We start from the raw sequence: 71,676 nt of genomic DNA on the forward strand, positions 1-71,676 counted from the left end.
AGACTGTGATTTTTGGGCCCCCCTCCATCGATGTTATTTATGAAATCTTAAACTTACCAAAGTTACTAATAAAACTTAATTCACATTTTACATAGCATAGTCATAGTCAAGTTGGTTCTTTGTATTCCAAAATAAGTCATGTGTTGTATATTAAACAGCAGGGGCGATTTTAGCATCAGAGCTTTGGGGGGGCTCAGCCTACCAAAGTTCATGGACCACAGAACCCCTAGGGGGGTCTGGGGGCATGCCCCCCCGGAAGAAAAATTTGTAGATTTTAAGTAAAAATGGATCAATCTGGTGCACTTTGAGGTCAAAATGAAGAGACTAGATCTATGAAGACCTATACACATCAATATCTTCTTTACTGTTCTGTGGTTTTACAGCGATGAAAAAATAATTGTTTCCCTATATATATTCTGCATACAGGTTATGGTAGAATTTTGCTTGCATAAATAATACCAAAATCACTTCAGGGGAGACTCAAGTAAAGTAACATTTTGCTTTGTAGGCAAAAGTAAAATTAAATCAAATCAAATGGAACTTCCTAACTTATTGGCTGGAATAATATTCCGACAAGATAATAATATACTGTAAGCTAAAGCAGGAGTTTGCAGTCAACTAGTTGAAAAGCAGCCACTTGCGATTCTGAAGGGCTTAATTTCATTCAGAAGACAAGAGACCCGTTTGAAAATATGTTCTTCACTTATGCCCATATTGTTTCTCAAAAGACATTGCATCCATTTAGACCCGCTTTACTGCGAGCTAGCATGATGGCTGGCTGGGTGTGTCATGGTAGCCTTGCCAATCGTCACCTGTCTGGCAGGCACATGACAAGTTATTTTGTTTAGCTACTACAACGGTATGCGCTAATTTGCACATCAATATGCGCTAATTGAGTAACTAACGACTCTGACTGCTCAATGCTCACCTCACAGTCTCATCATGAGTGGGGACCGGGCAGAACGATTGTTGACTGTGAAAGGCTACTTCGTTGCTGCAGTGTGTGTGTGTGTGTGTGTGTGTGTGTGTGACCTGTGTGAAGTGAAGGGATTAGGCACATAGATGGAGGAGGGAGCGCCTGGCAGTAGCGGTTCTAGAAACTTTTCGGGTGGGCTGAGTCAGGGCCCCCTTGGTGGGCTGAACCCCCCTAAATGTTTGTCAGCACACCCTAAGAACATAGAGGGGGGAACTCACACACAGCGCATTGAGTGTAATCAGAAACTGCTAGTAATGACCACTAGAGGGGAAAAAAAAAAAAAAAAAAAAAAGTCTCTATTTTTTGGGGGGGGCTGAGACTTCTTTTGGGGGGGCTCAAGCCCCCCCAAAAAGGGCCTAGTGGCGCCCCTGTTAAACAGTCTATCAGACTATTTTTAGATTTGTATTATTTATACGTTATTACAATGCTCTATTAAATGCTATTAAATTATCCTTATCTTATCGATTGTGAGCATTTTGCAGAAAATCTTAATTAAATGTGTTAATTAAATGTGTTGATTAAATTGAATAGTTAAATAAGAAGTAAAATCTACAAAGACCAATACAATTTGCAGTAAGACAAAGTGTGCTGTAGTATGTATGTCTGTATGTGTATATGTATGTATGTGTATGCGTATGCAGAGCCGTTTGAGAGATTTGCGAGGCCCTGTGTGAAATAGCCAGGGGGGCCCTCGCGCGTGAGCGTAGCGAGCGCGCGCAAAATTTTTGGGTTTTTCGGGTCGGATCGGGTGTCTATATGCGCAATTTTAACTCTCCAATTAGCAAAATACTGGATACCTTCCCCCGCCTCATCATCATCTGGGCTTACCTCGACGCGGGGCCCCACGGCTGCTTGAGACCCGGGCGGATCATGATTTTTGTAACAAATTTATCAAACGTGCCTTTCAGAGAGGCATTAAACTCTTCCATTTTCTTTTGTTTTTTTCTTTTTTCATCCCCTGATGGAAATTTCCTGAATCTGTCTCGTTCTCTCGACATTGTGTGACAGTTTGTTCCAACTCCACCGTCTGGATCAGACTAGCTTGTGTCCGCGCTTGGTCTGATCAGTTGTATTGAACAACAGACACGCGTCATCATTGCACATATATTTATTGATATGCACAGACTAGTACACATTTAGGTCTGTAATGGAACGTGACTGTTGATATTTATAAGGAAAAAAAAAAAAAATTGTGGAAAAAAAAAACGGCCCATAGCGCGAGGCCCCTTGGGGCGCCAGGCCCCGTGCGGTCGCACGGTTCGCACATCCCTTGCGGCGGCCCTGTGCGTATGTATGCGTATATATATATGTATGTATACTAAATATAGTAATAATGCACATATATATATGCCTTAGGTTTTTACCGGCATGTTATCAACCATTAATATGTGTGCAGACAAAAAAAAAAAAAAAAAAAAAAAAATTTTTTTTTTTTTTTTTTTTGTCCCTCTGTCTGGGCCCCCCCCCTGTCGGGCCCTAGGCACGTGCCTAGTCTGCCTTTGCGTTAATCCGGCTCTGAGTGCAGGTGGTGTATGATGTCATGCACTTTCTTATGACGGATTGGACAGAATTGTGTCATATTTGTCTCAGTGGACACAGAGACGGCACATATGCTGCATGTAGCATAGGAACGCTGATTCTCTGAATTTTGGCAGTAAAGATTCCAGGCACGCTTGATAGAAGTTCAAGCAGGGGCGTCAATTGGGTATGAAGGTACGGCAGCCGCCACACCTTGGCTTCAAGGGAAAATGTAAATGTTTGTTTTTTAAATACGTTTATGAAATTACTCTGTGTCTATTTGTATAGATTATTCTATTACTTAATACATATAGAATAACTACAAATGCAAATCAGAACAACATGATCGATTTCACTAGATATTTTACACTGCAAAAACTCAAAATCTTAACAAGAATATTTGTCTTATTTCTAGTTAAAATGTCTAATTTTTAGTAAAAAAAAATCTCATTACATTTAAGTCAAGACTCAAAAACAACCATTTTCACCTGTTTCAAGTAGATTTTCACTTAAAATAAGTGGAAAAATCTGCCAGTGGAACAAGATTTTTTTGCTTGTAATGAGAAGATAAATCTTGTCCCACTGGCAGATTTTTCTTATTTCAAGTGAAAATTTACTTGAAACAGGTGAAAATGGTCAAATAACAAGTAATTTTTCTGGTGATGACTCTTGTTTTAAGTGTAATGAGATTTTTTGACTAAAAATGAGACATTTTAACTAGAAATAAGACAAATATTTCTGGTAAGATTTTGAGTTTTTGCAGTGAGCGAGACTGCATTTGAAAAAGTTCCAATTTTTTTGACCACACATAAGCTACATAGCAGACTTCTGTGATGAGTATTTGCTGGACGTGTTGATTGATACTCTAGTTAAGTTCTGTGACTCGTAACCTTGCCATATCTTAGCTTTGACTGAATTGACGCCACTGAGTTCAAGGTCCACTGACGGATGGGGTGGGGGTGGGGGTTGTTAGCCCGTTAACAGTAGTGAACAAAGTGCATTATTGTTGTTTTTCACTATGGTTTTGGGTGCAGGAATGGGGCATGGGGTCATTTTGGTGGCAGCAGTGACCAGATCCTTCATGTGGTCAGTTAAGTCCAGCAGAGGGAGAGATGGGGAGGATGAGTTTGATGAGGGCGGGTCTTTATTCCTGTCAGTTGGTGCAGGAGGTGTCAGCGATAACTCCAGGCTGATGTCCTCTCCAGCCGCAGGCGGGAGCTGGGGCCTTGCCCCAAGGTTTTCCACTCGGCTGTATCTTATATCTTATCCTTAGCTGAAAGGAACAGGAACTAAAAACATAGAAAAGATTAGCCACAAACAGCCTCACTCCAGCAAACCTTACCATTTAGATTTTAGTTAAATTACTTAAATTAACAAGAAAGAAAATAACAATATATGCAATTTAGAAAGAAAAAATAAAAACTGGAATATATACAGTGATGCAATGAATATGTGCATCACTGTTCAAGTGTCTGGTGGTTTGGTCTTGATGGACCTGAACCTGCGACCTGAAGGAAGCGTTGTGAACAGGTGGTAGGGCTGGGCGATATGAACCAAAAGTCATATCTCGGTATTTTCTAGCTGAATGGCGATACTTTATATATATCAATGTTTTTTCTGTGCCATAATTTGGGTTTCCCCCAAAGCATTATAGCATAGCATCTCTGTTAGCTTAATTTTTTTTTTTGAGGCAAACCCTTAAAAAAACAGTCAAAAACGAGCCGATAATCGCACAGTGTATGCCCGGCTTAAAGGAGCTTGAGGCCGGATTGTGGCAGGATTTATGAAAAAAATACGTATACATTTTAAGTTTTCTAGTAATAATGTCAGATGAAGCGTTCCAAACCCAAAAGAATGAGCCCTCTAGTGTATCTCTCCTTTGCCTTGAACAGGCTGTGTGCTGCAAAATGTGCTGCAATTCGGTCCCGAATTTCCCGCGCTGGGCTGCGGATGTGACGTCACATGACGCTGCATGCACGTTCTCCCCGTTCTCCCGTACCGGCTTCACTGTTGGCTGCAGTACCCCTGACGGCCATCGTGGTGAAGGGTGGCGATAGAGAGTCTCATTTCTTAAAAGGAGCCTCAAGCTCCTTTAAAGGAGCCGTCTGTAAGAAATGTCCAAAACTGGTACTGCAGTCACTTTCAAAATATTGTTGAGCGGCGTGTACCCTCCCCCTCCTCCCCCGACCAGAGGTTGCCAGGTAGGCTGCAGAATGCAGCAGGAACGTAGGCTGCCATGGCTGCGATAATTAGAGCCAAGCTGGCAACCCGGATGCCGAAACAATACTGACTTTGTGATTGGGAGATAGGTGGAGGGTGGAGCTTCAGAAACAATACTGACTTGGTGATTGGGAGATAGGTGGAGGGTGGAGCTTCAGAAACAATACTGACTTGGTGATTGGGAGATAGGTGGAGGGTGGAGCTTCAGAAACAATACTGACTTGGTGATTGGGAGATAGGTGGAGGGTGGAGCTTCAGAAACAATACTGACTTGGTGATTGGGAGATAGGTGGAGGGTGGAGCTTCAGAAACAATACTGACTTGGTGATTGGGAGATAGGTGGAGGGTGGAGCTTCAGAAACAATACTGACTTGGTGATTGGGAGATAGGTGGAGGGTGGAGCTTCAGAAACAATACTGACTTGGTGATTGGGAGATAGGTGGAGGGTGGAGCTTCAGGCCAAAACAAAAAATGACAACATAAACATCAGTTGAGGGCTGCAACTCCTCTTTTTAAACTGGAATATCCTGGCTTGAGTGCTGTTGTCAGTGACATAAGTATTTGAAATGAACATGATTTTTAAATGTCTGTTGACATATCGGGGTCATTTTATGATTCGTTTTATTATTGCTCTTACATACAGCTCCTTTAACTGGAATGCGTAAGAGAGAACACATTACGCCCATAGTGGCCTCCCTCCACTGGCTGCCTGTGCGTTTTAGAATACATTTTAAGATTATTTTATTTGTTTTTAAATCTTTACATGGTCTTGCTCCACCCTACCTCTCGGAGCTTCTTCACCCCCACGCCCCCGCCCGGGGCCTCAGGTTAGCTGACCAGCTGCTCCTCCAGGTACCGAGGTCCAAACCACCGCTCAGAGGGGACCACGCCTTCTCTGTTGCTGCCCCCTAGTGGTGGAACGTTTTACCTCTGCACATCAGACAGGCCTCCTCACTGTCTGTTTTTAAAACCCACCTCAAAACCCATTTTTACTCATTGGCTTTTAACCCAGTATGAGACTTCGCTCGGTTTTTGTGGTTTTATGTAATTTTATTTGTTTATTTAATTGTTTTTATTGTCTTTTATCGTTGATTGTTTGTCCTCTTATGTACAGCACTTTGTTTCAGCTGTGGTTGTTTTAAAGCGCTTTATAAATAAAGTTGAGTTGAGTTGAGTTGAGTACGCACAGCGCGTGTTTTGCGTTTAGGGAGCGGCGGCTCTGATCCAGTGCACCTTCTGTGCTGGTGCAGCTGCAATGACCCTGTGGACCAGTACTTAGAGGTCGTCTGGGTGGTGCAGCAGTACAATTCCTGATGCCTGAAACTTCATTTACTGTTTGCAACATTCAATACTTTCCAAACAGTAGGTTTCTATTCCCAGCTTTCAATGAAAGGATGAATAATTGAAATGAAGAACAGTTGATTGGGGAAGATGGAGGACATGATTTGATTTGATTTGATTTGATTTGATTTTTATTTGTCTCAAACATGCACAAGCATAAAACCAACGGTATATATAATAATATAAAATAATAGCACATTACGATGAAGTGCAAGTTCGAGAAGGAGCTGAAGGAAGCAAAGCTTATCAAGTTCAGCCCCCCCTTATATTGTCATATAGTATATAATACAATTATATATAAAATACAATTACATATACATATATATATTCATATATATATATATATATATATATATATATATATATATATATATATACACATATATACATACATAAACACATACATACACACCTATACACACACACACACACACACACACACACACACACACACACACACACACACACACACACACACACACACACACACACACACACACACACACACACACACACACACACACATTCATACAAATTTCAATTCCATGAGAATATTCATAATCCATAAATAAATGCAATTTAAAAAACAGAACATTTAACTTTAATATGAAAGAATATAAATAAAACCCACATTAAAAACATGCTAACTAAAATCCTGTCATGATTATGTTCATATGGAATTGAACACCTTGTGGAAACATCCTGTATTAGTGGCTATTTTTATCGGCCCCGTCTTTTCCTCCATGTTAAGGTCCTCCGTATTAACAGGGCTGTGTTTAAAGTTATCTTATGGCATTTTGCCGATACATCACTGAACTCACTATCAGCAAGGCTAACGGTGATGGTTCTTTGCAAGTCGTGAGCGACTCGAGGCACATCTTGCAATGATGGATCTCTTGCTGCAACAATCCTGGTTGGAGAAGCTGCAACAGGACTGATATAAACTTGTAAACTGCACTGGGAGCTGCAGGTGGTGCCAAAGGAGTGCATTTGTTTCTAAAATTAACTAAATTATGTAATATTAGCAAAAAATAGTGGTAACTTTCAGCCACTGTGACCTGCAAGTTGTAACAGAAGAATAATTATAAATCAGGTTTTTATTGTTAGAATTTCTACATTGTTGTTTAGTTATGTAGCCAATTCAATTTTATTTATACAGCATTTAATACATCACAAGTTGTCTCTAGGTGCTTTCCAGAGACCCAGAACATGAGCCCCGAGCAATTATTACATAAACAATGGCAGGTAAAAAATCCCATAGTGGGACTAAATTTTACTCTGGGTTTTTTATTTGACCACAAAAGGAATGAGATCATTTTATCAATGTTATTGAATCTTTTTAAACTATTTTAAAAGCAATATCAACAGGCTGGTAGAGGCTGTTGGCAAGTTCTCGGGGATAATAAATAGGAAAGCACACCATCCGCAGGCAACTGGCTGTCACTGCTTTCCTTGAGAGAGAGCGCTCGTTCCTGCACGACACCGGCCGTATGTGACGGCCTAGTCCGGATGATACCCCGGTAGATAACATTTCAAATGCAATTAGTAGCAAATAGCTGATTTCCTAAAGCGACCAGAGATTCACTTTGCTCACAATGCTATAAGGGGAAATATCAGAAAATGAATTTGCTTAAATAAATCAGAAGCATTTTCATTGTGTTCATGTGGAAGTCATCCGTAATGCACAAATGTGACTCTTTATTTTTTTGAAGCCATTTTTTTGTGGCTTACTTTTAAACTTTTAAACTTTGGGTAGAGAGAGCGGGCAACAGGCCAGGATTTGAACCTGGGCTGCCTGAATTGGTGTGCCCTCTCGACCAACTGAGCTATCTGGTGCTCACTGGTCTGACTCAGCTCATGCTTCATTCATCCTGTAGAATTTTTTTTTCTATATTTTTTATCCCGATTTTTTCCCATTATATCACCCAGTGCTCCTACCTAAGCTACAGTCCTGGGCATTGCCATCCTCTACCAACCCCGGGAGGGCCCTGCACTGAGCTCAAGCCTCCTCCTTAACCTGAGGAGTGAGCAAGCCGCATCTTTTCACCAGACAGGGTGGGGTTTCTCCGGCCGGACGTAGCGCGTGGAAGGATCATGTTATTCCGGCCGGATCCTCCCCACCCCATCTGGCGCCCCGGTTGGCCAGAGGGGGCATGTATAGCCCAGGACTGTGTGCATGTTTTTGTGAGGGTAGCTCACATTAGCTACCCAAGGGAACACGGGGAGAACATGCAAATTCCACACAGAAAGATCCTTTCACCAACCCCACCCAGGGTGTGGGCACTGAAGTCATGGGGGAACTAACACGCACTTCAGCGCCCACAGCGTCCCCGGCGGGAATCGAACCCAGGACCTTCTTGCTGTGAGACCGCTGCACTACCAGCTGCGTTGCTGTGTTCATAACAGCATAATGTATAATTTTAATAGTCATTACCACCCACCCAACAGCTTGCAAAGCTTACCTTGTTTGGATCAACATGAACATGCTGGTAGCGGCTGCTGCTGTTCAGTTCTTAAAAGTTCAAAAGTTTGGACACACCACTGTTTGTTTTAATAAAGAGTGGGTTGGTCGGAGCAAGGTAGTCTGCATGGTTTATAATTCGTATTGCTTTCTTTTGCAGCATGTATAGTAGTTTGATGTTTGTTTTGTAGGTGTTCCCCCATAATTCTACACAATAAGTTAAGTATGGAAGTACGAGGGAGCAGTACAGTATGTACTTGATTAAACTTGATTAAACTGGTTTCATTTCTGGATCACTTCTTACAGACCTCTTTGTACGACTCTACAATGAATACTGTACAATAAAAGGAACTAGACAATTTCCTCGCAGAAATTTCGAGAGTGCCACGGCAGGCTGCTGCCCATTTGTGTACATTATTGCATTTTGCAAGCAATAAAGGTGAAGGACTCAAAACTAAGTCCAATGACACCACACAGGATTCTTTATGTCAAACCATTCAAAAGTTATAGCAGAAAATAGACACAACCAATCAGAAGAAGGGGCGGGGCTAATTTGCACCAATGAAGGTTAAGGACTCAATATAGAGCCCAATGACACCACCCATGAGTCTGTATGTCAAACCATTCAAAAGATATTGGACTATAACTTATCGGCCAATCAGAAGAAGGGGCGGGGCTAATTTGCACCAATGAAGGTCAAGGACTCGATTCTGAGTCCTATGACACCACCCATGACTCTGTATGTCAAACTATTCAAAAGGTATTGGACTATAACATATCAACCAATCAGAAGAAGGGGCGGGGCTAATTTGCATATATATAATATACAAATATTTATAATAATAAATATATATATATATATATATATATATATATATATATATATATATATATATATATATATATATATATATATATATATCCCATGAACCGGTTCCCAGCAGGACTGGTGATCATCTAAGGTCCAAAGGTCAGGGTTCAGATTTCTCCATTTTCCACCTTAAAGTATATGAAGTCTGTACTGACTGAGTCATGTGACCAGTTCTGGCCCAGGCAATGACTCAGCAGCTGAGCTCTGGTTGCCTCGACATAAGGAAGGTTCCGGGTTGGCTGTGAGAAAACCCCAGATTTTGCCTTGTGACAAGTTCTCAAATAACTCTGATTTGTGAGAAAACCATAGCTCCTAGCAGAAAAACAAAGACATCGTGAGAGACACAGAACCCGGCAGATTCTGACAATCTTAATTTTATTCAGATATTCCTTAAAATGTGTTAGTAACGGCAGTGAGACAAAGTGAGATTTTTTTGAAGAAAACTTTTGATTACATTACAGTGAATGGAGGCCGAGGCAGGAATTGGCGCCGCTTTAGCCTTCCCCGTTTAAATTTTGTGCATAACCCGCCTGTCAAAGTCACATTTTATGAATCCCAACATCTATGTCTACATTCTGACCAAAAATTATCTTTCTAACTTTCACGGTTCGGCCGTGAGCTTGAGTTACAAATGAAAATTAAGGTCATTTTTTTACCGTCCCTCCCACTCTAAAAAATGAGAGCTCCACTCTAAATTTGACAAAAAAGTGATTTCCAGTCCTCGCTTGAGGGCTCATATCTTGAAAAGTGTACATTTTTAGGAAAAAACTGTTTCTACGTGCAAGTATGAGAAAGTTACGTGACTCAGAAAAAAGGTGAATTTTGGGTTTTTTCGAACCTCCTTCCACCCACAGTGTGACATTCTGCCCCATTCACTTACATGGGAAAATCTCCCCATTAGTTTGGACATTTCCAACTTCGTGCAAAAACTATTTGTGCCATCGCTCTGAAAATCCACAGGACTGTAGGTAAATTCAGGGCCTAGCCTACAACTTTCTAAATCGGTTCAGAATTTTTCGAGTAACGGTGTGCGAGTGGTGAGGCCCCAAAGTTCTCCCAATGCGTTCCGAATGGTGCTAAGAGCGCATGTTTTTGCACGTTGCGCAAAAACGTGCACACCAATCGCTAATAAAAGTCATAGCACACGATTCCCGCTTAAGGCGCGCGTTTCTACGTTTTTACTTTTCGTGTTTTCTCAAAGCTGCGGGACTAGTTACGCGCCAAAGTTTGTCCGGAAAATGAATAATAAGATGAAACGCACACAATAACAATAGTGCCTCTGGCTGCGCCAAGAGGCACTGCTCCTCCATTGCTATTGCATAGCTATGGAGGAGGCGTGCCCCTTGGCGCAGCCGGGGCACTAATTAGTGAAAAGTAAGATTTGTGTCCTTAACGTTACTCCATGGGGGTCTATATTTGACAGATGATGTAAGCGTTCAGGGAGCAGTCGCGCGTCACTCGCCAGTAGCCATTGTGTAGCAGCGTGGTGCAGCCAGTATCCTGGATGGATTCATCTGGTTGTCCTCCTTCCCAGTTGGTGAAGGTGAGACGCTGGTTTTTCATGTCAGATTGAAAGTTGGCCACTGCCCTATTGTTGACGTTGATCCAGGCTACGTTATCCACGTCACCAAACAGCTGAGTCAGGATGCGGTTCTCCTGGTCCTTGTGGGGTAAAGCCAGCTCTAAACCTTGTTGAGAGCAGAACTCGACGGCCTCCTGGAAGGAGCCTCTGAGTTTGTTGGACACAAAGTATTTCTGCCCAACCCTCCGTGTAAAGTCAAAATTTGCAGCTGAAATAGAGAAAATGCTGAAAAATCCGGAATAAAATCACACAGAAAAAAATTTTTTGTCATGAATAAAGTTGAATTTTCGTTTATATCTATATAATGTGGACAAAATAATAATATATGTATATCTAAGAAATACCGACATAAAGCAATAATGTTCATGTTACAGAAATGTTCCTTATCTGCATGATTTTACTTTATAAAATCTTAAAACATATAGTCTTTTGGTGGGATACTTACCCAGTTCAAACTTAGCTGTGGTCTTCATCAGTGTGTCAACATCCTGTGCAATAGCTCCAAAGACATCTGGAGGAAACAAAGAACAGGTACTAAACTAATACAAAATGGGCAATTTTAAAAGTATAAGGTTTTTAAAGACTGTAAGGCATTAGATTATATGTAGCTGATGCTTTCATCCAAGAACCACTGCTGTCAATGGTTTTGGAGAAAAATAAATCAAAAGTTAAATCAAAGTTCTTTACATCAACATTAAAAGCGGCAAGACACAATTAAAACATAAATTAAAGCTGCAAGCAGCGATGAACGGGCCCTCGCACCCTTGTGCACGTTCAGGCTGCAGTGGAAGCGCTTGTATGACTTACATGTAGATTCTTCAGGTCTGGACCTTTAGCGGATGAAACCACTCACAACTCTCTATATCAAACCATTCAAAAGTTACGGGAGAAAGTAGGAACTATCAGATATCAACCAATCAGAAGAAGGGGCAGGGCTAATTCATGCCAATGAAGGTCAAGTACTCAAAACCGAGTCAGATGACACCACCCACGACTCTCTATGCCAAACCATACAAAAGTTATGGCAGAAAATAGGGACTATCACATATCGACCACTCAGAAGAAGGGGTGGGGCTAATTTGCACCAATTATGTTCAAGGACTCAAAACTGAGTCAGCTGACACCACCTACGACTCTCTATGCCAAACCATTAAAAAGTTATGGCAGAAAATAGGGACTATCACATATCGACCAATCAGATGGCTAATTCATGCCAATGAAGGTCAAGTACTTGGCATCTATCGTTGCCACGGTAACGCTTTTGACTGAGAAAAGTAATGCGCGTCGTCGCAAGATGGAGACGCACATTTTGATGTATAACACACCTGGGTGCACGTTACGGTTTGGGCGAAGAAGCGGCTGAAGAAATGGCATAAACTTCGGCAAAATTACATGATTAAATAAAAATGTCCGACTTTGTGTTCGGTTTCGGCCACGGCGCCAAGAGACTTTTCTTTAAGTTGCGACATGATACAGGTGTGTACCGATTTTTGTGCGTGTAGGTTTATTTGTAGAGCACAATTTAACACAAGGTTAATCAAAGTTCTTTACATCAACATTAAAAGCAGCAAGACACAATTAAAACATAAATTAAAGCTACAAGCAGCGATGAACGGGCCCCATTAGTGTATAATGCTATAGGCCCACGCTGCAGGGGGACACCAACATGATCCACTGAGCGGTGACCATCACCCCTCCTTCTCTTTCCTTTCTCAGTTATTAATTAGAAGTATTTAATGGCCATCATTGTTGTCCATCATTCTTGTAGTATGTTGTGCTGGTCTGCTTCTCTTTTGTGCACGTTTGCAGGCCGGAGCTTCAGGAGCTGCATGCTGATCTGCAGTCCCCCCCTCTGATCATCCCACTGCTGCTTCCACATGTCTGTGTGGATATCTGGTAGATGTCTGCTGAAATCCTCAACTGCAGCCCCCACCCCCTCTAACCACATCAGTGCTGGCTACATCTGCTTATATAGTCATCCCTGTAGTGCCCCAGTGTAGTGCCCCAGTTAGCCATTGTGTCTCTCTCTTCCTACTCAGCCCAGCTGATCCAAGTCCTGGTCCAGGTTTCTTCCCTCTAAAGGGGAGTTTTTCTTGCCACTATTTGGCTTAAGGCTTAAGGTTAGGTTAAGGTACTTCGGTGTTCACCTGGACAGCAGACTGGACTGAAGATACAACACCAATCCTGTTTATATGAACGTACAGAGGACTTAACAGAGCTTCTTAAGGAAGCTAAGTTCCTTTGGGGTTTGCAGCAAGATGTATGTCTACTATGACGCGTCTGTTGTGGAGAATGCAATCACACATGCAGTCATGTGTTGGTGGAGCAACATCGGAGTGACTTAAAAAACCTAAACAAACTGATAAAGAATGCTGGTTCTGTTCTGGAACTGCTGGAGATGATTGTGCAAAGGAGGATACTTCACAAAATGAAGAAGATCATGGACAACCCTGAGCATCCTCTCCGCTACAACAGATCCATCAGATCTTTTTACTCCTGGATATATTTTTATCATAACTGCCTCTGCACTTAACAATAATTGATGCCAGACTTGATCTGCGATTGTATTTCAACAATGTAATATCATTAAAAACTCTTTTTCTAGCAAATGTAAGCTGCATATTCAGCGTAGTAAGAATACAATTCCATAAAACTATTAATCCCCCGTTGAGATCTGACATGTACTTGTATATTGTACTACAGCTGAACAATAAATAGCAATAACACATAGTATCTTATAATTTTCATATTATCAGAAATCAGATTCCTAGGACAGTTGTGTAAAAAATAAAGAATTACCTCTACCACACATTATAACTGGTCCAGGTCGTCCAGGCGCTCCAGGCGTTCCATCTGATCCTTGGACTCCAGGGAATCCAGGGGCTCCAGGTGGTCCACTAGGTCCAGGTGATCCTAACACCCCCACAAACAAAAAATATTAGAAGAACTGCATCTGCCATGTATTTGTACACATACAAAAAAAAGACTAGTTTGGAAAGTAAGAAAGTAGAAACAGAGTAAAATAATACTGAATGAAGACAAGAATGGATCATTCATGTTGCCAAATGTAATAACAGAAAAGGTGTGTGATGACACGTTTGAACTAAACAAAAATGCTGCATTCAAACTGTGATAAGAGATTTTAGATTTTAAAAAGTCCATTATTGGCCCTTTAGAATTAAACCATCCAGAACAAAACATTATCCATCACAGAGGAAAAAAAGAAGGAAACACACCCAACAGAAGAGGAAACAGTCAAAAAGAGTAATTTCTGTATCTGCCTCCTGTTGTACATCACATACTCTTAACAACACCAACCCTCAATAACAACGGACAATTCTGCATTTAGCCAGGTCTTTCAAAGCCCATGGGAAGTCACCTTCACATCCAGACAGCCAACAAATAGAGCAGTTTTTCTATAAAATCATATAGCTAAATAAAAAGAAGCAAAGATCAAATAAACAGGCTCATGATCTCCCCCATCCTGAAGGACCACACGGTTAAGACATCAAAAAACCCTTTAAATCTTGGGAACTGCAATGTTACTCAGTTTTTTTTTTCTTTTCTTATCCAATGTGGAAAAAAATAATCATGTTAATATTGTACTCTGTTGTAAGCTGTACAGATCTCTACAAAGTCATATAGACACTGGCAAACAAATGGCAAAACATTCAAGGTTAAACATTAAATCTATCAATGGTCTTGCATTGTTTCTGTAGATATGACAGTAAAATTTGTAATTTCCAGTAAAAAGAAAACAAACTACTGAGGTCTCTTTTTCCACAGTTGAAAACCCATCATGTTCAACTCAATGCATGATCAGAGTTGGGGTAAAAGTTGTGAAGTCAAAACAAACCAGTGATATTAACCTGGAGGTCCATCATTACACACACATGGTGATGTGGAAAGGCCTTTAGCAACCATCAGGCACAGGACACAAAGCAGAAGACAAGACCTCATCCCCTCAGTCTAGGCTGGAACGCTGTTAAAAACAAAAACTAAGAAGAAACAGACATTTCTGTATTTACAGTTTTTATAAACTGTTTCAATAAAACTATAACTAAGAAATATATACAGTAATTGACAATGAGATTGTAAGCAACGTCCACGTGGTTTTTATTTTAAAGGTACACATCAGGAATTTTACTGCTGCAACACTGAGACGACCTCGATGCCCTGATGCACGACGTTTGTTGCAAGATTTTCTCAAGTTTCAGGATTCAACCCGCCTCAAGAAGCCGCTAAAGTGTCCTCAGAGACCCCACCCAGGTTTATTTTTCCGAGGATCCTTCTGAGGAGGCCAAATTATCAGAAATAAAGGACTGTTCTATGCACAAATTCAGTTTTTAATATTATTGATTATACATTCATTCTTAAGTCGTTTCGAGGTTATGAATTAGTTTCAGATATCTAAATCTAGAAAGCAAAAAGACTCACAGCGCAAACAGGAATTTTCTCCAAGACGTTCTGCTCCTCTGCTGTATCCAAAGAAGTGATGAAGAAAACAATTGAGTCACATGACGGATCAGAGAACCAGCCCAGTGTAAACACAGCTACAGAGGGGAAAAGAGAGCGAGGGAGAAACAAACTAAACATGGTCTAAAAGCCAAGACGCTGCAGTGAAAGAGAGTTTGTTTGTTCTTAGACTTAGACTTAGATATAGACATACTTTATTTGTCATTCCAGATTTGCATTGGAAAGTTTTATGTTAAATTTCTTTGCAAAAAAATGAAATGATTTGCAGCAAATATTAAAGAATAAAAGGAAAATTAACTCAAACGATCACACCTGACAATATTCAAGGAAACCAGGGAGCTTTATTAAGTTCTGTTTCATTCCTTCCAGACTGCCAGTGGCAGTAAACAGAGTGGATATGTCTCCTCGCGCTCCGCGCAGGTCGAGATTTAATAACAACAGTGTCACGTGAGTGACGTGTAGGCTACCTGTGCGTCTATAAATACCGCCCGGTAGACTACATCCGGCCTCTTGAATCTTCTCGCTGTTAACCTGACGTACATCGCTGGTTAATCGCTCCGTAGATCCGTGTTTCGGATCTATATTTTCTGCAGGTTCGGGGAGGTAAGCTCAACTCTGGTTGGTGGTGTTTGACAGCCTGCCTGTGACTCTTGGTCGGAGCGCACGTTGTGCCCTCTAAGGCTGTGGCTGTCAAGCCATCTTACCTCTCCCTTTTTCCATCTGGATCGAGCGCCCGTGTGTCGGGCTGGCTCGCTCCCCAGCCACACAAACGGTCTTGAATTGTTTGTTGTTGGGCTGATTCCTCCACATGCTAGATGTCCCAGCCGCGTTCAGTGGTCCGCCCACTGCTCTCGTCTGTTGGTTCCTAGCCTGGCTTGGTAAGTATTTTTTACTTAAGCTTTAAAAAAAATATAAAAAAAAAAATATATATATATATTAATTTAAAAAAATATATATAGCGCAGGGCGGGGCCCCATGACGAGCGCAGTGGCCCTACGCAGAAGAAGGCGAAGGATGCTCCCTCACGCAGTGAGATGGAGGATTTACGGGCTGAACTGGAGCAGCTTAAGGCCTTAGTGAGGGAGCGGGCTCTGCCCTCCCCACCTCTGGCAGTCCCCTGGGAGTCAGATTGTGGAGACGATGCTATGTCTACCAGGGCTTCAAACTCCATGTTTCAAGGCCGTGACAGGGTGTTTAGCTCTGGCGAGTATCCCTCCCCTGAGCTGCCGTGTCTGATGGTTGACCCAGCTAGCATACAGGCAGAGGCTGGCTCGGAGACATCCCTCAGGAGCTCTGGGAGCACTGAGCTGGGAGAGGGCCCCTGCCCTTTGCAGGCAACACTGCGTGCGGCCCTGGCTAAGGTCGGGCTGGATGATGCGCCCGCTGCCCAACCGGCGAGCAACCCATTCTTTCGCCGGACTCCTGTAGCCCCACCCTTTGATCTCCCGCCCTCGCCTGCTTTTTTGCAGGAGCTGCAGCGCTGCTGGGCAGATCCAAAGGCGTTTGCCTACCATGGCAAGGATGCGAGGACTTTGGCCTCCATGCGCCAGGCGGAGCAACATGGCCTGGTTCACATGCCTCCGGTGGACCCGTGTATCGCCTCACTGGTCCTTTCACCAGATGAGGCGCTCAAAGATAAGGCCCGCTGTCCTAGGCCTCAGTGCCGGGTAACGGATAGCCTTCTCTCGACGGCTTATGATGCGGCAGGCCGCATGGCTCGCATTGGGAACTCCCTCTCCGTGCTCCTCCTCGCCCAGTCCCAGATGTTGCAGTCGGAGCATGAGGGCGGGGAGTTGGGTGACACGAACGACGCTGCGCTCCAAGCCTTCGGGCTGATGACCAGAGAGCTTGGCCGCCTGATGTCCACCCTGGTGGTGACGCGGCGTCAGGTGTGGCTGGCGCAGGCACCCATGTCTGACGATTGCAGGCAGACGCTACGGAAGCTTCCTGTAGTGCCGGGCCGGTTGTTTGGGCCAGAGGCAGAACAGGCGTTGGAGCGCAGGAAGCAGTCGGGTCAGGCATCAGAGGCCTGGGGTCGTCGGAGTGCGAGCATGGGACCCCCAGCTCAGCACTCCAGGAGACGGGGCACACAAGACCTGCGCCGCTCACATCCCCCGAGCCCCCCTCCGCAGCCCTGGCAGCACAGCCGGGTTGCTGGGGGTGGTGGGCGTCAGCCCAGGGGCGCACACCCTCCACCTCGCCGGTCTCAGCGGGTGCAGGGGCAACACCAGCGTCCCCCCAAACCCCCAAATAATCCTCGAGGCACTCTATGAGGGCCTCGGGCCGGCGGTGGGCAGGTTTTCACATCAGCACCTGGCCTATTGGGCAGCCCATTCTCCAGATGTATGGGTTTTGAAAACACTGTCCCAGGGCTACAGGTTGCAGTTCCGCCGCCGGCCCCCACCACCCTCCGGGGTCAGGGAAACCTCGGTCAGAGACCGCGGGAGGGCCCTGTGCTTGTCACAGGAGATAGCCAAACTCTTGGACAAAAAGGCCATCACAAGAGTTCACTCACATACACAGAGCAGTGGGTTTTACTCAACATACTTCCTCATTCCGAAGAAAGACACTTCTCTTCGGGACCTTCGGGGTACTGAACCAGTACCTGAAGGTCCTCCCATTTCGGATGCTGCGTACACGCGACGTCCTTCAATCTGTCACTCCAGGGGAGTGGTTCACCTCCATAGACCTCAAGGACGCCTACTTTCACGTCCCAATACACCCAGACCACAGACGGTTTCTCCGTTTTGCCTTTCAAGGCCACGCCTACCAGTTCACCGACCTGCCTTTCGGCCTGTCCCTGGCTCCTCGCATCTTCACCAGATGCATGAGGGCGGCCTTGACATCGCTATGCCTGTCGGGAGTAAAGATTCTCCCATATCTGGACGACTGGCTTATATGCGCCCCCTCGCTCCAGGAGGCGGAGCTGATGACATCCAGGGTCCTCACACATATCGAGGCTCTGGGCAATGTCGGTAAATTGGGAGAAGAGCTTGTTGCCGTCCTACGCAGCAGACCACCTTCATCGGCCTGTCCCTCGATTCCGTATCGATGCAGGCACGCATTACTGCAGAGCGGGCGGAGCGGATTCAGGACCTGCTACGGTCCTTCCGCCTCGGGATGAGGTTGCCCGTCCACACATGGCTCCGACTGCTGGGGATGCTGTCGGCGGCCTCGGCTCGTGACACCTCTGGGGCTGCTGCACCTGCGCCCCCCTGCAGATGTGGTTCAACAGCCTCCAGATGGACCCTCGCCTTCACAGGTGGGTCAAGGTCAAGGTTACACACCAGTGCCTTATTCATCTCCACCGGTGGCGGGACAGCACCTTTCTATTGCACGGTGTTCCTCTCGGCATAGTCCCTTCGAGGCGAGAGGTGGTGACAACAGATGCCTCACCTCAGGGTTGGGGTGCGGTATGGCAGAAGAGGTCAGTCCAGGGGGTTTGGGGCCCTCTGTGGCGGGGACGGTAACATCAATGTCCTAGAACTCCGGACTGTCTACTTGGCGCTTGAGGCACTTCTTGCCCTTTCTCAGGGGCAAGCATGTCCTCGTCCGGACAGACAACACTTTGACAGTGTTTCATGTCAACCACCAGGGGGGAACCAGGTCGCTGGACTCCTTTGAACGAGGCCCGGAGATTGTGGATGTGGGCTCATCCTCAATTGGCCTCCTTGAGGGCAATGCACCTCCCTGGCAGAGCCAACGTGGTGGCGGATTCCCTCTCACGCCGGTGGCTGCCCCCAGGGGGACTGGCGGGTTGCACCCCCAGGTGGTGCGAATGATTTGGGATCGATACGGGGAAGCCCGTGTGGATCTGTTCGCCTCGGAGCGTACGACTCATTGTCCACTGTGGTTCTCTTTGGCAGAGACCAGTGCCCCACTCGGGATGGATGCTCTCGCCAACACTTGGCCGAGAGGCCTCCTTTATGCGTTCCCTCCGATTCCCCTGGTGATGCCCACGCTTCACAGGGTGAGATTATCGGGTCACAGGGTCCTCCTGGTGGCGCCCAAGTGGCCCTCGAGGATTTGGTTCTCCACGCTCCTCAGCCTGTTGGATGGGGAGCCTTGGCAGCTCCCAGTACGGTCGGACCTCCTGTCCCAGCTGGGCGGGGAGGTATGGCATCCCTCTCCGAGCCTCCTTCAACTCTGGCCTGGCCGTTGAGAGGGGGAGGGTCATTCTTGACGCACCTTGAGCCCTCGGTATGTGAGACCTTGCAGAATGCTAGAGCTCCTTCCACAAGAAGGGTGTATCGCATTGCTGGGCCGCTTTCTCCTCCTGGTGCAGGGACTGGGGGTTTTGACCGATCTCCTGTCCGTTACAAATTGTACTGCGGTACCTGCAGTATCTGTTTGAGGCGGGCCGGGCGGCCTCGACCTTGAAGGTGCACGTAGCGGCTATTTCTGTCCACCATGGCCACATCGATGGTAGACCAGTTGGTGCGCATTACTGGGTGGCACAGTTTCTGCGGGGTGCCAGGAGACTGCGCCCCCCCCCGAGTGCAGCGTACAGCGGCATGGGACCTGCCGCTGGTCCTGCAGGCCTTGGGCGAGGCACCCTTTGAGCCTATGGCAGGGGGGTCCTTGGGGACGACGTCATGGAAGACTGCCTTTCTGTTGGCTGTTACGTCTGCCAAGCGTGTGAGCGAGCTCCACGCCCTTTCAGTCAGTCCTACGTGCCTCGGTGGAAGGCAGACAGCTCAGGAGTGACCCTGTGGCCAAATGTCGCTTTCCTGCCAAAGGTGTTACCCCCTGACCATGCCAATCAGGCCATAGAGTTGGCAGCATACCATCCTCCCCCGTTTGAGTCCCGGCTGGAGGAGCGGGCTAATTTGCTGTGCCCGGTCCGGGCGTTGCGGCTTGTACCTTCAGGCAACACAGAGCTTTCGACGCTCTGAGCAGTTGTTTGTGTGCTACAGGGGGGCGCACAAGGGCCGTGCCTGTCGAAGCAACGACTCTCCCACTGGATTGTTGAAGCAATCAAACAGGCTTATGACGTGGCAGGTAGACCTGCCCCTTCAGGCGTTGTCTGTCATTCCACCAGGGGTTGTGGCCACTTCCTGGGCGGCAATGAGAGTGTTACCGTTGTCTGAGATCTGTGCAGCGGCATCCTGGACGGTGCCGTGCACCTTCTCCAGGTTCTATCGCCTTAACGTGGCTCTGGGTCCACGCTGGCTTCGGCCGTTCTGCCTTTGGCTTCTGCGGCTGACCACTAGGTGGGTGTTGTTCCTTGTGACAGTGCTGGTATGAGTCATCCACTCTGTTTACTGCCACTGGCAGTCTGGAAGGAATGAAACAGAACGTAAGTTACGGATGTAACTATGGTTCTGTGAATTCCAGGATGACTGCCAGTCACACCGGTCACTCCGAACTTCCTGCGAGAAGATTCTGGGAGGCCGGATGTAGTCTACCGGGCGGTATTTATAGACGCACAGGTAGCCTACACGTCACTCACGTGACACTGTTGTTATTAAATCTCGACCTGCGCGGAGCGCGAGGAGACATATCCACTCTGTTTACTGCCACTGGCAGTCATCCAGGAATTCACAGAACCATAGTTACATCCGTAACTTACGGTTTTCCAAAGTTCATTAAAACTGAGGATGAATCCAACCTGGGGAAGCTTTCCATCCCCCCGCCCCAGGGTATTTAAATGCTTCCAATGTGAACACTGCAACCCCACAATAAAACTGTTTGCCCAGCCAAGCTCTTGAGACCATATTACCATTTTTATGAGGCACTGCAAAAGACATCCAATCTAAAGCAGCTTGCGCTGCAAAAGACATGTAATTTAAAGCAGCTGTGCTGCTAAAAGACATGCAATCTAAAGCAGCTTCACTGCAAAAGACATCCAATCTAAAGCACCTGCGCTGGAAAAAGACATGCAATATAAAGCAACTACACTCCAAAAAAAAACATGCAATCTAAAGCATCTGCGCTGCAAAACACATGGCAATCTAAAGCAGCTGGACTGCAAAAACACAGGCAATCTAAAGCAGCTGCGCTGCAAAAAGACATGCGATTATCACTAGTATAATTTTACACAAGCTTTGAATTCAATTCAATTCAATTTTATCTATATAGGCTCTATTACAACAGAAGTTGTCTCTAGGCGTTTTCCGGAGACCCAGAACATGACCCCTGAGCAATTATTACAGAAGAAGAAACCTCCATCAGGATCTGGATCATAAGATGGGACCCTCTTGCCGGCGGCCAGCTGGGCAGAGCAGGAAAAGACAATGAAGAACAGAGGTGAGGAGAGACAGAGACCCAATGGCTAAGTGCTGCAGTACAGGGATGACTATATAAGCAGATGTAGACAGCAGACACTGAGGTGGTTAGAGGGGGGGGGGGGGGGGGGGGCTGGAGGTCAGGATTTCAGCAGGCATCTACCAAGCATCCACACAGACAGGTGGAAGCCAAGCAGTGGGATGATCAGAGGGTGGGACTGCAGGTCAGCATGCAACTCCTGAAGCTCCGGCCTGCAAACATGTCCAAAAGAGAAAAGGAGGTAGCAGACCGACACAACAAACTACAAGAACAATGGAGAACAATGATGGTGATGAGATACTTCTTATTAATAACTGAGGAAGGGAAAGAGAAGGAGGGGTGATGGGCACCGCTCAGTGGATCATGTCGTAGTCCCCCTGCAGCGTAGGCCTATAGCATTATATCTGGGACGAGCCAATTTTTTTTTAATATCATCTGCATCTTAGCACCTAACAACCGAGCACCCATTGATGTTTATTAACATAACACAAAGAAACCTCATAGGTTTACTTTGGATTCAAGTTGTGGCAAATCATTTTTCAAATTTAATATGTGTGAAAATGAAATAACATTTTTTTTCTTGTCATTCAAGTGTAAGTCATAAATGTTCATACGCATAAAACAAATTACTGCCCACAGATGTGTTCATCGTAATGATATTCACAGATGTTTCTGGAGGATTTTGGAGGCAGGGGATTTTTCCAGAATACCAACTTTCATTTCTGACTAAATTATCTTAATCTTGTCCAACTTCAATGTTTTCCTTGAAACTGAATTTATGTAACAGCAACAAACATCTTTGCGATGTGATCACAGGGTGATCGCGGATTCAGTGTGATGGATTTTTGAGGAAAAAGTACTTATGGTTTTAATAAAGAGCTTTCCATGTAATATCCAAATAAAGAAAATAAGTAAAAGAGGGTACAACAAACATCATTTCCATTCCTTCACCTGTGTTGATTTAATGGTTATTTTTCATTGGTTACGTGTAAAGTTGCTGATCACTTTTACATCACAGCAGTCTCACTTGATTAAACTGGTTTCATTTCTGGATCACTTCTTACAGACCTCTTTGTACGACTCTACAATGAATACTGTACAAAAAAAGGAATTAGTGAAAAGTAAGATTTGTGTCCTTAACGTTACTCCATGGGGGTCTATATTTGACAGATGATGTAAGCGTTCAGGGAGCAGTCGCGCGTCACTCGCCAGTAGCCATTGTCTTGCAGCGTGGTGCAGCCAGTATCCTGGATGGATTTATCTGGTTGTCCTCCTTCCCAGTTGGTGAAGGTGAGACGCTGGTTTTTCATGTCAGATTGAAAGTTGGCCACTGCCCTATTGTTGACGTTGATCCAGGCTACGTTAGCCACGTCACCAAACAGCTGAGTCAGGACGCGGTTCTCCTGGTCCTTGTGGGGTAAAGCCAGCTCTAAACCTTGTTGAGAGCAGAACTCGACGGCCTCCTGGAAGGAGCCTCTGAGTTTGTTGGACACAAAGTATTTCTGCCCAACCCTCCGTGTAAAGTCAAAATTTGCAGCTGAAATAGAGAAAATGTTGAAAAATCCGGAATAAAGGGACACAGAAACAAAAATGTTGTCATGAATAAAGTTGAATTTTCGTTTATATCTGTATAATGTGGACAAAATAATAATATATGTATATCTAAGAAATACCGACATAAAGCAATAATGTTCATGTTACAGAAATGTTCCTTATCTGCATGATTTTACTTTATAAAATCATATAGTCATATAGTCTTTTGGTGGGATACTTACCCAGTTCAAACTTAGCTGTGGTCTTCATCAGTGTGTCAACATCCTGTGCAATAGCTCCAAAGACGTCTGGAGGAAACAAAGAACAGGTACTAAGCTAATATAAAATGTGCAATTTTAAAAGTAAAAGGTTTTTAAAGACTGTAAGGCATTACATTATATTTAGCTGATGCTTTCATCCAAGAAACAATGCTGTAATTGGTTTTGAGGAAAAATAAATCAAAAGTTAAATCAAAGTTCTTTACATCAACATTAAAAGCGGCAAGACACAATTAAAACATAAATTAAAGCTGCAAGCAGCGATGAACGGGCCCTCGCACGCTTGTGCACGTTCAGGCTGCAGTGGAAGCTTGTATGACTTACATGTAGATTCTTCAGGCCTGGACATTTAGTGGATGACACCACCCACAACTCTCTATGCCGAACCATTCAAAAGTTATGGCAGAAAATAGGAACTATCACATATCGACCAATCAGAAGAAGGGGCGGGGCTAATTCATGCCAATGAAGGTCAGGTACTTGGCATCTATCGTCGCCACGGTAACGCTTTTGACTGAGAAAAGTAATGCGCGTCGTCGCAGGATGGAGACGCACATTTTGATGTATAACACACCTGGGTGCACGTTACGGTTCGGGCGAAGAGGCGGCTGAAGAAATGGCATAAATTTCGCCAAAATGACATGATTAACTAAAAATGGCCGACTTCCTGTTCGGTTTCGGCCATGGCGCCAAGAGACTTTTCTTTAAGTTGCGACCGTCTGGGGGCTCGCGGCGGCGCCGGGGGCGCCCGTGGAGGTATAGTGGGGCCCTGGCCCGGCTCGGAGGGCCGGCCCCCGTCTACTGGACGGCCGGTGGGGGGACGCGGGTGTCTTATCAGGGCCGGCTTTGCTGGTCCTGCTTCCTGGCTTCGGCCTCCGCTCCCCCTCTTTCCCCCCCTACACGATTCATACGCACATAGGCTAAGGGGCGGGGGGTCCGGGTCGTGGGGGGCATTGTCCCGCGTGGCCCGGCACTCCCCGCCTCACGGTTTTAACAGCAAAATAGACGCTGCACATTCAACACTTAATAAATACATTTGACAAGGACACGTAGTTCGGGAGGGGGGGGGGTCGGTGTCAATCGATACTTGGCCCTCCCCCCTCCCTGTTTTTATGGCATTAATCACACGCACTCAACACCAGGGGCGGGAGGGGGTCCCACATCACCCGCGTTCCCTCACCGGCCTGGGACAGGTGGGTCGGGTTACCCGGGCCTGGCGGGGCCCGCCATGCAGCCTGGGGTGCCTTCTGGCGGTGCTGGACCCCCCCCGGGGAGGGGGAAACTGTGCGTGATTGTATGTCTGTGTCGGTGAGAATGCGGTATGGAAGGGTCCTGCCATGGAGGATTTGAGCCTCCATTGGCAGGACATCAAAACTTAATAATTTATGAATATTATATTATACAAAGATGGTTATTATTATTATTAGTAGTAGTAGTATTATTATTATTATTATTATTATTATTATTATTATTATTATTATGTCTAGTATATCATATTATTATTAGTATAGGTATTGGACAGGTGAATGGATGAATGAATGGGATGCCTGGGTCTGGGGCCCTCCGTTGTCGGGCCTGCACGGGTGTCGCCTTGTTGGGGGGTTCCCTCTCTCCGGGCCTGTCTCCGGTCCCCCCCGCTGCCTCTGCGGCGGGGCGCCCCTCTGGTCTTGGAGGGCCACTTTCGTGGGGGACGGGTGCGCCTGCCCGCGTCGGCGGCCGGGGCGGCTCTGTCTCTTCGGGCAGGCTGGCCCCCTGCCGGGTGGGGGTCGTTGGCCTGAAGGGTGAGGGCCTCCTGGCCGCGTGTCCGGCCCCGGACCGGGTGGCCGGGGATTGCCTGGGTCGCGGTCCGCCGCCGCGGGATCCCTGGCTGCTTCTTCCCGCGCCGTGGGGGCCCCGCCCGCGGGCCCCCTCGGCCGCCGCCGGGGGGGGGGGGGGGGGGGGGCTCGCAGGCGGTGGGTTGCCTCCCTCCTACTTCTCCCCTCTGTGGGGTTGCCGGTGGCCTGGGTTCCGGGCTCTTCCGTGTCGGCCTCTGGTCTCGCGGGTGGCGGGGTTGCTCCCCCCCTCCCCCACTATAGATACACTTCAGGTGGAGCTTTGTTTGGTTTATTACACACACACACACACACACACACACACACACACACACACACACACACACACACACACACACACACACACACACACACACACACACATGTAGTCACTTAGTCACATGCATAAACACACACACACACACACACACACACACACACACACACACACACACACACACACACACACACACACACACACACGCATGATCATATACATACACACACACACACAGACATATACACTGGCTTGTTCACCTGCATGCTGGCTCTCTAGTTTTTGGGTTTAGGTAGCGGTAGCGATAGCTTAGCTCAGACTGCGATCAGATCTCAAGATTTAGGTCGATTGCTGTTATTGTTTTGGTTGGCTCCGTGCCGGTTTCGTGCTTTGTTTGTGGTTTTTTGTTGCAGATTTCCAGTGCTTGACGTGTGTCTCCGTGTGTTCCTGCTTCCTGGATTGGCAGTGGATGTCGTCACCCCCCCCCCCCCCAAAAAAAACAAAAAACAAAACACTGGGTTTGTATGTGTATATTTATGTATGTGTACGCATATGTGTGCGTATATATATGTATATATATTAAATATAGTAATAATGCACATATATACACTTTTGGTTTCTACCGTCATGGTATCAATCAATAATATGTGTGCAGACAAGGTAAAAAATAAAAAAAATTAAAAAAATAAATAAAAAAAAAATTAAAAAAAAAGTTGTGACATGATACAGGTTTGTACCGATTTCTGTGCGTGTAAGTTTATTTGTAGAGCACAATTTAACATAATGTAAATCAAAGTTCTTTACATCAACATTAAAAGCGGCAAGACACAATTAAAACATAAATTAAAGCTGCAAGCAGCGATGAACGGGCCCCATTATGGCACTTTTGCACTCGGACTTACTGAGCCCAACTCGGCTCATCACGCCTCTACTCGTTTGTCCCCGTTTGTTTTTCCACAGCCAGGGGAGAAGTGGGGGGGTTGGGGTGAAGCTGCTGTGACGTACTCGATTGCGCAACCGCTTTGTTCATGTCGGCGCTGATCAGAAATCAGCTGGAGCCGCGAGCGGCTGAGAGTAAAACAGCCCGTCTACATCCCTTTTTTAATTCTCTCGTCAGCCACCAGGTTTATGAACATCTGCACCTCAGAGTTGGATCACCAACAAGACGTTTTGCGCTTTATAATAAAATCGCAGCGAGCCGCGGGTCGCTCTCGCGCTGACTCCCGCTTCCTGATTCAAACGTTTGACGGCCCCGCCCCCCGACCAATCAGGGGCCTGTTGTTTGATGACGGCCCCGCCCCCCGACCAATCAGTGGCGCACAGTGTGGTGACGTCAGAAATAGTCCCGGCTCAGCCCGGATAGAACCTCGCTCGAATGGTTACAGAAATAGTATCGGCTTGGAGCGGCTCTACCCGTCTCAGCCAGTACTGGAGTTGAGGGGGGATGAGGGGGGATGAGGGGGGATGGCATCCCCCCTGAAATAAAAACAGAAAAAATCATCCCCCCTGTAAAACTGCCATCCCCCCTTTCCATCCCTTATGTCATTTCATCAATGAATGTGGTTTTACTGCTATTTCAACAATTAGAGTCATCACCAGAAAAATAACACCATAAAAATAACTTATTTGACAATTTTCCCCTGTTTCAAGTAAATTTTCACTTGAAATAAGTAGAAAAATCTGCTAGTGGGACAAGATTTATCTTCTCATTACAAGCAAAAAAAATATTGTTCCCCTGGCAGATTTTTCTACTTATTTCAAGAGAAAATCTACTTGAAACAGGTGAAAATTGTTGTTTTTTCCAGTGATGAGTCTTGTTTTAAGTGTAATAAGATTTTTTACTAAAATGAGACATTTTAACTAGAAATAGGACAAATATTCTTATTTTGAGTTTTTGCAGTGAACCATTTTACTCTGAAGGACAGAGTCATATTGATAAGTTCAGAAAACTGTTTTTTATTTTTGTGTTTTGATGTATTTGATGTAAGCCCAGTGGATATTTAAAGCTTACAGAAGGCTGCATTTAACTGCTGCTATGTCATTCCTGCAGGTGTTTTGGTCAGTGCTATTATTTGTAATATATTATATTATTTGTAATGAGCACAAATTATCTGTCCCCATACGATAAAATCCACCATCCCCCCTGATTTTTTTTTACAACTCGAGTACTGGTCTCAGCCCTAGTGCAAAAGGGCAAGACGGGGCTGTGGCGGGTAGAACCGAGGTGAAGCGGGACCAGTGCAAAAGGGCCATTAGTGTATAATGCTATAGGCCTACGCTGCAGGGGGACACCAACATGATCCACTGAGCGGTGACCATCACCCCTCCTTCTCTTTCCTTTCTCAGTTGTTAATTAGAAGTATTTAATGGCCATCATTGTTGTCAAACATTCTTGTAGTTTGTTGTGCTGGTCTGCTTCTCTTTTGTGCACGTTTGCAGGCCGGAGCTTCAGGAGCTGCATGCTGATCTGCAGTCCCTCCCTCTGATCATCCCACTGCTGCTTCCACCTGTCTGTGTGGATATCTGGTAGATGTCTGCTGAAATCCTCAACTGCAGCCCCCACCCCCCCTAACCACATCATTGCTGGCTACATCTGCTTATATAGTCATCCCTGTAGTGCCCCAGTTAGCCATTATGTCTCTCCTCTCTCTGTTCTTCATTCTCTGTGTCTGTTCTCTCTCTTCCTACTCAGCCCAGCTGATCCAAGTCCTGGTCCAGGTTTCTTCCCTCCTAAAGGAAAGTTTTTCTTGCCACTATTTGGCTTAAGGTTTTTCACCCACTCAGGGAGATTTTACCTGCCATGTTTTATGTAATAATTGCTCGGAGGTCATGTTCTAGGTTTCTGGATAGCACTCAGAGACAACTTCTGTTATATAAAATTGAATTGAATTGAATTGAATAGAATATGAAACTTGAACAGAGGGATTACATTTAATATATTATTATAGTTCAGATGGATACATCCTTCTTCATCCTGCTTCAGTGCTGGATGTAATTGTAGCCAAAAGTAAATAAATAAATAAACTATCTGTTGCAACCAAGACCAAAGGGAGGTGCATGAAAGAATATTTTAGACCAGGGGGATTGGAGTATGTCATAGAAGGCCACATCAGCATTATTATCATCAGCAGTATTACCTGATCCGGACAAAACAGGCAGCGCTGTGAGGATCATGTTCTTTGATTTCTCCAGTGCTTTTAACACCATCCAGCTTGCATTACTACGTAAACAACTCCAGAAGACACAGGTGGATTCCTCCACAATCACCTAGATTACAGACTACCTGACAAACAGGCCACAGTGTATGAGAGTGAATGGTTGTGTGTCTGACCAGGTGGTCAGCAGCACAGGAGCACCACAGGGAACTGTCCTCTCACCATTCCTCTTCACGCTGTACGGCTCAGTTTTGCAGTACAAATCTCTGCAAATGACTGCAGTTTTGGATTGAATCAGTGATGGAAAAGAGACTGAGTACTGATGGACTGTTTTGTGGTATGGCGTGGGAACAATCATCTCATCTTGAATGTGAACAAGGCAAGAGGGAATTATTACTGATTTTAGGAGAGTCAGGATTAAGATGAATAATTTTTCCAACATGGGTGTAGAAGTGGAGGTGGTGGAGAAGTATAGGTACATCGGTGTTCACCTGGACAGCAGACTGGACTGAAGATACAACACCAATCCTGTTTATATGAACGTACAGAGGACTTAACAGAGCCTCTTAAGGAAGTGAAGTTCCTTTGGGGTTTGCAGCAAGATGTATGTCTTCTTTGAAGAGAATGCAATCACACATGCAGTCATGTGTTGGTGGAGCAACATCGGAGTGACTTAAAAAACCTAAACAAACTGATAAAGAATGCTGGTTCTGTTCGGGAACCGCTGGAGATGATTGTGCAAAGGAGGATACTTCACAAAATGAAGAAGATCATGGACAACCCTGAGCATCCTCTTCACAACACAGTGATTCAGCAACACAGAACGCAAGAGGAGATCCTACAAACGTACAGGATATCCTTCAGACCGCTACAACAGATCCATCAGATCTTTTTACTCCTGGATATATTTTTATCATAACTGCCTCTGCACTTAACAATAATTGATGCCAGACTTGATCTGCGATTGTATTTCAACAACGTAAAATCATTAAAAACTCTTTTTCTAGCAAATGTAAGCTGCATATTCAGCGTACTAAGAATACAATTCCATAAAACTGTATTAATCCCCCGTTGAGATCTGACATGCACTTGTATATTGTACTACAGCTGAACAATAAATAGCAATAACACATAGTATCTTATAATTCTCATATTATCAGAAATCAGATTCCTAGGACAGTTGTGTAAAAAATAAAAGAATCACCTCTACCACACATTATAACTGGTCCAGGTAGTCCAGGCACTCCAGGGGCTCCAGGTATTCCAGGCCATCCATCCTTTCCAGGATTTCCATCGACTCCAGGCACTCCATTTGCTCCAGGTGGTCCACCAGGTCCAGGTGATCCTAACACCCACACAAACAAAAAATATCAGAAGAACTGCATCTGCCAATGTTTTTGTACACATACAAAAATAAAGAATAGTTTGGAAAGTAAGAAAGTAGAAACGGAGCAAAATAATACTGAATGAAGACAAGAATGGATAATTCATGTTACCAAATGTAAAAACAGAAAAGGTGTGTGATGACATGTTTGAACTAAACAAAAATGGTGCATTCAAACAGTGATAAGAGATTTTACATTTTAAAAAGTCCATTATTGACCCTTTAGAAAAAAAAACATCCAAAATAAAACATTATCCATCACAGAGAAAAACAAAGAAGGAAACACACCCAAAAGAAGAGGAAACAGTCAAAAAGAGTAATTTCTGTATCTGCCTCCTGTTGTACATCACATACTCTTAACAACAACAACCCTCAATAACAACGGACAAGTCTGCATTTAGCCAGATCTTCCAAAGCCCATGGGAAGTCACCTTCACATCCAGACAGCCAACAAACAGAGCCGTTTTTCTATAAAATCATATAGCTAAATAAAAAGAAGCAAAGATAAAATAAACAGGCTCGTGATCTCCCCCATCCTGAAGGACCACACGGTTAAGACATCAAAAAACCCTTTCAATCTTGGGAACTGCAGTGTTACTTTTTTTTTTCTTTTCTTATCCAATGTGGTAAAAAATAATGTTAATATTGTACTCTGTTGTAAGCTGTACACACCTCTACAAAGTCATATAGACACTGGCAAACAAATGGCAAGACATGCAAGGTTAAACATCAAATCTATCAACAGTCTTGCATTGTTTCTGTAGATATGACAGTAAAATTTGTAATTTCCAGTAAAAAGAAAACAAACTACTGAGGTCTCTTTTTCCACAGTTGAAAACCCATCAGGTTCAACTCAATGCATGATCAGAGTTGGGGTAAAGGTGTCACGTCTGGGGTAAGGTGTGGACCCAAACGCAGGGAGAGCAGGAGGCGGGAGGCATGATTTGGCAAAAAACAGGATTTATTTCCAAAAAAAAGGCGAAAACAAGGCGCTGCTGGGCAGGATCAAGACAAACTAAAAAGGGATCAAAAAACTTGAGGAACAAAACGTGGCAGGAAACATGGGGAACAAACAGTACGGTCCGACAGGGAACAAGGGAATGACAAGACCAGATATACTCAGGGGATAACGAGACATGACGAGACACAGGTGCAGACAATCAAGGCAGATGGGACACAGGCGGGGCAAAACAGAAACTGAAAGCTGGGGGGAATGTCAACCTTTGACAAAAAGTTGTGAAGTCAAAACAAACCAGTGATATTAACCTGGAGGTCCATTACACACACATGGTGACGTGGAAAGGCCTTTAGCAACCATCAGGCACAGGACACAAAGCAGAAGACAAGACCTCATCCCCTCAGTCTAGGCTGGAACGCTGTTAAAAACAAAAACTTAAAAGAAACAGACATTTTTGTATTTACAGTTTTTATAAACTGTTTCCACAAAACTATAACTAAGAAATATATACAGTAAGTGACAATGAGAGTGTAAGCAACGTCCACGCGGTTTTTATTTTAAAAGTTTGGAATAACACATCAGGAATTTTACTGCTGCAACACTGAGACGACCTCGATGCCCTGATGCACGACGTATGTTGCAAGATTTTCTCAAGTTCCAGGATTCAACCCGCCTCAAGAAGCTGCTAAAGTGTCCTCAGTGACCCCACCCAGGTTTATTTTTCCGAGGATCCTTCTGAGGAGGCTATCAGAAATAAAGGACTGTTCTTTTTTTTTTTTTTTAAGGTTTTTTTGGGCTCTAGTGGCCCTTTATTGGAGATGCAGACTGGAAAGGGGTAGAGAGAGAGAATCGGGGAAGACACGCAGCAAAGGTGCGCGGGCTGGATTCGAACCCGCGACCGCTGCAGGAGGAGGACTGTAGCCTCAGTATATGGCCCGCTGCTTAACCCACTGCGCCACCGAGCGGCCCAATAAAGGACTGTTCTATGCACAAATTCTGTTTTAATATTATTGATTATACATTTATTCTTAAGTCGTTTTGAGGTGATGAATTAGTTTCAGATATCTAAGTCTAGAAAGCAAAGAAACTCACAGCGTAAACAGGAATTTTCTCCAGGACGTTCTGCTCTTCTGCTGTATCCGAAGAAGTGATGAAGAAAACAATTGAGTCACATGACGGATCAGAGATCCAGCCCAGTGTAAACACAGCTACAGAGGGGAAAAGAGAGCGAGGGAGAAACAAACTAAACATGGTTTAAAAGCCAAGACGCTGCAGTGAAAGAGAGTTTGTTTGTTCTTAGACTTAGACTTAGATATAGACAGACTTTATTTGTCATTCCAGATTTGCATTGGAAAGTTTTATGTTAAATTTCTTTATGTTTCATACTTCACGTTTTATTGATAGATTGCTGTTTCTCTGGACTGATAGGTCAGCAGCATTATACGTGTTTTAAATTATACAACAAAATGAAATCGTTTTCAGCAAGTAGCTGCGCTGGAAAAAGACATGCAATCTAAAGCAGCTGCACTGCAAAAAGACATGCAATCTAAAGCAGCTATGCTGGAAAAAAAAAGAAAACTAAAGCAGCTACACTGGAAAAAGACATGCAATCTAAAGCAGCTGCGCTGCTAAAAGACATGCAATATAAAGCAGCTACACTGCAAAAAACATGCAATCTAAAGCAGCTACACTGCAAAATAAAACATGCAATATAAAGCATCTACGCTGCAAAAAACATGCAATCTAAAGCAGCTGCGCTGCTAAAAGACATGCAATCTAAAGCAGCTAAACTGCAAAAAAACACGCAATCTAAAGCAGCTTGACTGCAAATCGACATGCAATTTAAAGCAGTTGTGCTGCAAAAGACATGCAATCTAAAACAGGGTCTATTACAACAGAAGTTGTCTCTAGGCGTTTTCCAGACACCCAGAACATGACCCCTGAGCAATTATTACAGAAGAAGAAACCTCCATCAGGATCTGGATCATAAGATGGGACCCTCTTGCCAGCGGCCAGCTGGGCAGAGCAGGAAAAGACAATGAAGAACAGAGTGAGGAGAGACAGAGATGCAATGGCTAACTGCTGCAGTACAGGGATGACTATATAAGCAGATGTAGGCAGCAGACACTGAGGTGGTCAGAGGGGGGGTCTGCAGGTCAGGATTTCAGCAGGCATCTACAAAGCGTCCACACAGACAGGTGGAAGCAAGCAGTGGGATGATCAGAGGGTGAGACTGCAGGTCAGCATGCAGCTCCTGAAGCTCCGGCCTGCAAACATGTCCAAAAGAGAAAAGGAGGGGGCAGACCGACACAACAAACTACAAGAATAATGGAGAACAATGATGGTGATGAGATACTTCTAATAACTGAGAAAGGAAAGAGAAGGAGGGGTGATGGGCACAGTGGATCATGTCAGAGTCCCCCTGCAGCGCAGGCCTATAGCAGCATATCTACAACTAAGTGTTGGGTCCCAAATCAACATCACATAAATTCATAATCAAGGAAAGACACAGAGACTGTTAGAATGATCTTTAAGGCTTTCTGCAGAAAGGTGGAGAGGAGAGCAGAGGAGTGCAGGACCCGCAGGCCCTCACAGAGAACTCCCAAGCTCTTCTCCCAAGATGCTCTTTCTGCAAAATGCTTTTATTGAGAATGGGACACAGGAAATTACCATATACGGACTGTCAGTGTATAGATAATGGACAATTGGAAGAAAACGGGAAACAGACGGAGGTAACAGACATCAAGGTTTAAAAAGGTCACACATGTGACATTTCAGTTAAAGATGAACTAATCTGTGGTATGCAGAAACAAACAGACATCTTTAGCTTAAAGTCTTTAAAAGCAACGGGTCATATAGGTCAAATGTCTTCCTGGACAAAAACAGGAACTTCATGGGGGTCTTTAACAGATGGTCCAACTGACAATGGTTCAGCTGTTCCCAGGACAGTCGACCCCCCTGACAGAACTCAGGAAGGGCTGCCCTGTCATCTGTTAACATGTGACAGTTTCATGAGGACTAACTAGTTCAGAAGTATGATTAACTTCACACTAAGCCATGTTGGAGATCAACTGTTTGTCTTGTCCTGCAGCTGCAGCTATTACTACTGGTCCTAACACACTAGAGTTACACGACTAACTAGAGGCTTTACTAAACAGAAACATTTAAACGTTGCATGTGCTAGGCCTCTGATTTTTTTTGATCAAGGTATTTTTATTTAGTTTTACAAGTTATAGTTTACAGTTTAACATAAGTTCAACAGGACACACAAGAAGAAAACAAAAAACCCATCGACCCCCCCTCCCAAATACCAGACATATAGAGTTCACAGTATGAAATACATAGTTCAGCATTCAGTGCTCATATAGCCAGATAACAAAAAACAAACAAATAGCAACAAAAGAGATACAATAGTAAAAGATGACTGAGGACAGCAACAGAGGTTTAGTGTACTATACTGTCTGCCTCCATATCTTCAACAAACCTTAAGAAAGGCTGCCAAATGTTATAAAATTTTCTAGTAGACCCCCTTATTGTGTATCTGATCTTCTCCAACTTGATATGGTACATGATTTCCCGAACCCAATGACTGTATGTTGGAGGTGCTGGGTCTTTCCATTTCAGTAATATCAGTCTCCTAGCTAGGAGAGAGCAGAAAGCCACCATCATTCTTTCCCACATCTCTAGCTGGGAGTCTATCTGAGGTACACCAAAAAGTGCAATGAATGGAGATGGTGCAAGCCTTTTTGCAAAGATCTTAGAAAAGGTCTCAAAGATGGGCTGCCAGAAAGCGCAGAGCTTTGGACACGTCCAGAACATGTGTAGGAGAGTGGCTGAATCTCGCCCGCACCTATCACAAGTGGGGTCGATATCAGCATTGATCTTAGAGAGCCTAACTTTAGACCAGTGCAGACGATGTACAATTTTAAACTGAATGACAGCATGTCTAAGACAGATGGAAGATGAAAAAATTCCCTGTATTATTTTGTGCCAAGTGTCGTCCGTAATTTGCTGATTTAAATCTGTCTCCCATTTATTTTTGAGGAGGTCCAAAGGCATCAAGTTATGAGAATATAGTATTTCGTATATTGTGCTAATAGTTCGTTTTCTGACTAGTTTACAATCAAAAATTGAATCCAATAGGCCAGTTGGAGGACGTAAGGGAGAGCATACAAAGTTTGAGAATACAAAATTCCGGAGCTGCAGATATCTATAAAAATGTGATTTGGGAATGTGATATCTTTGTACCAACTGTTCAAAGGAGGCAAAGCTGCCATCAATATACAGATCAGACAGTGATACCATACCTCTTCTGGACCACATATCAAAGACCCCATCTATTAACGATGGGACAAACATATGATTCAGTGTAATTGGGGCAGCCTGAGAAAGCTCTGTAAATGCAAAGGATCTTCTGAATTGGTTCCTGATCTTGATTGAATGCAAAACAACAGGGTTGGAGGTAAAGTTAGAAATGGGCTGTGGAAATGGCAACTTAGAACACAGTAAGGCTTTTAAAGATGTGGAATTTACAGATGCCCCCTCCAGATTTAGCCATCCAGTGTCAATGTTATCATTATTGTTATCCATCCAATATAACAGTACCCGAATGTTAACAGCCCAATAGTAATACAAGAAATTAGGGAGTGCCATTCCTCCCATTGAGCGAGGTCTCTGAAGTACACTTCTTTTTATCCGGGGCGGTTTTTTGTTCCAAATAAAACTTGATATCTAATTATTTAATTTAGTAAAAAAAGATTTAGTTAAGAAGATGGGAAGACACTGAAATATATATAAAAAATTGGGCAGTATATTCATTTTTAATGTATTAATTCTTCCACCTAGAGATAAAGGCAGAGGATCCCATCGTTTAATATCCTGATTTAAGTTTGATAACAGGGGCTGATAGTTAACAGCATAAAGATCTTTATGTTTATCTGTAATCCATATGCCGAGATATTTGAATTTTTTGGGGCTAATTTTAAAGGGAAGTGAGTTTAAGGATGTCACATTATTACCAGTGCCAACAGGCATCAACTCACTTTTTTGAACATTGACCCTGTAGCCAGATAGTTTGCCAAATTCTTTTAGTAAGGTCATTAATTTAGGGATACTCAAAACGGGTTGTGATATATATAGGAGCATGTCATCCGCATAAAGCGAGACTTTGTGCTCCTCCCCTGCTCGGTGAATTCCTCTGATATCCGCATTTTGCCTCAGAGCTAAAGCTAGTGGTTCCATTGCGACCGCAAAGAGAAGCGGTGACATGGGGCATCCCTGTCTTGTACCACGTTTAAGCTCGAAGAAAGGGGACAGATTATTATTAGTACGAACAGCAGCCGTTGGAGAAGTATATAAAAGTCTGATCCATGATATGAATTTATTGCCAAATCCAAATCTCTCCAGTGTGCTGAAAAGATAGTCCCACTCCACCCGGTCAAATGCCTTTTCAGCATCAAGTGAGAGGACGACCTCTGGCACACCAGGGGGAGAGGGGCTATAAAGGATGTTAAAAAGGCGTCGGACGTTGAAAAAAGAGTAACGGTTCTTAATAAAGCCTGTTTGGTCAGGTGATATAATGGAAGGCAGAACCCCCTCTAGTCGACGTGCCAGAACCTTGGCAAGGATTTTTGCATCCGTGTTAAGGAGAGAAATCGGGCGGAATGAATTACACTCTAGAGGGTTTTTTCCTTTTTTGAGAATAACAGAGATCACTGCTTGGCGCATGGTCAGAGGTAACACCTTATGTGAAAGTGATTCTTCAAAAACAGACAATAGTAAAGAGGCAAGTTGGTCTGAGAATTTTTTGAAGAAATCTGTCGGATACCCGTCTGGTCCTGGGGACTTGCCGCTTTGCATAGATTTGATTGCAGATATTACTTCCAGGGCCGAGAAGTCTTTCTCCAATGAATCAGCCATGTCTGGGTCTACTGATGGAACATGTAGGGATCTTAAAAAATCCTCCAACATTGAGGGTTCAGTTGGACATTCCGATGTGTATAATACTTGATAGAAATTTTTAAAACAGGAGTTAATTTTGAGGCTATCTGTACACTTTGAATCTTGTTCATCATTGATCGCAGGTATAGTCTGATTGGCAGTTCTTTGTCGTAACTGATGCGCGAGAATACGTCCAATTTTCTCCCCATGCTCATAGCATCCGTGTCTAGATTTGGAGAGGAGGTATTCTGCCTGTTGCGTTGATAAGATATCAAATTCGGTCTGCAAAGACAAACGTTTTTTCACCATGTCAGGAGATGGTTGACAGCTATATAACATATCTAGTTCCAGGATTTGATCTGTTAATTCTTTAAGGCGCACTGTATTTGTTTTCTTCTTATTTTCACAATAAGAAATTATTTGGCCTCGTAGATAAGCTTTTAAAGATTCCCATATAGTGGAATATGACATTCCTGGTGTTTGATTAGTGTCAAGAAAAAATTGTATTTCAGATGAAATGAAGTTGGTAAAAGACTCTTCTGATAAGAGAAGAGGATTGAGTCTCCAAGGGCGGTAACTATTTTGTGTGTTAGGAATGCTGATTTTCGTGGTTAGTGGACCATGATCTGAAATGACTATGGCATCATAATCACACTGAGTTACAGAAGATAGAAGTCTTTTATCCAGGAAAAAGGTATCTATTGGAGAATAGCTCTTATGCACTGGGGAGAAAAAGGAGTATGCTCTAGCAGTGGGATTACGAAATCTCCAAACTTCTGTGCGAGCGATCAATGAGCACATCCTTGTCCAGCTGCAGCGCCTCTCGTAGCAGCTTTGAGACCGATGTCGTGGAGCTTGATCCCGGGGTTTCAGGCAGCCCCAGTATCCTGATGTTACACCGCCGCGCTCTTCCCTCCATGTCCTCGCATTTGTCCCGGAGCTCCGCCACCTCCGTCTTCAGGGAGTCCACCGTGGTCTGTAAAGTCACCACCTGGTCTGACCCTGCTGACAATCCGGTCTCCATGTCTCGGACCGAGGTTTTCACCTGGTCAATCTCAGAGTGAATCGCCGCCGTGTTATTTTTAACTTCTGCCTTTAAAGCCTGTAGCTCATTTTTAAGGAAGTCAAAGTCGTCGGCAAGAGCGTTTTTCATTTCTGATTTTATCACTGCCGAAATTTCTGTTTTCAGCGAGAGAAGAATCTCGGACTTCAGGGACTCAGCGTCCATCTCTGGTTTAGCGTTAGCTGACCGAAGATGCGGTGGAGATGGTCTTGCCGCGGGGGTGGCAAGTAGTGGAGCCCCCGGGGGTGTTGGGCCTCGTGTTCGCGGCCCCAGTATATTGAAATTTTTTCAGATTCTTCGCCATTCACTCAAGTGTAGACTTCTTCTCAGTCTCAGAAATGTTTTCAGAGCAGATTAGTCGATGTTTTAATCTACTGCGCGCTTATTAACTTAAAATAAAAAGAAGTTCGACAGGAGCCCAAACAAACACGTCCTACTCCATCGCCAGCTCAGCAGCGCCCCTAGGCCTCTGATTTTTGACTGTGAATTGTAAAATAATGCTTTTGTGTGTACTGTGACTTTGTGCATATCATATTGAACGTGTATATTATTTAGGCTTTTTCGTGCTCTGTGCTGCTGATGGTATCCTCAAATTTCAGAAGCAGCAAACTGAAACAGGAACTGCTGGTCCCAGTTGGAGCTCCCGCCGTGTTAGGGGACCTATTATGAAAAACACCTTTTTTCTTGCTTTAACATATATAAAGTGGTCTCTCCTCACCCTGCCAACTCAGAGAAGGAGTAAAGCAACCAAATTCTGCAGGGTCGGTACACCCCGCCCGGATGAGCCTTCCTGTGAGTTTTACGAGTCGTTCCATTGGTCGGCCTCGGCTGCTGAAACTGCTGCTTTGTGTCATGACCGAAAATAAACTAAACTAAACACTTAAAAAACCACGCCCACAACCAACTCCGACGAGACAAGAACTCTGCCATTGTTTTGAAGCGTATCGTGTGGCTGTTTCAACAACAAGGGACAGTAAAAATTAGGTTTTGCATCGACACTTACCCTCATAAAAGGATCAGTACCAACAGTACGGACCCAGCAACTGCACACGAGTCAGCGGTAAGTTTTTATATTATTTATATTTGTCTACGGATAACACCGGAGCAACCGGAGCCACTCATTGGAGCCACTCACCTATTACTATGTATGTATTACTGTAATATTACTATTAGTAATAAATTTTTTTCTGTCTGGTTTCAGATCTTCCAACAATGCACCTGAAGCTGTTCAACGACACCTTCAGAAGACGCAAGGTCCTTCCTTGAGCCAGCAATAGTGCATAAATGTTATTTATATACAACTTGGTGTATATAAACAGTGTATGGTGTATATAAGTAGTATATATGGTGTATATAATGTGTACAAATGTTATTTTATTTTTTTAACTATAACGTTGCCATTTGTGAATATTCAGTGTTGTGATTTCTTTACAGTTAACATTATTCATTTGTCTTGTAACATAAGAAATGAAATGACGAGGAATCGGAGTAAAGAACTGTGGTGTACCTGTTTAGAATTCAATTAAATCTTCCTGTGTGAATTAGGGCTGCAACTAACGACTATTTTAATAGTCGACTAGTCACCGACTATTGAAACGATTAGTCGACTAATCGGATAATTAGTAATTTTTTTAAAATTTAGTATGAGGTTGCTTTAATTATGTGGCAAATGATAATAAACACAAGAAAGATGGCACTAGAGCCCAGATATAGCGGGACTGTTTTCTTCATCCTGCTCCCGCTGAACTTCTGACCATTACCGCCTGCAACGTGTGTGTTACACTCCCGCCCCTCCAGCAAAACTGATGAATTCATGCCCGCACGGCGCACAATAAAGATGCATTGATTTAGTGTCTTCTCCCGTCCCGCAAGATAAATGTACAGACAAATCTATCTGATCTAATGTTAACATGACCATTGTGGATTTTGATGGATAATTGACAGATCATAGGCACCTGACTGAAAGTTAGATGCAAATTCATCATTGTCATGTTCGCACAAGCCTTTTTTCGCTTTTCGTGCTGCATCAATTATGATTGAGGTTATATAAACGAGTAGGCTGTGAGTGGCTCAAATAATACTAATAAATGACATAAAATAAACAAAGTTAAGAATTAAACGAATTAATTCAATAAATGAATCGCTTGGCCATTACATTGCTGTGGAGAGAGAGAATGCTGCTGACCGACTGCGTCCCAAATCCCGCGTCTCTCATCCAAGATGCGCCCACAGACACTAAACGCAGTTTCTCCAGATATCTGACTTAATTAAATTTAAAATACTTTAGTCAGGCACAGTCAGGCATAACGTTAAAGCTCTCTTTTAAAGCCAAAATACGCTTAATATCTTACCAAGGCGGGTCCGTTTCGTTCAACACTCCGAAAATGTTCAACACTTTGAAAATGCACGTCGGAGTCTCCGACGTGCATTTTCAAATGCATTACCGGCGTGCTCCGTGATGAGGAAGGTCGGCTTTGCAAACCAAGCAAGTAATCTTTTTATTCGGGGTATCCAGGCTCAAATGTATGGAAGAGTATTAGGGCCACTTAAAAAAAATAAAAAGAATTCTGAGAAAAAAGTCAGAATTCTGACTTTAATCTCAGAATTCTGAGAAAAAAGTCAGAATTCTGGGCCACTTCACTCACTCACTCATCTTCTCCCGCTTTATCCGTTACCGGGTCGCGGGGGCAGCAGCCTCAGCAGGGATGCCCAGACTTCCCTCACCCCAGACACTTCCTCCAGCTCTTCCGGGGGGAGTCCGAGGCGTTCCCAGGCCAGCCGAGAGACATAGTCTCTCCAGCGTGTCCTGGGTCTTCCCCGGGGTCTCCTCCCGGTGGGACATGCCTGGAACACCTCCCTAGGGAGGCGTCCAGGAGGCATCCGGTACAGATGCCCAAGCCACCTCAGCTGACTCCTCTCAATGTGGAGGAGTAGCGGCTCGACTCCGAGCTCCTCCCGGGTGACCGAACTCCTTACCCTATCTCTAAGGGAGCGTCCAGCCACCCTGCGGAGGAAACTCATCTCGGCCGCTTGTATCCGCGATCTTGTCTTTTCGGTCACTACCCAAAGTTCATGACCATAGGTGAGGGTAGGGGCGTAGATTGACCGGTAAATCGAGAGCTTCGCCTTTCGACTCAGCTCCCTCTTTACCACGACGGTCCAGTACATCGACCGCATTACTGCGGACGCTGCACCGATCCGCCTGTCAATCTCACGCTCCATTGTTCCCTCACTCGTGAACAAGATCCCGAGATACTTGAACTCCTCCACCTGAGGCAGGACTTCTCCACCCACCCGGAGAAGGCATGCCACCCTTTTCCGGTCGAGAACCATGGCCTCGGTCTTGGAGGTGCTGATTCTCATCCCTGCCGCGTCGCACTCGGCCGCAAACCGCCCCAGCACATGCTGGAGGTCCCGGTCTGATGAAGCCAACAGGACAACATCATCTGCAAAAAGCAGAGATGAAATCATGAGGTTCCCAAACCGGATCCCCTCCGGCCCCTGGCTGCGCCTAGAAATCCTGTCCATAAAAATTATGAACAGGACCGGTGACAAAGGGCAGCCCTGCCGGAGTCCAACGTGCACCGGGAACAAGTCTGACTTACTGCCGGCAATGCGAACCAGACTCCTGCTTCGATCATACAGAGACCGGACAGCCCTTAGTAGAGGGCCCGGACTCCATACTCACTCAGCACCCCCCACAGAATGACACGAGGGACACGGTCAAATGCCTTCTCCAGATCCACAAAACACATGTAGACTGGTTGGGCAAATTCCCATGAACCCTCGAGCACCCTGCGGAGGGTATAGAGCTGGGCCCAGTGGCGTCCCTAGGCTAAAACATTCGGGGCTAAAGCCCCGGATGTTTTTTAATTAGCCCCGAATATGAATTTAAAAAAAAAAAAAAAAAAAAAAAATTTTTTTTTTTTTTTTTTTTTTTGTGTTTAGGTTAATCTACGGTCCTCTTATGTTGATGCTTAGATAAAACAGTGGACAGATTTGAGTAACAATTCAATTAACAATTATTATTATTTATTTATTTATTTTTCAAGCCACTTGGCTTTGGCGCACAAGTGGTTAACACCTCCAGGTCCCACGACGCATGTCGTGAGTCAAAACAGCAGGCAGCAGGCAGAAAGCTGTTCAGATGACTTGTATTCGGTAAAAAAAAAAAAAAATGGCAAAATAAATGAAAAACTGTGAACAACCGCATTCCGTAGGCTATTCGGTACTCAGTATTCAGCCAAGTCTTTAAATTTTATTCGGCTTCAGGTTCGGCCTCCAATTTTCATTTCGGTGCATCCCTAGTTTTTTCGGTGGGAAAGGGGGATTCTGGCCATTGTAGAAGTTTAAGATATAATTATCTTCATTTCAAGATTTATTCATGCATGAAGAATTACCCATGATGATGAATGCGTGTTATGTTATCAAAATGCATCATTCTTTGCAAAAATTCAGATTTTTTGTGTGTATTCTTGCATTGATAAAAGATGTGATTATGGAGCTTTGAGACCACCAGAATGCACCATTTTGAGTCTATTTTTCAAAATTTTTCCGGGACCCCCCTAGAGGGTTCGGGCGCGTTGCACCCTCTCTCGTCCACGTCGAGAATTTTCCTATGTTTTTTAAGACAAGCAATTCTGATGCCTGACGCACAACACAGAGCAGAGCAGTGAGATTTGAGATCGGTATAGTTTGTATGTATAGTATGAAAAGAAAAAAGATATAGCACTAACACTTTTCCTGAAAAAGCTGCACACATTTTGATATATATAAGTAAATGAGAAAGGCAAGTGTGGAGTGAAAGTAAAAAGTTACAAAGAACAAATGAACAAAGACAGTAGGTGTAGAGTCAGAATTAATGCAGAGACCTAATTGTACGTGATAAATCAATGTCTCTATGTCCAAAATTTTCGGGCGCGCGCTCTAAGCGCGCACATCATAAAACTTTTCAGGGCTAAGCCCCAGATGTGTCACAATCCTAGAGACGCCCCTGGCTGGGCCACTTAAAAAAAAAAAAAGAATTCTGAGAAAAAAGTCAGAATTCTGAGAAAAAAGTCAGAATTCTGACTTTAATCTCAGAATTCTGAGAAAAAAGTCAGAATTCTGACTTTAAACTCAGAATTCTGAGAAAAAAGTCAGAATTCTGAGTTTAAAGTCAGAATTCTGAGAAAAAAGTCAGAATTCTGAGTTTAAAGTCAGAATTCTGAGAAAAAAGTCAGAATTCTGAGTTTAAAGTCAGAATTCTGACTTTAATCTCAGAATTCTGAGAAAAAAGTCAGAATTCTGACTTTAAACTCAGAATTCTGAGAAAAAAGTCAGAATTCTGAGAAAAAAGTCAGAATTCTGACTTTAAACTCAGAATTCTGAGAAAAAAGTCAGAATTCTGAGAAAAAAGTCAGAATTCTGACTTTAATCTCAGAATTCTGACTTTTCTTTTTTTTTTTTTTGGGGCAGCACGGTGGCTTAGTGGTTAGCACTGTTGCCTCACAGCAAGAAGGTCCCCGGTTCGACTCCCAGGCCCGGCAGGGGCCTTTCTGTGTAGAGTTTGCATGTTCTCCCCGTGCTTGCGTGGGTTCTCTCCGGGTACTCCAGTTTCCTCCCACAGTCCAAAAACATGCACGCTAGGTTAATTGGTGATTCTAAATTGCCCGTAGGTGTGAGCGTGAGTGTGGTTGTGAGCATGGTTTGTGTGTTTATATGTGGCCCTGTGATGGACCCCGCAAGGGATAAAGCGGGTATAGATAATGGATGGACTTTTTTCTCAGAATTCTGAGATTAAAGTCAGAATTCTGACTTTTTTCTCAGAATTATTATTTTTTTTTTTTTAATGGCCTAGAATTCTGACTTTTTTCTCAGAATTCTGAGATTAAAGTCAGAATTCTGACTTTTTTCTCAGAATTCTTTTTATTTTTTTTAAGTGGCCCTAATACTCTTTCGTACAAATGCTCCCAAACCTTTTAAGTTTTATTACCCGCAGCTGCACTCAGACGCTATCGTGCATGCGCGACTCTCGGCAGAGATTGTATTGAAGTGAGACGCCTCACTCAGTTGGAAAAACACGTCTGGCGACAATTTTCGACAATGGAATTCATTGTCGACAATTTTGATTATCGATTTTTGTCGACAACGTCGACGAATCGTTTCAGCCCTAGTGTGAATTAGTGTGAAGATGAGTTGACCCTGTCAGAGAACTAAAGGCTGATTTATCATTCTGCGTTACACCAATGCAGAGCCTACGGCGTAGGGTACGCGTCGATTTAACGCAGAACCGTAAATATGGCTTTAAGATCCCAGGGAGTCGTTTACACCGTGTCATAAATGCATGCGAGCATCCGACTATTGCGTCGAGCTGCGTGACATCGGACGCTCTCTGTCCACACTGAAACCCTTAAACTCGCGGCCAGTTAGGACAGTCCAATAGAAAATAAAGCAATGGAATTGATTTTGACGCTGACGCTCGCTCGCATCGCATGGGACATGCTTTAATAGTTTATGCAGCCGGCTGCTCTTCTGCCCTTCTGCCCAGACCGATGCTTTGTTCCCTCCCCTGCTACACGTCATTCAGGCAGCCAATCAGCACAGAGCCTCATTATCATAGTCTCCCCCCTCAAAATCCCTCATAGAGAAGGAGTCTCCCAGTGTCCCTCTGTAATTCTGGGGACAGTTCAGTGCGGAGGACCAGAAGGATCGCTCTCGATTAACATGAATCTGCTGATAAGCCGGTCATCATCCTGGACCCTGAAGCCCTGCTCCCTCTCATCTACGCTTGACATCTTCTAATTGTAATTGCAAAACTGCATTGTTGCACATATATACATACATACACATTGGATGTAATTGTTCAACATTGTTGGTTTTAGAAGGTCTCAAGAACAAAAAGGTACTTGTTCATCTGACAGTTTTCTTCTTAGCAACAATGGGACGAGACCATTTTTTTATATCATTTGCATCTTAGTACCTAGCAACCGAGCACCCATTGATGTTAATTAACATAACACAAAGAAACCTCATAGGTTTACTTTGGATTCCAGTTGTGGCAAATCATTTTCAAACTAAATGTGTGAAAATTAAATAACATGTTTTGTCTCCTCATTCAAGTGTAAGTCATAAATGTTCATACGTATAAAAGGAATTACTGCCCACAGATGGGTTCATCGTAATGATATTCACAGATGTTTCTGGAGGATTTTGGAGGCAGGGGATTTTTCCAGAATACCCACTTTCATTTCTGACTAAATTATCTTAATCTTGTCCAACTTCAATGTTTTCCTTGAAATTGAATTTATGTAACAGCAACAAACATCTTTGCGATGTGATCACAGGGTGATCGCGGATTCAGTGTGATGGATTTTTGAGGAAAAAGTACTTATGGTTTTAATAAAGAGCTTTCCCTGTAATATCCAAATAAAGAAAATAAGTAAAAGAGGGTACAACAAACATCATTTCCATTCCTTCACCTGTGTTGATTTAATGGTTATTTTTCATTGGTTACGTGTAAAGTTGCTGATCACTTTTACATCACAGCAGTCTCACTTGATTAAACTGGTTTCATTTCTGGAACACTTCTTACAGATCTCTTTGTACGACTCTACAATGAATACTGTACAATAAAAGGAATATGTGAAAAGTAAGATTTGTGTTCTTAACGTTACTCCATGGGGGTCTATATTTGACAGATGATGTAAGCGTTCAGGGAGCAGTCGCGCGTCACTCGCCAGTAGCCATTGTCTAGCAGCGTGGTGCAGCCAGTATCCTGGATGGATTTATCTGGTTGTCCTCCTTCCCAGTTGGTGAAGGTGAGACGCTGGCTTTTCATGTCAGATTGAAAGTTTTCCACTGCCCTATTGTTGACGTTGATCCAGGCTACGTTAGCCACGTCACCAAACAGCTGAGTCAGGACGCGGTTCTCCTGGTCCTTGTGGGGTAAAGCCAGCTCTAAACCTTGTTGAGAGCAGAACTCGACGGCCTCCTGGAAGGAGCCTCTGAGTTTGTTGGACACAAAGTATTTCTGCCCAACCCTCCGTGTAAAGTCAAAATTTGCAGCTGAAATAGAGAAAATGTTGAAAAATCCGGAATAAAGGGACACAGAAACAAAAATGTTGTCATGAATAAAGTTGAATTTTCGTTCATATCTGTATAATGTGGACAAAATAATAATAAATGTATATCTAAGAAATACCGACATAAAGCAATAATGTTCACGTTACAGAAATGTTCCTTATCTGCATGATTTTACTTTATAAAATCTTAAAACATATAGTCTTTTGGTGGGATACTTACCCAGTTCAAACTTAGCTGTGGTCTTCATCAGTGTGTCAACATCCTGTGCAATAGCTCCAAAGACGTCTGGAGGAAACAAAGAACAGGTACTAAACTAATACAAAATGTGCAATTTTAAAAGTAAAAGGTTTTTAAAGACTGTAAGGCATTACATTATGTTTAGCTGATGCTTTCATCCAAGAAACAATGCTGTCAATGGTTTTGGAGAAAAATAAATCAAAAGGTAAATCAAAGTTCTTTACATCAACATTAAAAGCGGCAAGACACAATTAAAACATAAATTAAAGCTGCAAGCAAAGATGAACGGGCCCTCGCACTCTTGTGCATGTTCAGGCTGCAGTGGAAGCTTGTATGACTTGTATGTAGATTCTTCAGGCCTGGACATTTAGCGGATGAAACCACTCACAACTCTCTATATCAAACCATTCAAAAGTTATGGCAGAAAATAGGGACTATCACATATCTACCAATCAGAAAAAGGGGCGGGGCTAATTCATGCCACTGAAGGTAAAGTACTTCTATCATCTATCGTCGCCACGGTAACGCATGGAGACGCATATTTTGATGTATAACACACCTGGGTGCACGTTATGGTTCGGGCGAAGAAGCGGCCGAAGAAATGGCATAAATTTAGCCAAAATGACATGATTAATTCAAAATGGCCGACTTCCTGTTCGGTTTCGGCCTTGGCGCCAAGAGACTTTTCTTTAAGTTGCGACATGATACCGATTTTTGTGCGTGTAAGTTTATTTGTAGAGCACAATTTAACACAATGTAAATCAAAGTTCTTTACATCAACATTAAAAGCGGCAAGACACAATTAAAACATAAATTGAAGCTGCAAGCAGCGATGAACGGGCCCCATTAGTGTATAATGCTATAGGCCCACGCTGCAGGGGGACACCAACATGATCCACTGAGCGGTGACCATCACCCCTCCTTCTCTTTCCTTTCTCAGTTATTAATTAGAAGTATTTCATGGCCATCATTGTTGTCGATCATTCTTGTAGTTTGTTGTGCTGGTCTGATTCTCTTTTGTGCACGTTTGCAGGCCGGAGCTTCAAGAGCTGCATGCTGACCTGCAGTCCCCCCCTCTGATCATCCCACTGCTGCTTCCACCTGTCTGTGTGGATATCTGGTAGATGTCTGCTGAAATCCTCAACTGCAGCCCCCACCCCCTCTAACCACATCATTGCTGGCTACATCTGCTTATATAGTCATCCCTGTAGTGCCCCAGTTAGCCATTGTGTCTCTCCTCTCTCTGTTCTTCATTCTCTGTGTCTGTTCGCTCTCTTCCTACTCAGCCCAGCTGATCCAAGTCCTGGTCCAGGTTTCTTCCCTCCTAAAGGAGAGTTTTTCTTGCCACTATTTGGCTTAAGGTTTTTCACCCACTCAGGGAGATTTTACCTGCCATGTTTTATGTAATAATTGCTCGGACGTCATGTTATAGGTTTCTGGATAGCACTTAGAGACAACTTCTGTTATATAAAATTGAATTGAACATGACACTTGAACAGAGGGATTACATTTAATATATTATTATAGTTCAGATGGATACATCCTTCTTCATCCTGCTTCAGTGCTGGATGTAATTGTAGCCAAAAATACATAAATAAATAAACTATCTGTTGCAAACAAGACCAAAGTGAGGTGCATGGAAGAATATTTTAGACCAGGGGGGTTGGAGTATGTCATAGAAGGCCACATCAGCATTATTATCATCAGCAGTATTACCTGATCCGGACAAAGCAGGCAGCGCTGTGAGGATCATGTTCTTTGATTTCTCCAGTGCTTTTAACACCATCCAGCTTGCATTACTACGTAAACAACTCCAGAAGACACAGGTGGATGCCTCCACAATCACCTAGATTACAGACTACCTGACAAACAGGCCACAGTGTATGAGACTGAATGGTTGTTTGTCTGACCAGGTGGTCAGCAGCACAGGAGCACCACAGGGAACTGTCCTCTCACCATTCCTCTTCACGCTGTACGGCTCAGTTTTGCAGTACAAATCTCTGCAAATGACTGTTCAGAGTTCAGAGTACTGATGGACTGTTTTGTGGCATAGTGTGGGAACAATCATCTCATCTTGAATGTGAACAAGGCAAGAGGGAATTATTACTGATTTTAGGAGAGTCAGGATTAAGATGAATAGTTTTTCCAACATGGGTGTAGAAGTGGAGGTGGTGGAGAAGTATAGGTACATCGGTGTTCACCTGGACAGCAGACTGGACTGAAGATACAACACCAATCCTGTTTATATGAACGTACAGAGGACTTAACAGAGCCTCTTAAGGAAGCTAAGTTCCTTTGGGGTTTGCAGCAAGATGTATGTCTTCTATGACGCGTCTGTTGTGGAGAATGCAATCACACATGCAGTCATGTGTTGGTGGAGCAACATTGGAGTGACTTAAAAAACCTAAACAAACTGATAAAGAATGCTGTTCGGGAACCGCTGGAGATGATTGTGCAAAGGAGGATACTTCACAAAATGAAGAAGATCATGGACAACCCTGAGCATCCTCTTCACAACACAGTGATTCAGCGACACAGAACGCAAGAGGAGATCCTACAAACGTACAGGATATCCTTCAGACCGCTACAACAGATCCATCAGATCTTTTTACTCCTGGATATATTTTTATCATAACTGCCTCTGCACTTAACAATAATTGATGCCAGACTTGATCTGCGATTGTATTTCAACAACGTAAAATCATTAAAAACTCTTTTTCTTGGCGAATGTAAGCTGCATATTCAGCGTACTAAGAATACAATTCCATAAAACTGTATTAATCCCCCGTTGAGATCTGACATGTACTTGTATATTGTACTACAGCTGAACAATAAATAGCAATAACACATAGTATCTTATAATTTTTATATTATCAGAAATCAGATTCCTAGGACAGTTGTGTAAAAAATAAAAGAATCACCTCTACCACACATTATAACTGGTCCAGGCGGTCCAGGGGCTCCAGGCCTTCCAGGCCTTCCATCGCTTCCAGGCTTTCCATGGATTCCAGGGAATCCAGGGGCTCCAGCTGGTCCACTAGGTCCAGGTGATCCTAACACCCACACAAACAAAAACTATCAGAAGAACTGCATCTGCCATGTCTTTGTACACATACAAAAATAAAGACTAGTTTGGAAAGTAAGAAAGTAGAAACGGAGCAAAATAATACTGAATGAAGACAAGAATGGATAATTCATGTTACCAAATGTAATAACAGAAAAGGTGTGTGATGACATGTTTGAACTAAACAAAAATGGTGCATTCAAACTGTGATAAGAGATTTTACATTTTAAAAAGTCCATTATTGACCCTTTAGAAAAAAAAACATCCAAAATAAAACATTATCCATCACAGAGAAAAAAAAGAAGGAAACACACCCAAAAGAAGAGGAAACAGTCAAAAAGAGTAATTTCTGTATCTGCCTCCTGTTGTACATCACATACTCTTAACAACAACAACCCTCAATAACAACGGACAATTCTGCATTTAGCCAGATCTTCCAAAGCCCATGGGAAGTCACCTTCACATCCAGACAGCCAACAAACAGAGCAGTTTTTCTATAAAATCATATAGCTAAATAAAAAGAAGCAAAGATAAAATAAACAGGCTTGTGATCTCCCCCATCCTGAAGGACCACACGGTTAAGACATCAAAAAACCCTTTCAATCTTGGGAACTGCAGTGTTACTCAGGTTTTTTTTTCTTTTCTTATCCAATGTGGTAAAAAATAATCATGTTAATATTGTACTCTGTTGTAAGTTGTACACACCTCTACAAAGTCATATAGACACTGGCAAACAAATGGCAAAACATGCAAGGTTAAACATCAAATCTATCAACAGTCTTGCATTGTTTCTGTAGATATGACAGTAAAATTTGTAATTTCCAGTAAAAAGAAAACAAACTACTGAGGTCTCTTTTTCCACAGTTGAAAACCCATCATGTTCAACTCAATGCATGATCAGAGTTGGGGTAAAGGTGTCACGTCTGGGGTAAGGTGTGGACCCAAACGCAGGGAGAGCAGGAGGCGGGAGGCAGGAGTTGGCAAAAAACAGGATTTATTTCCAAAAAAAAGGCGAAAACAAGGCGCTGCTGGGCAGGATCAAGACAAACTAAAAAGGGATTAAAAAACTTGAGGAACAAAACGTGGCAGGAAACATGGGGAACAAACAGTACGGTCCGACAGGGAACAAGGGATTGACAAGACCAGATATACTCAGGGGATAACGAGACATGACGAGACACAGGTGCAGACAATCAAGGCAGATGGGACACAGGCGGGGCAAGACAGAAACTGAAAGCTGGGGGGAGTGTCAACCTTTGACAAAAAGTTGTGAAGTCAAAACAAACCAGTGATATTAACCTGGAGGTCCATCATTACACACACAGGGTGACGTGGAAAGGCCTTTAGCAACCATCAGGCACAGGACACAAAGCAGAAGACAAGACCTCATCCCCTCAGTCTAGGCTGGAACGCTGTTAAAAACAAAAACTAAAAAGAAACAGACATTTTTGTATTTACAGTTTTTATAAACTGTTTCCACAAAACTATAACTAAGAAATACATACAGTAAGTGACAATGGCCGGGTTTCCCAGATCAGTTAAGTAGTTCTTAACAGCGAAAGAGTTCTTTCAAACCTTCTTAAGGAGCCTGTGAAAGAAAATCGCGTTTCCCAGAGTTGCTCTTAGCTTAAGTATCTCTTTCATTAAGAAGGAAATGAAAGATGCTGCTGACCCAGTCTTTCCAACCATCTTAGTGAACAAAGACTCACAGATCCAGCCGCGTCAGGCAAATCAATATCACACCAAGCAATGAGATATTAAAACAATGCACCCCGCACAAATTTTGATCTATGTTATACTTTAGATTTATATTGTTTAGCATTTATTGGTGACAGCAAAGGGGAAAAAAAAGAAAAATAAGGAATAATTAAAGCTGCAAGCAGCAATGAACGGGCCCTCGCACTCACGGCCACCGCCCCCCATAAGTATCAGAAATGACACCACCCACGACTTCCTATGTCAAACCATTGAAAAGTTATAGCAGAAAAAAGGGACAACCAATCAGAAGAAGGGGCGGGGCTAATTCAGGCCAATGAAGGTCAAGGACTCCATACAGAATCTGATGACACCACCCACGACTCTCTATGTCAAACCATTCCAAAGTTATAGCAGAAAATCGGGACAACCAATCAGAAGAAGGGGCGGGGCTAATTAAGGCCAACGAAGCTTAAGGACTCATTACAGAGTCCCATGACACCACCCACGACTTCCTATGTCAAACCAATCAAAAGTTATAGCAGAAAAAAGGGACAACCAATCAGAAGAAGGGGCGGGGCTAATTTAAGCCAATGAAGGTCAAGGGCTCCATAAAGAATCTGATGACACCACCCACGACTCTCTATGTCAAACCATTCCAAAGTTATAGCAGAAAATCGGGACAACCAATCAGAAGAAGGGGCGGGGCTAATTAAGGCTAACGAAGGTTAAGGACTCATTACAGAGTCCCATGACACCACCCACGACTTCCTATGTCAAACAATAAAAATGTTATAGCAGAAAAAAGGGACAACCAATGACAAGAAGGGGCGGGGCTAATTCAGGCCAATGAAGGTCAAGGACTCCATACAGAATCTTATGACACCACCGAGGACTCTCTATGTCAAACCATTCCAAAGTTATAGCAGAAAAAAGGGACAACCAATCAGAAGAAGGGGCGGGGCTAATTAAGGCCAACGAAGCTTAAGGACTCATTACAGAGTCCCATGACACCACCCACAACTCTCTATGTCAAACCATTCAAAAGTTATGGCAGATAAAAGTATTCTAGGGGGTGCTGTTGAGCCGTTAGGCCACGCCCATTAATGCAAACCATGAAATATCAAATGTATCGCCAAGTCTGGCTTGCATGCAAAATTTGGTGACTTTTGGAGAACTATCAAATATGGACCAATCACATGAAGGGGGGGCGCGCCTTTTGGCGTCTAGCGTCACCACGGTAACACTTTTGAAAGAGAAAAGTAATGCGTGGTGTCGCAGGATGTACACGCACATTTTGATGTATAACACACCTGGGGGCACGTTACGGTTCGGGCTGAATTAACTGCCGAAGGAATGGCATAAATTTCGCCAAAATGACACAATGTATTCAAAATGGCTGACTTCCTGTTCGGTTTCGGCCATGGCTCCAAGAGACTTTTCTTTAAGTTGTGCCATGATACAGGTGTGTAGCGATTTTCGTACATGTACGTCAAACCGTATTGTGGGGCTTGAGGCACAAAGTTTTCCGGGGGGCGCTGTTGAGCCATTTTGCCACGCCCATTAATGCAAACCATGAAATATTAAATTTATCGCCAGGCCTGGCTTGCATGCCAAATTTGGTGCCTTTTGGGGAACTATCAAATATGGACCAATCAGATGAAGGGGGGGTGCGCTTGTTGGCGTCTAGTGTCGCCACGGTAACACTTTTGAAAGAGAAAAGTAATGCGCGTAGTCGCAGGATGGAGACGCACATTTTGATGTATAACACACCTGGGTGCATGTTACGGTTCGGGCCGTATTAATTCTCGAAGGAATGGCTCATATTGCTCCAAAATTACGCGATTAATTCAGAATGTTCAAAATGGCCGACTTCCTGTTCGGTTTCGGCCATGGTGCCAAGAGACTTTTCTTTAAGTTGCGACATGATACAGGTGTGTACCGATTTTCGTTCATGTACGTCAAACCGTATTATGGGGCTTGAGGCGCAAAGTTTTTTCTGTCTGAACCAACCAGATGACGGGTGGGCGCGCTTTTTGGCGTCTAGCGTCGCCACGGTAACGCTTTTGAAAGAGAAAAGTAATGCGCGTGGTCGCAGGATGGAGACGCACATTTTGATGTATAACACACCTGGGTGCACGTTACGGTTCGGGCCGTATTAACTGCCGAAGGAATGGCATAAATTGCGCCAAAGTGACACGATTAATTCAAAATGGCTGACTTCCTGTTCGGTTTCGGCCATGTCGCCTAGAGACTTTTCTTTAAGTTGTGTACTGATACAGGTGTGTAGCGATTTTTGTGCATGTACGTCAAACCGTATTGTGGGGCTTGAGGCACAAAGTTTTCCAGGGGGCGCTGTTGAGCCATTTTGCCACGCCCATTAATGTAAACCATTAAATATCAAATTTTTCGCCAGGCCTGACTTGCATGCAAAATTTGGTGACTTTTTGGGCACGTTTAGGGGGACAAAAAGGCCCTCCTTTCATCAGAAGAAAAAAGAAAGAAAAAAGAAAGAAAGAAAGAAAGAAAAATTCCTACAGATACAATAGGGCCTTCGCACTGAAGGTGCTCGGGCCCTAACAAGTGTGTTCCTGTATATGCTTTATGCATTACGCACAAATAAAACGATCATCATGAATATCATTTATTTGATAATTTGGCTGCTATACAGCATGTTCTCGCTGCAAATCAATGGCGTCGCCGTGCGCGAAGCAGAACTGTTTTTATGAACGCATTCGTGCGTCAGCACTTCAATCCCCTGGACGTGCTGTCGGACCGGGCTGTCCAGGCAGCCGGGACACCGATCCTCCTTCCCGAGCCCAAGCCCGGGCGCACCTATGTGATGACAGGGAAGCAGCAGCTGAAAGAACGGGATCCTTTGATGAATCGTTCATTACAGTCTCAAATATAATCAATGGTGTCGGTTTATATTAAAGAATCTTTTTGCCCAGAAGAAAAAAGAGCGAAGACAACGACCCATAACTATTTTCTTCTCTTGAAAAAACACACCTACACCGAGGCTTTAGGAGAAAAAGACGCTACAGAGTCGGGATGCAGCAGCATCAGAAGAGCAGGAATACGTGCGAGGCGGGGCTGATCTCCGCAATTAGAAGCCCTCCATAATTGTAAAAAGAATTTCACGTATCACGGGTTCTTTTTGGAACATAACCCCTGCGAAAAACCAGGGATTGCTGTAATTATGGGCATGCCAAGTAGTGGCATGACCATATTGCAATCGTCCAGAATGGCCCAAAGGGCAATGTTGTTAGCATTTTGCTAACAAGCTAAAGTCGCAAAAGTCCCACTGCGCACCAGCGGGTGTACAGCATGACCCCGCTCGGATGTGGCAAAAAAAAATCACCAAAAACTAAAACATGGCCGGAAAAACGAGGAAAAACATGAAAATGAAGGCGATATATTAGTATCTAGAAAAGGTTTCCCTTTTCTTATTATTCCGCACTTTTTTTCGTCCGTTAATGCGGCCCGAACCGGAATGTGCACCCATGCATGGCATACATCGTTGGATGCGTCTCCATCATGCCTTGATGGGCATTACTTTTCTCCGTAATAGGGGTTACCGTGGCAACGCTAGTTGCCAAAAAGCAAAAAAAAAGGCGAAAATTCAGACGCTTATTGCTCGGCCGAACTTTATCGTACAGACATCGTTCAAACTTTCAAACACTCAGCCCGATTGTCCCTAACCGACCGTACAACCTTATTATGCCAAGTATTACAGTTTTTGTGATATTGACCTTTCATTTTTTTTTTTTTTCCGTTTCACTTTGGACGCTTGTTGCTAGGCAACAGGTTATCGTAGCGACATCGTACAAATGTTTCCCGACTCGGCACGCTGTGGACTTCAACATACTCAAATTTCATGAAGCTGGGATTTAAGGAAATTTTATGTCAAAATCCAGGCCAAATGGCCCCATTCATTCGGATGGGGTTTTGTACCATGGTGAAAAAAAAAACCTATCCGTTAACGTAGCCTGAACCGGAACGTGCACCCATGCACGGCATACATCGTTAGATGCGTCTCCATCTTGCCTCGATGGGCATTACTATTCTCAGTCAAAAGCGTTACCGTGGCAACGCTAGATGCCAAAAAGCGCGCCCCATTAATAACTATTGGGAGCACAGGAATGAATGAAATACAAGCGTAAAAACACCTCAAACTGACATAGAACCACCCTAAACACAACCACTACAGCCCCAAACCAAAGCGGCGAGAGGGGACGAATGGGCGGTAGGGCATGCCCATATCAAAATTTCCCGAAATTTTCTAGTTCCACGTTGCGATTTGCGAAACTCGCCTTCTCTTGGCTCATGTTTTTGAACGCACACACACGCCCACCACGTTTCCGCCCGGTCTCTGCGTGTGGGGAAAAAAAGCCTCACTGTAGCCAGAAATAACGGAGTAACGCACCGTTTGGATGAAAAAGGGTCATTGAATTATATTTATCATCTTAATTTTTCATTATAACGCACAGGCAGCAGGGAATTAGTGCGTTAAGGAGCAGTGCTGCGTGTGAAAATGCGCTGATAGTGATCGGTGATCGATTTGCCTGGCATCGATTGATTTGGTTTCAGAACCGGACAGCTGCTCCAAAGAGCTTCTGAAAGAGCGAAACTAAAGAACGGTGTTAAGAAGTCATCTGGGAAACACCCGTATCTTAGGGTTCTCTCTTAAGTGAAACCTTCTTTGAACCTCTCTTAAATCCTTAAGAGAGGTCGGATCTGGGAAACCCGGCCAATGAGAGTGTAAGCAACGTCCACGTGGTTTTTATTTTAAAAGTTTGGAATAACACATCAGGAATTTTACTGCTGTAACACTGAGACGAACTCGATGCTCTGATGCACGACGTATGTTGCAAGTTCCAGGATTCAACCCACCTCAAGAAGCCGCTAAAGTTTCCTCAGAGACCCCACCCAGGTTTATTTTTATGAGGATCCTTCTGAGGAGGACAACTTCAGAAATCAGAAATCAGAAATCATCAGAAATAAAGGACTGTTCTATGCACAAATTCTCTTTTTAATATTATTGAATATACATTCATTCTTAAGTCGTTTCGAGGTGATAAATTGGTTTCAGATATCTAATTCTAGAAAGCAAAAAGACTCACAGCGCAAACAGGAATTTTCTCCAGGACGTTCTGCTCTTCTGCTGTATCCGAAGAAGAGATGAAGAAAACAGTTGAGTCACATGACGGATCAGAGATCCAGCCCAGTGTAAAAACAGCTACAGAGGGGAAAAGAGACTCACATGGTCTAAAAGCCAAGACGCTGCAGTGAAAGAGTTCGTTTGTTCTTAGACTTAGACTTAGATATGGACAGAATTTATTTGTCACTCCAGATTTGCATTGGAAAGTTTTATGTTAAATTTCTTTACGTTTCATACTTCACGTCTTATTGATAAATATTAAAGGATAATATTAAAGGAAATATTAAAGAATAAAAGGAAAATTAACTTTTAATATTTGTTTATATTTCATATTATTTTTTTTATTTAATAATTGAATTAATTGAACCGCAATCGGCGAATATAAACTCAAGAAACAATAAAAATATTAAAGCTGCAAGCAGCGATGAACGGGCCCTTGCGCGTGCAATTTGCACCAATTAAGTCAAGGACTCAAAACTAAGTCCGATGACACCACTCACGACTCTTTATGTGAAACCATTCAAAAGTTAAGGCAGAAAATAGAAACTATGAAATATCGACCAATCAGAAGAAGGGGCGGGACTAATTTGCACCAATGAAGGTCAAGTACTCAAAACCGAGTTCGATGACACCACCCACAACTCTATGTCAAACCATTCAAAAGTTATAACAGAAAATATATTTTGATGTATAACACACCTTGGTGCACGTTACGGTTCGGGCACTGAAGCGGCTGAGCATAAATTTCACCAAAATGACACGATTAATTCAAAATGGCCGACTTCCTGTTCGGTTTCGGACATGACGCCAGGAGACTTTTCTTTAAGTTGGGCCATGATACAGGTGTGTACCGATTTTCGTGCATGTACGTCAAACCGTATTGTGGGGCTTGAGCCACAAAGTTTTCTAGGGGGCGCTGTTGAGCCATTAGGCCACGTCGATTAATGCAAACCATGAAATATCAAATTTTTCCGCCAGGCCTGGCTTGCGTGCAAAATTTGGTGACTTTTGGGCCACGTTTAGGGGGGCAAAAAGGCCCTCATTTCGTCGGAAAAATAAAAATAAAAAAAATGAGAAAAACTTTTTTTTTCCTACAGATACAATAGGGCCTTCGCACTGTAAGTGCTTGGGCCTTAATACAATTAATAATAATAATAATACTAATTAAAGCTGCAAGCAGCGATGAACGGGCCCTCGCACCCTTGTGCTCGTTCAGGCGTGCTGCAGTGGAAGCTTGTATGACTTGCATGTAGATTCTTCAGGCCTGGACATTTAGCGGATGACACCAGCCACGAATCTCTATATCAAACCATTCAAAAGTTATGGCAGAAAGTAAGAACTATCAGATATCAACGAATCAGATGAAGGGACGGGGCTAATTTGCAGCTATTATGTTCAAGGACTCAAAACCGAGTCCGATGACACCACCCACCAGGCGCGCAGGAAGACGTTTTTGCCAGGGGGTGCGGGGTGCGGGGGATTCTCCCTTAAGAAATCACTTGCCCCTCCCCTGCATGAAGAACAGCTGACAGTGCGCACAAGCTTTACCAAAACATAGCGAACCAACCATCTACAGTAATAAAAGAACATGACTATAATTATTATCATAGTCACATAGGCGGCGGGTGACTGAAATATTTGGTGAAGTTATATACAGGGAGGAATCCTCGCGCCGTTTTTTTTCACCCAAAAAAGTTGCATAACAATGATTTGAGCATAATTTGACCAATATAATAGCAGGATTACCGGCAGTGCAGTCTCCTCCTCGTACCGGGTCATCGCTGCTCAAATGGCCGTTTGCACCATCAGGTGTCACTGGTAGCACAGCTGTTGGCAGCAGCTTCGGCAATGTTTTGTATCTGTTTCTCTTTTGGTTTAAAAAACGTATATCCATCTTGGTCTTGACTTGGAGCTTTGTGTTGTGTTTTGAAAGGAGCGCTGCTGGCTGTGCATTTGTAATCGGCAGCAAAAATGCAGATGTTTACAACAACATAATGCATTGCGGTTCTGATCACCTGAGCGGTCCGCAGACCAGGGGGGTGTGACTGGCTACTTTTCTTTTTTTTTTTTAATTAAAATTACCTCTATATTCAGCCTTCATCTCAAATGTGGCTTACAATGTAAGCCACATGAACAGAAACAGCAACCACAAATATTTATATATTTATAATATTTTATTGTCATTACAATTTTTCAACTTTCGCCACCAGGGGGTGCTGCAGCCCCTGCCGCACTCCCACTTCCGGCGCCTATGCCACCCAGTCTTTATGTCAAACCATTCAAAAGTTATGCCAGAAAATAGGGACTATCAAATATTGACCAATCAGAAGAAGGGGCAGAGCTAATTCAGGCCAATGAAGGTCAAGTACTCAATACCAAGTCCGATGACACCACCCACATGTCTTTATCACAACCCGCTCAAAAGTTATGGCAGAGAATAGGGACCATCAAATATTGACCAAACCTATCGTCGCCACGGTAACGCTTTTGACTGAGAAAAGTCAGACTGACGAAAGAGACAACAAAAAACACATTTAAATCTTAACGTAGCATTCTGAGACATCCTGCTGTAACCGCGGCTGCGACTCATCAACAGACTTACTTTCGTCCTGCCGTTCTGGGTCTGGGTCAGACTCTGGATCGTAATTATAGTGCCATTTTTCTTCTGTGCTCAGTGCAATGCTCTGCCCAGAGGGAGGCTTTGTGTCCTCCCCTGCTACGCGTCATGCAGGCAGCCAATCAGCACAGAGCCTCATTATCATAGCCTCCCCTCCTCTCAGAATCACTCATAGAGAAGGTTAGAAACTGAAAAGATAAAGACATGGCCCAGAGGCTGAATTTCTAATTTATTTAGAAAAAACAATCAAAAGCTTGTTTTTAAGACATTCAAGGCCTGTTTAAAATAGACATGAAATGCCATAATAGGTCCTTTTAAGTTTGGGATCTGAAGATCTGAAGATGGGATCTTTTTCTGTTTACCGACAACACCACCTTTGATTAGGGCCCAAGAACCCGTATTAAAGGTCAATTATCACCTCTACAAAAGGACACTATGGTTCGTTCACTCAGGGAGGGAGATAGGGGAAAGAGTTAAATAGTACAAACAATATTTTATTATTTAAAAAAGGCACATTGGTTGCGGCAAAATAAAAAAAGGAGCCCAAATTAAGGAAATGGGAAAGGGTTTACGGACTACGCCTTACCAGCTGACCTCTGGGCATGAAAGAGAAGCAAGATGTAGGTTTTCAGCATTCACACATCATGCCAATGTTGGTCTTCAGGTAAAGCATTGTACTACAGTCTTGAAACTTTGCTACTTGGAGGAGAAAAACCACAAATTGCCTAAATCTATGGGGCTCGTCCGGGAATTGAACCCGGGACCTCTCGCACCCAAAGCGAGAATCATACTACTAGACCAACGAGCCACAAAACACTTATCCGGCAAACAAAAAATCACGGTCACATCCTCAGCAGCAGGCGCTATCATTAATAACATCACCAAGGATGATGGTTCTGGATGTCAATAACCGTAATCATTAAAATAAAAAAATGTTGAAGCAGAACAGCCATGAAGACCATTTCTACAAGTGTTTGAACCTGCATTTTTATATGCCTCATACCTGTCTAGATGGTTTTTTATAACATTAAGGGGGAAAAGAAATAGAAACTGAACGATGATCAATAACCTGCTGCACAGTTCCTGTAGTTTAGTGGCTATTGTGTTTGTCTCACATGAAAAAGGTCCTTGTCTGGTTCTACCAGGCTGAACTTCTGGATCAGGACCTATCAGTGAACAGAGCATATCATCCCCTGGAAGATTTATAGCACTGTTTTGTATTAGAAGAACTTAATCAATGACAGCTTTTTTAGCAGGAAAACCACAACTGCCTACGGTGTGTGGAAGAGTCATTTTTATCTTATTGACCATTGTTCATATGTATCAGTCATGCATATCCAAAACAGGTTCTCTCCCCGTCGGGGAATCAAACCCCGGTCTTCTGCGTGACAGTGTAAACAACATTTATTCAAATGTACAAATTGTGACTTTAATGTTCCTCTTCTGGCTGGAGTGGGTGTTTGAGGGGCTCAGGGGTGTTTTTAGTAAAATTCTCCCTGAAACATACCGTAGATGACCATTTAGTAGCCCAGGCGTTTAATATGCTAAATCCACTTGGACCCCAGGCGTTTATAAGAACCAGGCGGGTATTTGCACCAGGCTACAATTTATTTTTGCAATGAGCAGCACCAGACCATTACTTGCAAAGAACATGTGAGATCACCATAGTACCACTGGAACTAAAATTGTACACACTGTACACAACACAACACCTCACGACGAGCTCCCGATCACAAATCGTGAGATCGCAAGAAAATCAAGCGTGTTTGAAATCCTGGTCGCTCCTCGCGAAGGAATCACAGCTGAAGCAGCTGCGACCCGATTGGACTCATCCTTTCACAGAGAGCATGCGCAATCTCTGATGTCACGTCAAAAACTATTATTTGTAGTTTAAGTTTTGCAAATTCACATTACAAATCATGTTTTAATAGCAAAAAAAAAGAGCGCATTTCCACGTACGGTGCGGGTCGCCGCGTCCCCTACGCCGTAGGCTCTGCGTTGTTGTAACGCGGAACCATAAATCAGCCTTACGGCGTACCCTGCACCGTAGGCTCTGCGTTGGTGTAACGCGGAACCATAAATCAGCCTTCAGTGTGTGCGCTGTCTGCTGAACTCTTTTTTTCTCTTCTCATTTTGCTGGGACGCCGGTTCCTCCACCGAGACACAACTTTTGCGGTACGCGTTCTTTGTTGTGTCTAAAAATGATTCGCAGTGCACACCCAATCAGAAACGGTACAGATATTTTGGGATTTTAATATATAAAAAAATAAAATTAAATATAATTATAATAAAGAATCCCCTCGCCGCTTCACTCCGCTCACATGCTCTGATAAAGACAGTTTGTCTGTGTAACGGCGACACACGGAGCTGATCAGAGCAGTATGAACGATACTGTACACAATACAATGCAAATACAGTGTTATTACCAGGTTATTACCGGTAGTCGCCCGGGCGTTTAATTGAACCGGCGTTTATTATGCCAAATGGGCTCGGACCCCCGGCGGCTATTAGAGCACAGGCGCGTATTTGCGCGCGGGCGACTATTTGGTCATCTACGGTAATCCAAAATGTCTCCACTCTAATGTACGCTTGCTTTCTTTTCCCAAAGACAGAGGAGACCAGAAAAGTCCAATGTGTGGCCCATGTATGCTGGATCAGTCATCCGCTGCTTCTTCAGTGTTAGACATCCTACTCACACCATAGTCAAAAAATATCTCTTTATCCACAGCAATGTCCTTAGTGGCCTTGAAGAGGATGGTGTCCCTCTCCCCTTCTAGAAACTGCATCTTACAGTGGAAGGGTTTTGCGTTGATTTTCTTGGTTGAGTGGTTTATCCTTCTACCCACTGTATCCACTGTTGGATGGCACTCACACGGGAATGTCGGGGCATCAATGCAGTAGTCTCCACAGAAGTAAATATAGCATATTCCATCAGATAGGGTTTTCAACATTTTTTCTCCCGCAGCTTTTGAGATCCTCTTCCCGTGAATATCACAAATGATGGAGCCCTGGGGAAACACTTGGGTGGCAACAACTCCTGTAATCAAAAGGACAGGATATTAATGGGCTTGTTCAATTACATGAGTATATTCATATTAGAATTTGACTGTGATTACAAGACATTTGTACACACCTTTCCCTTTCTCGGCCCCAAAATCCTTAATGGCCAGACCTGGCCACTTCTGTGTGGTGATCATCTTCATTATCCTTCTGTCACTCTCCACCTGTATCTTCTTGGGTGGTGTCCATTTACATTGAACCATGTCTAAAGATGGAACATTGGGACCCCATCCCTCCTGCCTGCTGATCTTGTCCACCTTGTGTTGAGTTGGTGGACCTCTTGTAAATTTTGCTGTCAAAGAAAAAACATTTAAATGAATATTAAGTTTTTATAATTAATATAGTTCCACATTAAAAATGCAACACGCAAAAACTGCAAACATTCTAATCAAACAACAGATAAATCCTGGTACTAAAACCACTGAACAGAACATAAGCAGTGCTTCCAGGAGATATAAATTCAGATTATCACTGATTAAGTTTTTACACTTACACATGATATATTCTGCCCACAGGGCACGTTGCAGAGACCTCCACTTGTCATAGAAGACTCTGTCAGTTGAAAATCCAGCGTCGAGTCGCTGTTTTTTGTTCGGTCCACCGGCATTCAGGGTGACTGGGAAGCTGTTGACGAACGCTGCAAAATCTTGTCTTTCCCCACTGTCCTCTTCACTCCCACTGGCATCTTCCTCTCTGCTCCTCTTTTGTCCCTGAGGAGAACTCTGCTCGCTTGATTCGTCAGAAGAGGAGCTGCAAGATTGATATGGTTCAAGGTTAAACAGTGCCATTTTCTTGGCCAGCTCCAGCTTGCTGTCATTCCTTTTCAGGAGGCATCTCCACCGTCCTTTCAGTCTTCCGAAACACATCTCCACAACCGATCGTGCACTGCTCAGCCTGTAGTTGTACGTGCGTTGCTCAGGGGTCAGTCTGCCAGTGTCCGAAAAGGGCTTCATGAGCCAGTTTTTCATGGGGTAGGCAGGGTCACCAATGAGATAATGTCCAACATCACAGCCAGAGATGGTCACTTTCTTTTGGCTCAGTAATTCCGCATCACTTAAGATTTCCCACAAATGTGACTGCCGCAGTACCCTTGCATCATGCACACTCCCTGGAAACCCAACACACACATCCCAGAAGAGACCTTTACCGTCCACCACTGCTTGCAGAATAATTGAATGCCATCCTTTACGGTTGTAATAGTCTCGAGGATACTTCGCGGGTGCAATAATTGGTAGGTGGGTTCCATCTATGGCACCGACACACTGTGGTACTTTCCAACGATTATGGAAGAATGTTGCTAGTTCAACCAACTTGTCAGCATCAGGACATCTAATATGGGCAGGAAGTAGCACCTTGATAACTGTGTTGCAGAAGTCCCGAACACAATTAAAAACAGTGCTTAGGCTTACTCCAAAAAGATGGCTGATGGTCCTGTATTCACTGTCATTGGCCAGCTTCCAGATGGCTATGGCAACACGCTTTTGGATTGGGACACACAAACGGTAATTTGTGTCCCGTCTCCCCATGACATGCTTGACTTGAGCGCAGATGGACTCAAACGACTCCCGGGACACACGGAAATTCTGCACGAACTGATGAGAGCTGAAATCTGGAACAATTGTGTCCCACCAGTGTTGGGATTGTGGATGTGCCCAGACAACACGTGACCTCCGCCTTGCCCTCAGCCACAAGGCTACCTGTTAAGATAGAAATATAATGACTGATTAGTATTGGCTTTTAAATACAATACAACTGAGAAACAAACACAAAATAAAAATACACAGTATGTTTATACAGTACATAGTATAAATATACTGTGTATGTATCTATATGGTATACACACAATATATATATATTATTATTATTTCGTTTATTTCGGCATGTTTATATAGACACATTTCATCTCCAGAACATTATACATTGCATACTCAGCACATGACGAAAAGGGTACGGGAGAAGCTGACGCTTATCAAAGTCCCGCCCCGTTCTATGTAAGATTCATGATCACATCAACAACAGAATTCAGTAAGATACATAGTTTACCACATAGCAATTTGTCTAATTTCATCCTTCACAGTCCAGATAGCATGTATGTTTGTACACGTGTCCAGTCCACTCATCTTGATCACCGTTCCTGTGATTTACTACTGTGTCCACTGTTCAGTTATTTTTATGTCCAAGTCTCTTTTTGCATGCAATCCACTTTGCAATGGAGGTGCGTGTGTCAATGCAGATTTTGATTAGTCGCTGTCCTCTGGCTCTCTAGCCGCCACAGCCTTTGCCCCCTCCGCTCGTACTGACTTCATCTCCTCACGAGCTTTGGATACATCCGACCATACACTGGTCAGTCTCCCCTGGATGTCAGAGAGGCCAGAGAGCAGCTTTGCCTGATCAGCTCTCACTTTTCTCAACTTTTGTAGCATCCAGACCCCGCCAAGCCCTAGGATCACCAGGCCCACCGTCATGCCCGTGAAGATATAGACGTCCTCCACGTCTTCCATATCCAGCACCCCAAGACACACCACTTTCCATTTATTCCAACTGTCCATAGTGTACCCCGCCAAGAATGTCCCATCTGGACAGGCCGGTTCCCCTGTCCCAGCACGCCGTGTAGAAAAAATCTTGTCAATAGCATTTACTGACCAGTTCAGAATCTCCATTCTTGATTTTATGTTCTGCTTGGTCGTGATATCTGCTGTGCTGTGATAGAGCTCAATTTCACACACACACATTTTATAGTCACTTTGTTTTGTTTCCATGTTTTGTTTCCATGCCAGGTGCTCCAGTGCTGATTTTCCCACATTGCCATTGTTTCGTACACATAGCCAGACATTGCCTTCCTGTACCTAGGTTTGATATTCCTTCAATAACAGCTTCTTTAACTCATGTTTGAAAACAGTTAAATTTCTTGCTAACTTTAATTCATTGTTTAGGCTATTCCACATTTTCACACCAGCTACTGACAAACTATGGCTTCCCATCGTTGTCCTTATCTTTTTCTGTTTAAACTGCAGCGAGCTGCGCATGCTGTGAGGACCTTGACTAAGAGTGAACAATTTCTGAACATTTACTGGTAATGCCGCCTGTGTTGCTTTGTAAATTGTTTGTAGCATCTGAAAATGAAGTATCTCTCTCAGTTTTAGATATTTCGTCTTTATGAACAGTTCGTTCGTATGTGCCCTGGCTGGGACAGAATGAATGATGCGAAGCGCTTTTTTTTGCAATTTAAATATTGGTTCTGTAATGCCCTTGTAAGTGAAACCCCAATTTTCTACACAGTACCTCATATGTGGGACTATTAGTGCCGAGTATATGGTCTTAAGCGAGTTTAAATTGAGAGATTTCTGCAATTTCCACAGAATGGACACACTCCTTGCCATCTTATTTTGAATTATTTTTACATGTGGTCGCCATGTCAAGAGGTCATCCACTAATATACCCAGAACCTTATGTTCCCTCACTCTTTCTATATTGTTTCCATTAACTTGCAAGTTTATGCTTTTCTTTACATTATTTCTCCCAAATAACATGAATTTGGTCTTTGCCAGATTTTGTGATAATTTGTTTATATTAAACCATGTATTTAGTTTTGTCATTTCTCTGTTAATCACTTTTTCCAGTATATTCAAGTCGTTTCCTGAGCAGAAAATATTTGTATCATCAGCAAATAAAATAAGTTTTAATACATCAGATGTTTTGATTATGTCATTGATATATAGAGTAAATAGCTTAGGGCCTAAGACTGACCCCTGTGGGACCCCACAGACGACGTCCAGGCATGTAGACCTATTTGTTCCCATCTGGACATATTGGACTCTACCAGATAGATAGCTTTTGATCCATCTTAAAGCTGTATCTCTGATACCGTAATCATATAGTTTTTCAATCAAAATATCGTGATTTATAGTGTCAAAAGATTTTTTGAGGTCAATAAAGATGCCTACTATATATAATTTGTGGTCAAGCGCATCTTTAATCAGTTCTATGGACTCTGTGAGGGCAAGTGCTGTCGAATGTTGCTTTCTGAACCCGTATTGGCTGTCACACAGGATGTTGTGTTCAGTCATGAACTTTTCCAATCTGCTATTATAGAGTTTTTCTAAAATCTTTGAACACTGCGGCAATAAGGAGACCGGGCGATAGTTTGTAGTCATATTTATATCACCACATTTATACAATGGTAATACCTTTGCTATTTTCATTTTGTCTGGAAATACACTGGTTTTGAAGGATAAGTTACATATGTGCGTGAGTGGTGTTATAATTCCTTTTTGTAACGCCTTCAACAGTCTCATGTCAATTTCGTCTAGATCTACTGAAGATTTAGATTTGCACTGTGTGAGGGCATTCACAACTTCTGCTTCAGTGACTGGTTCAAGTAACAGACATGAATTTTTAGTGATTGTATTCTTATCAGAGTCAAAATGGTCCAAGCGCAATGGTGATTCAGGGATGTCCTTGGCCAGCTGTGGGCCAACATTTACAAAGAATTTATTGAATTGATCCACAATCAGCTTCCCCTCAGACACCGTCTCATTATTTATAATAAGGTGGTCTGGGAGTGTGACCTTTGGTTTTCGACCTGATACTGAATTTACTATACTCCAAAGTTTCTTGTTATGATTCTTGTTATCTGATAGTAGTTTTTCATAGTAATCCTTTTTTTGCTTTCTTAGTGCACTATTTATCTTATTTCTATATTTTTTATATTTGGATTCAGCTATTTCTGTTCTGTCTCTGAGAAATTGTTTATATAAAAGGTTTTTTTTCCTACATGCATTCACAAGTGATTTCGTAAGCCACGGTGTGGTTTTCTTTTTTGTTTTGTCTGTTACCTCCCTTGCAGGGCAATGTTTATGGTACAGTCCTGTGAGAGTCTTCAGGAATTCATCATACGCTTTGTTTGTTTCTGTTTCAGAGAGCACATGTCTCCATGTCTGTGTCAACAGCTGACTCTCCAATGCGTTCATATTCTTTTCATTTCTTATCCTAATTAACTTTCTTTTTTTCGTCTTGTTCTTTACAATATGATTCCACTCACACATTGCAAAGACTGGTAAATGATCAGAGATATCGCATATCAATAGTCCACTCACTGGATCTGCTTCTAAGACATTTGTAAATATATTGTCAATTAGTGTGGCACTATGTTTGGTAATTCTGCTGGCCATTGTAATTAAGGGATGCATACCTGCCGCATACATACTATTTAGAAAGTCATCTGTCCCAGCGTTGTTGTTTGGGTTGAGGATATCGATATTAAAGTCCCCACATATGAAAACATTTTTATGCTTTGTCAGAGAGAGTAGTTCTGTCACACTATCACTGAATAATTCTAGCTTTGAATCCGGGGCTCTATACAGACAGGATATTACAGTATTTCTCCCTTTACACATAGATAATTCTACGGTTATGCATATATATATATATATGATAGAAATTACGATGTAAAAAACTGCTTTCTGAGATCAGAGTATGGGATTAGAAAAAGGTTTCCACAGGTCATCTCACATTCAGCGTTTATAAAAGTAACACATGTTAGACACTTACCCGTCTCGAGCGTAATCGCCGTTCGTAGCATTGTCGACGAGCAAGAACAACTTGCTGGATCGCAAACCTTTGCTGTCCAAAAAAGGCTTGAGAAGCCAGCAGCAACACTTGCAGCACAGCGTAGTCCTCCATCTTTGTTGTGGTGACTGAATTTGGCGCTAGTTGTACCGGGAATTGGTGACGTACACAGACGTATACAGTAACGTGATGATGTGGCTCTCTGGCCAGCACCAGCTTGTGGAAAAGCAAACAGTTCTCAACCGGTTCTTACTTAGAACCAACCGCGAACCGGCTCTAGCACCAGCACTAGCACCAGCCCTGGAACCAGCTTGGTGGAAAAGGGGTATGTGTGCTGCTCTCAGCTTATACCTGTATGTGATGAGACAGCCCCGCCCACATTCCTCCATAATTACATGCATACCTGGGGAGGGGCGGGGGCTTGATGCCATCTTATCTGAGTGGACATTACTTCATCACACATTTAAACTTTGAAATTAATCTTCAAGGCAGCAACAACTGAATTGAAATATTATATCTATCTATCTATCTATCTATCTATCTATCTATCTATCTATCTATCTATCTATCTATCTATCTATCTATCTATCTATCTATCTATCTATCTATCTATCTATCTATCTATCTATCTATCTATCTAGAAGAGGATTTATTTCAAGCATTCTTTCTTCCTTTCTTTAAACAAACAATTGAATCAACTACTCAATTACTGTCCTCGGTGACTTTAACAAAGGTAACCTCAGCCATGAACTCCCAAAATACAGTCAGTTAATTAAATGCCCGACCAGAGAGGGAAACATCCTGGATCACTGTTATTCTACTCAGGCCCCGTTTACACATAGCCGGGTATTTACAAAAATTGATATTTCCCCCTATACGTTTTGAAAAATTCCATCGTTTACACGAGATCGTTTTCAAAATCTCTTCGTTTACACGGATCCGCATAAATAGGCTGTTAACGTCATGCCAGCCAATCAGAATCCTGGAAAAAACATCAACAGATGAGACGTGACGTGTAACTTCCAGTTAAGGCTGATTTATGGTTCCGCGTTACACCAACGCAGAACTTACGGCGTAGGGTACGCGGCGACGCACACCGTACGGCGCGCATCGCCGCGTACCCTACGCCGTAGGCTCTGCATCGATTTAACGCGGGACCATAATTCAGGCTTTACTTCCAAGACGGAACAAGAGTCTTTCTTTTGGAGTGACAGAGAAGTGGAGTTACTTTTAAGTGTGACTTTAGAATATAAAACAGGTAAAATACAAGAAAAATATTGACGGTGGCCAAACTAATTGCAAACACAGGTCGCACACATGACGCTGGTGACGTTTCTGTTGCATAATGTGACATTCTGAAGCCTAAATCTCCGTTTTTCTCTGTTTAGACGCAAACGAGAAAACAGAGTTTTTGAAAATCTCCACTTTGGCCGGAGTTTTCAGAAATGATCGTTTTTGGTGACTTTGAGCTCCGTTTTCGTGTAAACGAACGGCCAAAATGCATGAAAACGCCTCAGTTTTTGCTCCGTGTAAACGGAGCCTCAGACCACCGAATGGTCCACCTAATTCCTGCATACAAGCAGAAACTAAAGCTCTGCAGACCTGTTGTGAGGACATCAAAGCTGTGGACCAGGAAAGCTATGGAGGATCTTCAGGCATGCTTGGACTGTACCGACTCTGATGTTTTCAGGACTTCTACCAACAGTCTGGACGAGCTTACAGAGGCTGTGACATCTTACATCAGCTTCTGTGAGGACCGTTGTGTACCATCACGTACCAGGGTTAGTTACAAACCCTGGTTCACATCAAAGCTCAGATTGTTGCGGCTGCAGAAGGAAGAAGCGTTCAGGAGTGGCGAAAAGGACAGGCTCAAAAAGGCAAAGTACACGTTTAGCAAGGAGGTGAGAGCAGCTAAACGAATGTACTCTGAGGCCCCGTTTACACATAGCCAGGTATTTACAAAAACGGATATTTCCCCCTCTACGTTTTGAAAAATTCCATCGTTTACACGAGATCGTTTTCAAAATCTCTTCGTTTACAGGGATCCGGATAAATACGCTGTTAATGTCATGCCAGCCAATCAGAATCCTGGAAAAAACATCAACAAATGACACGTGACGTGTAACTTCCAGTTAAGGCTGATTTATGGTTCCGTGTTACACCAACGCAGAGCTTACGGCACGGGGGTACGCGGCGCCGCACACCGTACGGGGCGCATCACCGCGTACCCTACGCCGTAGGCTCTGCGTCGATTTAACGCGGGACCATAATTCAGGCTTTACTTCCAAGACGGAACGAGAGTCTTTCGTTTGGAGTGACAGAGAAGTGGAGTTACTTTTAAGTGTGACTTTAGAATATAAAACAGGTAAAATACAAGAAAATATTGACGGTGGCCAAACAAATTGTAAACACAGGTCGCACACATGACGCTGGTGACGTTTCTGTTGCATAATGTGATGTTCTGAAGCCTAAATCTCCGTTTCTCTCTGTTTAGACGCAAACGAGAAAACAGAGTTTTTGAAAATCTCCACTTTGGCCAGTTTTCAGAAATGATCGTTTTTGGTGACTTTGAGCTCCGTTTTCGTGTAAACGAACGGCCAAAACGCATGAAAACGCCTCCGTTTTTGCTCCGTGTAAACGGGGCCTGAGAAACTACAACAACAGTTCTCAGAAAAAACAATGCCAGCTCAGTTTGGAAGGGATTGAGACAGATAACCAACTACAAAACTAGAGCCTCCCCCTCCATCAACGACCGACGCCAAGCTAACTACCTGAACGAGTTCTACAGTCACTTTGAAAGACAAAGGGACAGTCCTGATACCTTTCCCCGTGACTGCATTCACATTCACCAGTTCCATCCCTCCAACTGCACCCCCCAACTGATGAACTAGATACAACTGTTAGATTTCATCTATTAAACCAACATTTATCTTCCTAAATGATTTATTTCAGCCAGTGGTAATTCTCCACAGAGCTGCAGGTTTCTCCCCGGGACGACGGCAGGTTGACCTGGCGATCACGTCTGTACGTGAGCTGCTGCTGCGCCCCAGACCGGCGGCTCTTCTCCGAAAACATTGCAGCAAATTGAAACGCAGACTGCGCAGAACGTATGTGCTAGTTGGCCGTCGGGTGTCGTCTTTGCAGTGTGTCCAAATGCTTCTTTTTAAAAGCCCGACCCAGCCCGACACAGGCGACGCGAAGCGACACAGCAGTCGGCCGAAAGCGGGCAACGTCGGGTTGGTGTGTCCTCGGCTTTAGAGTCAGAGTAGAGCTTGGGCTAGATATCGTGCATCTAGAGACTCTATGGACTGGGATACTCACAGATCACTGAGAAATGAATGTACAATTAAAACCAGAAATGCAAAGTCTAACTATTTTAAAGATAGCCTATCCCATTATTTTCATAATCCAAGACAGTTCTGGAATCGATTACATTTTGTTCTAAATCGGAATGACAAAAATGCTTTAAACCAGATTCAATTTAATAATGAGTCTATTTCTGATCCATCATTTATCTCACGTGCTTTTAATCATCATTTCTCTTCCATCTGTAACTCCTACCAGTTTGACTCTTACTGGACTGCTAGTCCCTCTTCCAGTTCCCGGTCAGGCCACTCATTTTCCTTTAAAAAGATTTTGCCCAATGATGTTTTTCTTGCCTTATGTCAACTGAAAGATAACACTACTGCTGGTCCAGATGGACTTGAAGTCAAATTTTTCAAACTTGCCGCCCATGTCTTGATGTATCCCCTTGATGATTTGTTTAATTTGTCTCTGTCCACCTGTTCAATTCCTATGATTTGGAAATGTGCTAAGGTTACCCCCCTTTTCAAAGGAGGTGATACTTCATATGTAAACAATTATCACCTATCTCTATTATTTGTACAATTGCAAAAACTTTTGAAAGGCTTATTTTTAATCAACTAACACTTTATTTAAACTTACCCACCGCGGCTGCAGCAGCAGCACCAGAGTCCTGACTGACGCTGTGCTTCACACACAGAGGGACAGGATCCGCGCTATTATATTATAAGTCTGATATGTGATGACATTAAGAGTATGACATGAATCTGGCTTCATTTCACCACCTCACCGCCTG

General features: G+C 43.5%; 3 protein-coding genes and 1 non-coding gene across 11 annotated transcripts; all 4 read right to left on the minus strand.

Moving 5' to 3' along the window:
* Nucleotides 1-9,654: 9,654 nt before the first annotated feature.
* On the minus strand, nt 9,655-15,473 carry LOC133443706 (pulmonary surfactant-associated protein D-like). 4 transcript variants are annotated; one of them, XM_061720866.1, is made up of 5 exons: nt 15,407-15,473; nt 14,839-14,967; nt 13,769-13,882; nt 11,415-11,480; nt 9,655-11,177 (listed from the first exon to the last, which is right to left on the minus strand). In XM_061720866.1, exons 2-5 carry the CDS (start codon nt 14,927-14,929, stop codon nt 10,798-10,800), a joined length of 651 nt encoding a protein of 216 aa, XP_061576850.1. In that variant the 5' UTR covers nt 14,930-14,967; nt 15,407-15,473; the 3' UTR covers nt 9,655-10,797. The 4 variants fall into 4 exon arrangements, with proteins under 4 accessions (XP_061576850.1, XP_061576852.1, XP_061576851.1 ...); XM_061720868.1 differs by lacking the exon at nt 15,407-15,473 and adding an exon at nt 15,235-15,257; XM_061720867.1 differs by lacking the exon at nt 15,407-15,473 and adding an exon at nt 15,117-15,130.
* A 6,648-nt stretch (nt 15,474-22,121) lies between these two features.
* On the minus strand, nt 22,122-32,244 carry LOC133443704 (mannose-binding protein C-like). Of its 5 annotated transcripts, none has more exons than XM_061720857.1 (5): nt 32,201-32,244; nt 31,417-31,542; nt 29,971-30,111; nt 23,488-23,553; nt 22,122-23,249 (listed from the first exon to the last, which is right to left on the minus strand). In XM_061720857.1, the coding sequence occupies exons 2-5, from the start codon at nt 31,502-31,504 to the stop codon at nt 22,870-22,872; spliced, it is 675 nt and encodes a 224-aa protein (XP_061576841.1). In that variant the 5' UTR covers nt 31,505-31,542; nt 32,201-32,244; the 3' UTR covers nt 22,122-22,869. The 5 variants fall into 5 exon arrangements, with proteins under 5 accessions (XP_061576841.1, XP_061576847.1, XP_061576842.1 ...); XM_061720863.1 differs by having other exon boundaries at nt 31,417-31,526; nt 32,201-32,219; XM_061720858.1 differs by lacking the exon at nt 32,201-32,244 and adding an exon at nt 31,818-31,843.
* Nucleotides 32,245-45,512: 13,268 nt separating this feature from the next.
* Nucleotides 45,513-56,342, minus strand: LOC133443705 (mannose-binding protein C-like). The gene is made up of 5 exons (XM_061720865.1): nt 56,295-56,342; nt 50,776-50,904; nt 49,334-49,465; nt 46,395-46,460; nt 45,513-46,157 (listed from the first exon to the last, which is right to left on the minus strand). The coding sequence occupies exons 2-5, from the start codon at nt 50,864-50,866 to the stop codon at nt 45,778-45,780; spliced, it is 669 nt and encodes a 222-aa protein (XP_061576849.1). The 5' UTR covers nt 50,867-50,904; nt 56,295-56,342; the 3' UTR covers nt 45,513-45,777.
* A 3,343-nt stretch (nt 56,343-59,685) lies between these two features.
* trnap-ugg (transfer RNA proline (anticodon UGG)) lies at nt 59,686-59,757 on the minus strand. Its single transcript has one exon. It is a non-coding gene; the product is annotated as a tRNA-Pro (tRNA).
* Between the last annotated feature and the right edge of the window lie 11,919 nt (nt 59,758-71,676).

This window comes from Cololabis saira, chromosome 5 (genome assembly GCF_033807715.1).
Source record: "Cololabis saira isolate AMF1-May2022 chromosome 5, fColSai1.1, whole genome shotgun sequence".
In the NCBI taxonomy this organism is placed as follows: Eukaryota; Metazoa; Chordata; class Actinopteri; order Beloniformes; family Belonidae; genus Cololabis; species Cololabis saira.

Coding starts and splice junctions, on each gene's coding strand:
- LOC133443705 (XM_061720865.1), bottom strand. CDS start 50,866: ATGAGGTCTTGTCTTCTGCTTTGTGTCCTGTGCCTGATGGTTGCTAAA. Junction 49,466..50,775: donor GTGTAATGATGGACCTCCAG/GTTAATATCACT, acceptor TGTGGGTGTTAG/GATCACCTGGACCTAGTGGA. Junction 46,461..49,333: donor AGTTATAATGTGTGGTAGAG/GTGATTCTTTTA, acceptor TGTTTCCTCCAG/ACGTCTTTGGAGCTATTGCA.
- LOC133443706 (XM_061720866.1), bottom strand. CDS start 14,929: ATGAGGTCTTGTCTTCTGCTTTGTGTCCTGTGCCTGATGGTTGCTAAA. Junction 13,883..14,838: donor GTGTAATGATGGACCTCCAG/GTTAATATCACT, acceptor TGGGGGTGTTAG/GATCACCTGGACCTAGTGGA. Junction 11,481..13,768: donor AGTTATAATGTGTGGTAGAG/GTAATTCTTTAT, acceptor TGTTTCCTCCAG/ATGTCTTTGGAGCTATTGCA.
- LOC133443704 (XM_061720857.1), bottom strand. CDS start 31,504: ATGAGGTCTTGTCTTCTGCTTTGTGTCCTGTGCCTGATGGTTGCTAAA. Junction 30,112..31,416: donor TGTGTGTAATGGACCTCCAG/GTTAATATCACT, acceptor TGTGGGTGTTAG/GATCACCTGGACCTGGTGGA. Junction 23,554..29,970: donor AGTTATAATGTGTGGTAGAG/GTGATTCTTTTA, acceptor TGTTTCCTCCAG/ACGTCTTTGGAGCTATTGCA.